The 67,639-nt window shown below is 47.2% G+C and overlaps 1 protein-coding gene across 1 annotated transcript; it reads right to left on the bottom strand.

Annotated features, from left to right (window-relative positions):
* Positions 1 to 10,067: 10,067 nt before the first annotated feature.
* Positions 10,068 to 40,141, bottom strand: LOC146177330 (uncharacterized). Its single transcript, XM_084581526.1, has 5 exons — positions 40,135 to 40,141; positions 18,982 to 19,111; positions 15,727 to 15,872; positions 14,060 to 14,192; positions 10,068 to 10,320 (listed from the first exon to the last, which is right to left on the bottom strand). Exons 1-5 carry the CDS (start codon positions 40,139 to 40,141, stop codon positions 10,068 to 10,070), a joined length of 669 nt encoding a protein of 222 aa, XP_084437652.1.
* Positions 40,142 to 67,639: the final 27,498 nt, after the last annotated feature.

Here is a 67,639-nt window from a genome sequence, read left to right as displayed (position 1 = left end):
AAGAAGCGGAGACGTTCGGCTTGAGGCCGCGGGACAGTCGATGCCAACGCAGCGATGCCAGGGCTAACGCCCCATGGCTGTTGAAAAGCAATAAAGTTTTAAATTGTTAGCGGCAGCATTATAGTCTCCACAATTTCCTGAGCCTCAATGGATCAAGTTGGTAGTGGATACGTTCATGAGGGTTATTAGCGAACGGCAAAACTAAATTAGGTTCTGGGAAGTACACAGAGGATGCAGCGAGCTTCAATCAGCGTTTTCCTTTTTATATACGAAAGTACTGCTGCTTCCAATTCTCACAAGTTAGGTATTGAAAGGCGCCGCAACTTTACGAAGGCATTAATGTAGAGTGCGCGGACATCAGCACATGACTGGAAATGTGGACCACATATAGAGTAGCAGTAGTACAGGGAAAAGTAGGAGGAATATGCGAGGGTACTTTACTTAACCCCATAGAGAAAAGAGCCCTGGACGGTAAAAGATGGGTAGAAATATAGACCCTGAATAATTTCTCTCAATAAACTAAAAAAAAAAAAAAACGTTTGGATAGTCCTGAAAGGCTATTTTGGTTTAATACAATCTTGTTTCTTCGACACAATTTGCATCCCTAGCGTATGCAATTGAAACCTTAAAGAAGTATCGAAAACGTTGCCTCCATATGGCCTCTACTTACAGAGAATGCAACTGGAGCTGGATAATCATATACGTCCTTTCTAACTGGCTGTAGGCTCTGATAAAAAAGGACTGTCGGTTATAGCTACTGTGAGTGTAAAACTAGCGTTCATGTAAAGTCATTAATGACTGAACCTGCCTTGTCCGATCATTAGCACGAAATGCAGCTTCGTTTACTTGTATTTTTCTATCAATCAGGAGAATGCACCGAGAGGCAATCAAAGGAACAGTGGCTAAATAATAAAACCCGTTTCAGCCACGGCGATTAAAGAAACTGAAATTGTCTTAACTTTTGGGAGGAAAGAACTGATCGTTTTTTTGTGAGGTGTATTGCGCGAATTCTAAAAAATAATTTGTTCCCGCGGACATTTGTGGTAGAAGATTGCTGCCGACGAAGAATGGTAGAAATGGTCGCTTCTAAAAAAGCTTGCACAACGCACGTTTTTCAAATTGGCCATCTTGTCATATTAAGCGATAAAAGCACCTTTCGATAACAAAATCTACCAGCCATTAGACGCCCAGTCATAAGGTTAGTGACGAACCGCTTATTCATGGCAGCCTAAAGGAAACGGAATATGGGTAGGCTGCCTGTTGCGTCGGGTCTCGATAGCTGGGCGAGGGCGTGATGCGATGCGATGGTGTACAGTTTTCGCCGTCAATCTGCGTGAGGGCGCCAGTACACCGGGACGAGGCGCCTTACGCAAGACGCCGCTGAAGAAGTCCACTAGTAGTTTTATGCGTGTCTTCATTGTGACTGCTTTATCTGACTCTGCACGTTTCGCGCACGTGTTTGGTCGGTGTAGGTGCCAGCAGAGCCATTAGCGTATCTGCCGCTATGCCGAGAAGCTGCTGTGTGCCAACTGTGGAGCGCCAATGCAAGTTAAGATCCGACGATGCGTTATCACAAGTTGCCGTATATAAATCACAAAGTCAGGTAGCGTGGTTGAGAAAGAATGGGAAGCCACTTTAGCTCCTCCTTCAAGGTTATGACGTGATAGGTGGATTGCCCCCATGTTTTCGCCTCCGACGCAGCAGATATTATTTCACATACACGCACTTTGGCGCTCGCATAATCACCGTAATTCGCATAATCTCACTCCATGGCCGTTTAATAGTTCACCAGGTGCGGCTCGTCGCGTCGCACAAAGCAGGCGGGATGCACCTAGTTCTCATCGACACCGGCGCGGCGCGACTGCTCTGGGGCGGTTACGAGCGGATAGCTTCGTTTCTACAGCAGAGTCGGTGTCGAAGCTTGCTAATTTTAGAATTCATAATTTGCGTTTCGCAAAATATGAATGTTGATGTCATGTGCAGATTGGTGATCGATGGCGCCAAGTCACCGTCGATACGCTTCTTTGACAAATGTATCCACCTCCGTTTACGAAAAAAAAAAACACAACAGTGCTGCACTGTGTGGAGTGGTTTGCCATTCCGTTAATAACGTTTTAAATGTACGAAAGCGTTGAAAAACTATGCTCATCTAGTACGTATATATTCTTGAACTGGGGGCATGATCTCGTGCCGATTGTGAAAGCGTATACCGTATTGGCAAACTTGAGTGTCTGGACAAATCAAAATTCAGCGAAGTTCAGCCTGTTAGTAAGTGACGAAAGGAAATATCACTATAGTAGACACCAAATAAAAGGACTGGTCTACTGAAAGTATCATTAAAAATAGCACAATACAGCCAATTCAGCGACAAGCCAAGCTCTGCCACGATTTAATTGCAATTTCAAAGTGATGGGGCCAACTTCCAAAAGTGGACAATCCTGAGACGAGATACATGTGAGGCACAGATGGGAGAAGGCTTTCCTATCGGCGATTATTGAATTTTTCCGCGGCGGCTTTGTGTCGGCAACTCCCTCTAGCTTATATTATTTGCGCACAGCTATATGCGGTTCTCCTTGAGTGCTAAGGTCACAAATGGAAACCACTGCCTGCTTCGAAATTACCATGGTACGATTCGTTTATCATAGTTCGATCGCCAACAACCGTTCGGATATCTCTAAAATTCCTTCCACTGTGAAATTAATTAAGGCAATTTCCTCAAAATTAGTTTCGTCGGCAATAATTTGCAGATGTATTTGACGTGGCTGTGGCGTTTTCCTTCACAGGTCAGCTGTGGTCATTGTACGAAATGGAGAAGAAGTGAAAAAATCATCATACTACATATTTTGCTGGCTTCTCCGACCTCTAAGCATTCCATGATTATACTAACAAACATGTGCATAAGTTTCCATAGGCCAGCCACTTACAAATTTGATTATCTCAAATATCCACAACAGATATTGCAGCTCTCGTTAGGGCTGTCGCATTGAACTGGAGTTCACCGAGACATGCAATAATCAGTGCATAAGTTTCTACTTTTAGTTTGCCCGCAGTCATGTCGCGTACAATGCGCGGATAGTTCTATTATATGCTTTCTGTAGTCCAGGTCTGTGAATTGCACTCAATATACCGATCATTTATCACTCGGAACCCTCTCGCGTTTTTTCCCCGACCGGGCCCTTTCGGATAGGATTCCAACGCGACAGCGACGTTCATCAGGTGATAGGGTGTCGGCGTTGTGGACGAACTATCACGGGAATGCTTCAGAGCACCAGGTGTTCATTGGTTGGTGACCCGGACAGGTACTAGTTTTTCGTCAGATTGTTTGAGATTGCGAGGACCAGAAAACTGGGGTTTCCCCTTTGAGATAGAAGGGGGAGATAACTGAACCCTCGATAACCTTGAACGGTCTTTGCAAAGCTATGTCACAATACACACTTAAAAAGTATAAGCGTCATCCCGATGCTATAACTGATGTACACGCACCTGATCGAAAGCTGAAAGTTCGCTGCAATGCCACTTCTAAAAATGGCTGTAAGGGGTAAATGCAAGGCACCGAACTGACTTGAACGATAATGGGACCACGCAAAGGCAAAACAACTTACCAACGTTGCCTTGTGGTGACGGCAAACTAACGCTGCTTCGCTAGATTGTGTGTAAGGATTTACCAGACAGCTAAAATATGCTCGTAACCAAAAAACTAGTGTGCTTTTCATGTGTGCTTTATGCATAAAGCACATTAAAACCAACCTAGAAAAAAAAAAAAAAACGTTTCATCCACGGCAACAACGGCCACCTACCGTCGTCCTATTGTGGAGGTATGAAGAGTCCCGCATGGGGGAAAGCATAGCCATTCATTTTTCTTGTTCGCTCTGAAATTGTAGAAGTTAGAGAGAAAAAAAACCTTAGCATTTTCCGCTGCCGATAAACTGCGACACCTCGTGACCGTGAGGATCTGCGGCAGCCGGTCTCGTCGCGTTCTCGGCGTCGACTCCTCTTGCTTCGGTGGCCGCGATTGCTTGGACGTTCGCCTTTTCCATCAATTTAAAAGCTTTTCTCTGCACATGGTGGTGATTGGGATTCAGCTGGAGCCAACAGAATGGTGCACTTTTCCTCGTCGTTCAGTGATTCCTCCGCAGCAGCATCAAGCAGAAGTATTTAGAGCTATCCGCGTCTTGGGGCGTCAACCGTATGCAGTTTGTTGAATCCGCGCACGTTTTTCGCGGCCCGTTAAGCGCCACTATTTTTTTGTATCAGGGTTATTAATTGTTATTGAGGTTAAGATTGTAGGCTACGCCAATGTGTAACAAATGTTAAGATGAGTGCATGATGATTAAATTGTTTCAGATATGAGAAATGAAGCAATATAGGGCAATTGGGATCACCAACTCACTGATCCTGCGCTTGTCTTGTCCCCTTCCATGTCCTTGTTTTTTTCCAGCTGCCTACTTTCAGGAGGACCCTAAATATTCTCCCCAACTGCCATCCTTCAACCAATATGTACTGTTCTGCAAGAAAAATATGCGCCAGTCTATAATATGCATTGATTTCTCTACTGGTCTGACATTTTCTCTTACAATCCACAGATATATCAATGAAAGAGATGCTACAGTCTATAAGAGAAGTATGTAACTAAAGATGTAAGGGGGTTCATTGGTCCGGTAATAATGCAGGTGGGATCCAGTGAAAACTAACATAACTAATACGCGTTTTTCTCACAAACCACTAGCTTTCTTTACAAGCTCTTTTGCTAGGGAAAGAACCTGCGTCAACGCTAGGCAACAGTCTGCCGACACCTAGGCTAAAGCACACTGGTGTTTGTAGCCGCTTCGTGTGACGGATAGACCCATTTCTTTCTCAGTGGCCTGGCCTTCGAATATTATGGTAAAAAGTATCAAAAATGCTTATGCTTTCTTTGTCATCAAAATCTCCTACCGCAGTGGCATTGACGGCGTTTATTGGGCTTTCATCATTACTACGTATGCGCGCAAAATAAACCGAATTTCGTTAATTGGAAAGATTCTGTTACAGGAAGTAAATATTCCAATACCTAACTTTGTCCAACCTACTACAGCCGGACGAACACGACAGACAAGGAAACACACGCTGCAACATGTCTTTGCCCGAACGACTCATTAGTGTACTGTTTTGCCCTCGGATCATCACCGATTAGACTTTGCTGCCAGAATGTCTCTTCCAAAATAGTAATTTTAGCAAGGCGCTGTCCGATCATTTGCTTGGTTAGGCTGTTCCACTTTTACTATTATTAACACTATTATAGTTTTGTTTCCTTTGTTCACGCCAAATGGTGCTGTCTGTTGTATTAATTGACCACTTTTTAAATTGTAAGCTGTCCAATTTCGTATTTTTATTATTATTACCATTTTCATCTCTTTGTGCCCGCCGAATTGTGCTGTGTTGTATTACTTTGTGTGTGTGTGATTGTTGCCTTTTATGCCCCTCCTGTTTTTGCCATAGGGCCTACAGTATCTTGAAATAAATAAATAAAATAAATACATCAACTTGCACAGGCACGTTGTTCAAGCAAAGAGTATGTTCTAGATGAGAAATTTTGGTTCTTCTTGGTTTCGTTGAAGGCAGTGCGCACCGCAATAACAGTACAAACGTTTTTCTGTGATGCACGGACTCAAAAAATGAGGCAGTCGGTAAACAATGCCGTTTTAAAGGGACAGCTACTAGTGCCTCAACTCCCGAGTTCATAGATTCGTCTTGTGCAGAAAGGAGGCTAGTTTGGTAAAAAGAAAAGACCTGTTTAAAGGAAAGCGATGAAGGGGAGAAGGGGATGCCTGTGTACGTTTCTGGCATTTTTTGCACAACTTCATTGCGCGATATGTTTTGTTTGACGCCAGGGATAAAGACTTTGCTGGCTAAGAAACGCTACCAAAGTCTCAAAGGCGTTATAATTCGCCATACATTATTAAGTCACAACATAGAGCGCAGTACGGACCAAATAAATACGAGACGGCACACGCTATGAGCCGATGGACAGGCGAACATTTATTTAGGATTGAGAGAAATATGGGAGTGTAGGTGGACGAGGAGAGGAAAAAGAGAGAAGATATGTAGGCGCAAAGACACGCAGGGCTGAATGGACAACCAATGCGACCTGCCGCAAATGCCTTCTGGCAATAGTATACGCTGAAGGCAGAAGTTACGTGCAGGAGAAGCTTCACAGGGACGCTTAATTAGAAACAGTGGCTTTAGGCATGTCAGGATACGCTGCTTGAACGTGGCATGACAGGCACGGCAGTGGATGTACTGATAAGGGGGGTAGGGAAAGTGTAAAAATAGTCTAATGCCTTCCCTTGCTTGCAGTGGATCGGGAAAGAGGACTTCCGAGTCCGCCGTGAGACTGTGAACCTTACTTTCGAAGATCGCCGCCGTACGAAACGGGTGAGAAAGCCGAGATAGTATAAAAAAGAAAACTAATGTAGTGCACGCACGCACGCACGCACGCACACACGCACACACACACACACACACACACACACACACACACACACACACACACACACACACACACACACACACACACACACACACACACACACACACACACACACACACACACACACACACACACACACACACGCGCGCGCGCGCGCGCACACGCACGCACGCACAAAGGGAAAACAGATATATAGGAAGACAGCGATGCCTAAAAACTATGGAGGGATCTAGTTTGTTATTAATCAAATATAGCCCCACTGCGGACATTTTAACAAGCACGCATCGTGGCATATCAATCCCGTATCTGGGCGAGGCGCCATCTCAGTTGTGAACCGAAGTGCTTCTTCACATGAATGCCCCACTGACGTATGATGTAAATGCAGACATTAGCTAGGAGGTGCAAGAAGCGACCGCAATGTACAACTTCTAGCAGTGCAGACTGGCATGACATCACATCGTAAGCATCTTATGCAATCTGAATGATTGCATTTGTGTCACAGCTGTACAAGAAATCACCAAAAAAAGAAGACGACTCGACACCAGCCATTACTAACATCGCATGGTTGTCTCACATCACGCAGACAAATTGCCAGAAACAATTATATAACACTACAAACTCATACGAGGGCCAGTATTTTATATACCTGGATGATGAAAAATTGAATAGAAATTTAACATATCCCAAGCACGAACGACAGATTTCAGCGCTGTCTCGTTTTACTTCTCAGTCGTCTCAGTTCTCTGTAAGCGTATGTCCATTTCTATGTGTGTTTGTCCACTGCGCCCCCTGCTACCGGTTAGTCTTCCCGGATGTAACTGTTGCGGTTGGCGTTCCATTTATCCAGGCCATATTTATGGCGGAAACCAAAAGTTGTAAAGACGATGCTATTTCGCATGCGACCGCATTTTAATTGCCACTGGTGGAGCATTTTATTTGCTTGGCGGACGGATGCCGCCGACACAGGAAGCTGGACGAGCGGAGGACGGGTACGACGAGGCGAAAGAGCTTGTTTCTAATGCGGAAGGCGGTCGTCGTGCGAGGTGTAAAATCTGTGGCGGCTGTACAGAAAATAGCTGACGCGCTTGAGGTGTGCGCGATTCAGCTCTTTCGGTAGAACGCTAGTATGTTGCAATACGCTTACCTTTTTTGGCACGGCAAGCTTTCTCCGACATGGAATCAGTAATTATACTTTGTTTTATAAATTATCATGTCCACACTCAGCCTTCCAAAGTCATCTTTATCATATTTCTCGCCTTATCTCGGCCCCGCCTCGGTGATGCGCCGGATCAAGCGAGCTTACCAGAACGGTGCAGGCAGCGAGCGTGGCGGACGAGCGCTATGGGCGAGCGCACTCCCTGGTCGTCGCTAGGCCTATATTTTGTTTAGGATCGGTGCCACAGCAAACGACGCTTGGAAATTGAGCAGCGCTGTATAGTAAACAGGCTACTCGGGGAACTGCCTGCTGTAAATCACTTTGTCTCACAACGAAATGAAAATATCATTTCTCACGGCGCCGCCTCAGAAGATAAGCTAATATATGCGTACAAGAAGATCGGATGAGCAGCAACGGCACCGGCGACTGCCGCTACACGGCTGTGAAGAGAAACTTGCTTGTGTCGCATTTATCCTACCAGCATCTCGGTGCGGGGCCTCATAAGAGTTAATTATTAACATTCCGTTATCCCTGCGCTTATTATTTAAGACAGCAATAAATTAGAGCACGCTTTCTTGACGCTAGCGCCAGGGATCCACGGACAGTTTGCGGAAGGCGCGGTCGGCACGGAATGTGGAGGCAGTGCTGCGTTTGGACGATGCTTGAGCGCGTTGTTGCCGCGCGAGCTGCACGGCAATCCAGACACTGTGTTATAAATGACTAATGCAAATACAGTTTCATTCTACCCGATCATATTAATTTGGTTTGCTGTACCTAATTGGTAATTGTTGACGTAGCCGAGAAGGGCGGCGAGCTGTGTAACAACAGTGAGCCGCGAATCGCGTTTTAACTTTTTAATTTGGTATTCTCGGTTAAGCCAGCCATGCAGAAGTGGTATTGACCTAACAAGGTGCGGGAACAATGACAGAACGGCCGCGGACTTCAGTTGTGCTGATCTAATTTAAAATCCCAAATGGCAGGAATCACTGCCAAGATTCGATTATAGTCATCTGCATGAAATCATCAGTACAAAACACAGCTGATTCCAAAGGCAAGATTATTTTTTCCTTTTCATGATAGAGGCCCACAGCGCCGGAAATTTCTTATCCTCTGGGAGACTATAAAGCACCCTGGACCACCAAAGTTCGCGCAAAGGAAAGCCGGGCTTATAGCCACCAGTTGCTTCACGCACTCACAGGAATGCTTGTTTTCTAATGACACAAAAAAACAATGTTCGAACATTGAGCGACGTTTATTTTACAACTGAGCAAAAGAGGCTCAATAGTCGGAGGGCGCTAAACAGCGCGGAGCGTCACTCCGCAACAGCTGCGTATCTGCTGGTGGACGTCATAGGATCTTTGAACACGCGGAGCCTTCAGCAGAGGATTATAGAACTGAAGAAAACAAATGGCATCAGCAGCAGACAGCGCTGATCCGTAAATCCCTAAATCGCGGGACGGAGCGGAGCAAGTGTGCAAAACGAGCCGCCGGCCTAGGCGGCCGGCCGGCATTCCCAAATTGACGTTATAGCCGCCTTTTTCCCAGTTTCGACGCCCCGCCTCCGCCGCTCCCAGCAGCGACGAGGGCGTGACCGTGGCGTGTTTTCAAACAAGCGATTTCTGTTTTTTTTTTTATCAACAAAACTGAAAAAGAATTTACACACTGATTAACAATACCCCTTGTTTCCAACCATCGAATTTCATGCAATTTGAAAACAGCTTCCCTTGAAGGACCCTTTACTACAGGTTTTTACAAAAGGGGGAGGAGAAGAGGAGACGAAAGATGAGGAGGAAAGGCAGGCAGGTTAACTGATAAAAGAAACCGATTTGCTACCCTATATTGGGGGAAAGGGGTGAGTGGATAGAAAAGTTGTTGGTAAGAGAGAGATGGGTGAAATCAGTACAGTCACATCACAGACATGTCATATCACATCACGTCACAGTCATATCACGTAACATAACAGTAAAATCTGTCTATGCCGAGCGCTGGAGCATCTAGATGGACGACACACATAAAACAATACCTGAGCAAAGCCAAACATGTTGAAGATGTTATCGGAAGATGGTGATGCTTGAGACACCTAAAAACCAAGAAATGATTATGTAGGAGGGCTGTTCTTTGTCATGTAGTAGGATTAAAGCTGGGTTCTGAGCATCTCATGAAATATCAGCTATTGACCTGGATGTGAGCGCAGCACTATTTTTATCAGAATAAAATTAGGCATTTGCGCATCTCCCGTATTCATGGATGAAAGCTTACGATCGAGAGAAGAGCTTCCCCAGTGTAGATTTTGATACTACACAGAGACTGCCATCTTGAATCTGATTCCACACACCGTATCATGGCGCAGAGAAAGTGCAGTAATGGCACAACTGCATCACAAAATCTCCTATCAAGTGTACTAGCCGGATCCCGACATTCTGAGAACAACGAGGACACCCCGCACTATGATTCGATAGTGGCAGCTGCTTTGATGAAGAGCTCGATGTAATTGTCCACCTTGCGGTCCTTAGGGCCCAGAGGAACTAGCTTGGGCAGCGCCCTGCAGGCCGATGATCCCTTGGGATAGTTGGTGCACACCAATTTTAGCGTCCTGCCAATAACCCTGTCCATCAAACCCAAGAGGTAGTCCTTTGCGTTCACACCTTCGCATGGTAGCAGAGCCTTGCCGATGCAGTCGACCATCTCTCCGTAAGCACTGTCGAGCAAAGATGAAGAAGAAGAGGGCGCTCCGTTAGCCGTCAGTTTAGATTATAGCTGGGAAGGTAGGGCTCACTAGGACGCGAATGCATCAACGACTTAAATTACAGTTTCGTACCTAAAACTGAAGCATTTGCCATTGATGTCCGCTCTCAGTGTCAGTTTTCAAGCAATTGACGTCATGCGCGGGTCCGATCTAAGTGCTTTTTATGAGTGAGGCTTTTGAGCGCTCATTCTAATTGTTCCACTTGTGTGATATGTTTGCAAGTCAACGTATCTTTTGCATCTTAGCTGAATTTGCTTGCGAAGCTTTATCAATCGCGACAGGTCAAAGTTTATTCAAAAGTGAACACAAATGTATGGTTATACAGAAAGTTTTAAAAAGAGGGCCCATAGTTTGGAAAATTTATAATCATACACGAATATTTATGTTTTTAGGTTTCAGATACCAGCCCAACAATTTAGGCAAGAGTTTTATTATCCTTTAGTTTAGTCTTGGTCTTATTATGCCATTATTTTCGTGAACGAATTGTAGCTGATGTTTCCAAAATTAGATTGCTATTCAGGTCATTTTCTTTTAACCAGGAATATGTAGGATGATCGGACGATTAAGATACAGCTGTGTAATTTATATCAATTCTTTTAAGCAAGAGCCGTTGCGTCAAGTCACGGGGTGCATTTACCTATCGAGCAAAGGACCGAGTTAGCTGCAGAAGAATCAGGCAAACGGTCACCGGCCCTATGGCTGCAATGCGTAACGACTCTATCGATGCTGCTTGCACAGTAGGAAAAAAGCGCTTAATGCTTTTCCAAATGTGTAAAGCTAGTCTTGAAATAAGGTGATTAACTTTTTGGGAACCAACTTCAGCTGTCGGATTTGACGTTTTGCTTATAGAAATGGCTCCTTGTTGGATCGCGGTTCTTGGCATTTTAATGAAAAAGCCACATAGACGTTCCTGTAGATCGTTTGCTTCTAGTGAGATTTATATCCTTTTGAGGTTATAAGCAAAAAATTTCCTTGTTTACTGGCACTTATGCACAATTAAATCAAGGTGCACATTTAAAAGGGCCGCAGCGCAGAGATACGCAGCGTGGTTGAGTACATGCATCGCGAGAGCCAAGTCCTGCATGCTGGTAATTATTTGCGAAATACTTTGTATCAAGTCCATCGCCCTTTTGGATCAATATTGCTTTAAAATATCTGCTATTTAAAGTTTTGTTTTGGGCAAGCTTTGCAAGGGGCCAAATAGTTTTGCAAGCATTCATCTGCTCTGTCGGTTACGTAACGTTAGTTTATTGCCAGGAATTTATTTATTTATTTTTATTATAACATACCCATTAAGGCCCTCCGTTCGAGGGTATTACATAGGGTGGGGGGGGGGGGATATAGGCATGTAATCAAATATAAACAAATAAACCACAATTACAAGAAACAACAAAACAAATAAAGCATATATATATTTGCAAAAATGCGAAACATAAAATAAACATTGAAGCTTAAAAGGAAAAAAAAAACACAAAAAAAAACTTGAACAGAGCGGCAGACAGTAACGTTGATATAAGTTATACAATGTCTCACAAATAACGGCACAAAAACAAAACGAGAATTCTCATTAACGGAAATAAAGACAGAAGCCTGATTCACTGGTAAGTGAACAGTGAACACAAAAAGATTAAGCAGAGGTAGTGGCAGCCAATAGATTATAAAATTTATCCGCATCAGTAACTTTAGCAACATGTGAAGGCAGACCGTTCCAGGCAGTTTTGTACGTGGTATGAGTGTGCATAGTTAGATGTACGGCATGACAAGCGCTTAACTTTAAATGGATGGTCGCGGCGGTCAAAAATTTAAGACGGTGAAGAAAAAGAGTTAATTTGAAGCGTTGGATGGTAATACATTTTATGAAAAAGTGATAAACTTGCACGTTAATGACGGATACATAGATCTTGAAGGTCGGCGCGTTTCTTGAAGGCTGTGATGCTGATATGATGTAAATAATTCGAGAAGATAAAGCGAACTGCGCGATTATGCAATGATTTGATGTTACTTATTAAGAATGCTTGGTGAGGGTCCCAAATAGCCGAAGCAAATTGAATTTTAGGTGAAATAAGAGTGGTGTAAGCACGTAATCGGAGGTGGGAGGGAGCATGCCTTGAGTTATGTTTTAAGTGACCTAAAGACCGATTAGCGGATGCAAGAATAAGGTTAATATGGTGGTTCCATGTTAGATCTGAAAGAAGATGAAGACCAAGACATTTATAAGTGGTTACCAACTCTACTGGAGTATTATTTAAAGAATACACTGTTTCGGTATGGACATTCGGTTAGTAAAACACACAAATTTTGTTTTAGAAAGGGTAAGTTGTATAAGCCAAGTAGAGCACCATGCTGTTACTGTGTCGAGGTCTGACTGAAGGACTAGGCGATCGTCATTACTATACATTTTGCGATAAATCACACAATCGTCAGCGAAAAGTCTTATTTGAGAAGAGACTGAGTTAGGTAAATCATTAATAAATATCAAGAAAATGCAGATACGTGAACTGACAATTTAAAGTTTTTCTGTCAATTGAGTGAAATCCAATTAAACACCAGTTGAAAAATACACGAAGGTTTAGTACATGAAGAAAGTGTAGCGGTGCTGCATGATACGCTTTATATGTAAGATGAGCACATTGATTTAATGAAAAAATAATGGAGATAATTTGGTCCATGTCATCAACTTTAGGTATTGGGCACTTTTGGACATGAAACTCTATAGAGGTATCTCAGTATTGTTCAGAAGACTACGCATTTAAAATAGCGCATAAGAATGATTGTGCTGCAAATGCAGTGAAACAAAAAAAATAGTTGTGCGTAATTATTGGCATTGAGATGCTTCCGCGCAAACAAGTATGCGAGTAGCAGGTTTAGGTCGCAGGCGGCGAAGAAACAAACGATTAACCCACTATTGCGCTTTAGCAGGAGAAATAAATTAGCTAGAGTGTATTCAATGTGGAACTCTCTCATTGCATTCCACCATCAAAGATCTTGAGTAACAGAGAAATCGTACTCACATTCAGGACAGAAAATAACACAACACTAGGTTTTGTCGTCTAATGCGTATTTGTGCTATTTCACCTGCAATCTCAAATTTAATATGTCTATAGCAACCAGCACATTTATACTCTTTAATGTCCACTGTTGCATAAGATCAATCTCATTTGGCGGAGGAGCTAATGATTCTCTCATTATTACCATACTTTAGGTTGACGTCAACCTACGATCTCTTCATAGCCATGGCTATCAGTGAGTGACTGTGACGAGTGTAGTTGACTACGTTTTTATTTCTACATTAGCCGAATATGTCTAGTTTTTTATTTTACATAGGATATGCAAGCAAGTTTTCAAGGCTTTGCTGGGTACCTTTCCATATCACACCTGGTGTAGCATGAATGAGATTTCTATATTGCCGAAATTCGACTTAGTTCTGGTTTCTATACTTCGGTCCATAGCCAACAAATTTTCATATATTAACGCTTCAAAAGAGCGATGCTAGGCATAGTAAGCGTAGAAAATCAGAACAGCGTTATTGCGGCTGGCAGCTGCGTTGTTGCACGGTGAGCTTAGTTCGGTGGTATCTGAACTATAGTTGACATATATATCAGACAACTTCCTTATCTTTCTGAAGGCGGGTACATCTTTCATCCACTCGACCGAATGCACGTGCGGGAAAGTGTAAACCACTTTTTCTCACCAGCAATTATAGGGTACGAGCTGCTTGGCGGGAGCTTTGATTACCGCCCTCTGCAGAGTGCCCTTGAGATCTTGGAGGCATGCGTGGATCTTAGTGCCAACGGTATTTATGCATTTGGCGGCCCTGTGGTACCCTGAGAAGAACGAGCAGCCATCATGGGCGGGCCCAATAAAAACAAGGTTAATAATACAATAGGCCTAGCAATTTATTTCTCTGAACGAAAAGAACATGAATGCACCATTTTGACATTGTCAAGCGGAAAAGAAACCAACACGACCTCATGAAGGCAGACTTCTGCTTTGTTTTTGAAAAGAAATAGCGGAAGGTGTCGTAAACCGCAGACGAACACTTAAAACTACTCGATGTTCGGCCCCCAGCCTTTACGCAACGAAAATCGAACACAATAAAACAAGTTCGAATGTTGCCGTAGGCACCATAAATAAAAAAGAATATCGGAGATTCATATACTTTGAACTGTAAGAACAAAAAAGAGCCTTCACAAATCCGCACCCATAAAAATATGTCCCGACTGTTTTATTTCGATTTGCTTTTCTCTTGGGTCATTTTTTGTTGAAGGAATGTTCAATGTAAAGAACGAAGGTGAGAGATTGTTTGGGCTTTTCACTAGCATAAGCAGTGCGCTGACGGCTGCACAGGTGTCACCTTTATTCGCCTCTGGTCAGCTCCGAGCGGTTGTATGTTTTCTTTGAAATGAACCACCACGACGCGGGAGCTTTACAGGTACTTAGTCCTCGCGAAATATTTAGGCCAGCAGGACCCCGTTGACTCTCACTTTAAGTAAAGAACATTCAATTAATAGTAAATACGCAGATGAACATGGTGATTTTACCTATTTATTTATTTATTAATACTGCAATCCCAGGAAGGGATTTTCGCAGGGTGAGCATACAGAAAATAGGTAAGTACAAATATTAAGAAAAAAAAAGTATAAAGGCCACAAATTAATAATAAGCAACAAAACACAACAGCAAAAAATGAAAGGCTCAATGACGTAACACAACAAAAAAGTACACTAAGGTTTGGGGCATATAAATACACTACTATCAAGTCATCAGTGAACATGGTCATAAACATTGCAAAAAGAACCCTGTTCTACATAATAGGCTGCGCCACTCTAAACACTTTCACTCGGCTAGGAGACTGCGTATGTCTTGCAAAGTTATTGCGCTTAGCTGGGTGGACTGTTATGTATGTGGTAAAGTGCGTAGACTTACACACAAAGCCGAAGCCAATGGTCCCTTCATAAGAGGCTGCAGAATGCATTACACCTGCTAAAAACGTCATTACGACCAATAAAAGTTTGTTTAAAGCCCCGTTCATATTTATTCATTTGAGCTAGCTTATTTCTCTGTATAATCTGAACCTCGTCGACACTAAATACCCTGCATGGGTAAACAAAACTCAATGTAAGAAGGTAATGACCACTGGCTCATTGCGACATCATTCTGAGCTCCTATATCTCAAAACGTACCCCTTTTAGATGGAGGCGAAAATAAAGACGCCTGTGTTCTGTGCGATGTCAGTGCACGTTAATGAGCTCCTGGGGGTCGGAACTTCCGGTGCCGTCCACAACGGCGTCTCTCATAACCCGAGCCACTTACGGAAGTTAAAACCCAAAAACCAAATCAAACCAAACCAAAACGTACCCTTGTAAGCATCTGAACCAGGAGTGCAGACGCTACCCAATGTTTGTTGCAGTGAATCGACGGCCACCAGCGCCACGAGATGTGGGGAACCCGCCAGACAGCCATTCACGAACTGATGAGTGCAGGCAACTTGCTTCTTCTCCTTCCTGGTGATGAATAAAAGAGGAAGAAAAGAAAGCTTTTGTGTCCGAATGTATGTAACCACCCTGTGCGTACAACTACTTCACACCTAGAAATCACTTACATGATGGTTTGTTTTAAGACAGAAGGAGAGAGATACACTTGAGTGGTTATTTTGTAGCTTGTCTTCAGCACTAGAATTGTGGATCACGAAGCGTGGTATATACGGTGGGAATAGAAGTACTGCACGGATTTTAGCGCGCATCGCCAGTATCTTCGACTACTGCCAAACGTCTACGGCAGGGCTGCTTAAAAAACTGAATCCCACGTAGGAGATTAGTATAGGTACCATTCGTCAAAATTTTTCATAGAATAACTTTCATCTAAGACTTATTGCTCGGATCTCGTAGGATAACTCGTAATATTTTTCGCAGGGAGGGAGGGGATATATTTATAGCATATCAATGTTGGGACCCAACAATGTTATGCTTGAATGGTATAACAAATCTTCCCTGAGAACGCTTCATTGCCGTTCGCTGGTATATACTTTTGTTGACAACGGTTTTATAAGCTAAAAGCTGACCACAGGGTGATATCTCCTTAGCGAGCATAAAATAAATGATACATATCTCTTTTAAAAATATTACAGTTTGATTTAATAGCAGCTATTGCCCTTGTAAGTACAAATTTTAGACTTTGATGTTGTGAAGAATTGCAGGGAACTACGGCATGCTTTCTGAATTGTTCTTATGATAAATACAAATTTGCAGCAATGATGAAGCAGTGACCTGAAATTAGAGCACCCCACCCGCCTGCAAGAGGAACACGGTTCGGACTCCAGTACGCCCGTCTGCACTAAGACACGAAGGAGGTTCGACAGAATTTTGGAATCAAGTCGGCGTGGATATAATCCCAGTTATGAGACTCTTCAAGCGTAGTAAGATCTGGACACCCTTGGGTAAGTACTTGACCCCTGCCTCTTATGTAAATGCACTCGTTATTCCTTTCTTGTGAGTCTACAGCGGCTGTAGAACTCAGCCATGCCACGCCCGCAGCTAAGAGGAAAGGTGCTAAGAGTATTTCGTCAAGAACAGGGTCCCACCGGAAACTACATGGCATATGCTTTCCGGCTAATCCTTGTGATATCGTTTATATCGACCAGCTTAAACTTGAGGTGAGGATATAGGTAGAAGAACAGAACATACTGCTGTTCTGTTTGTTCCTTTGCAACATCGTCTCAAAAACCAAACCAGCCCACAGAAGTAGAAAGTGAACCTTATGCTTATGCAGTAGAGTCTTATGCAGTGAATGCAGCCTAGAGGCACCTGTTATAAAACTAGCTGCAATTAAACTGGGCTACGCGTGTGGCTTGGCTAGGATAGGAGGAGAGATAAAAATGTGCTGTTTTATAAGCAGACATGTATTTTGCTATTGGTCTTAAGCACACCAGGAAGAGCTACGTATCGGGTTGCTTATCAATAAAGGCACAACCGGCAACATCCAGAATTTCTCAAGCATTTAGCAAAGAGTTGAAATATTTTTATATACTGTAACAAGTGACGGTTTGTGCCTCCAAATAAAACTCAATCAGCTCGAACAACCAGGAGAAGAAATAGCTAAGAATTTTATAGTATTGAGTCCGAAAAAAAAGTAAGGCAAAGCGAATCTCTTAGCCAAAGTGAACGACATAGCAAGAACCATCACGGCCGCTTCGTAAAAAATTCGGGTTCCACGTATCTTATTCCGTGAAATACTAAATTTGGACACCCTGCTTTATTTAAAGTCTCCCCAAAACAAAAAAAAACACTGAAAAAGAAAGGCAAGCAGATCGGGCGCACAAGGTTAAAAGGAAGCTCGTGTGGCACGTTTACGCAAATATTAAGTACTGAAGTACGAGTTTATATCTTGTCACGCAGAACACAAATTACTTTTGTTGGCACGCGCGCATGCTCTCCAGATGTGTTGCGGATTAACACGGCAAAGGGACCTCACAGAATTACACAAAAAGTGTTTTAAGGGCATCAGTGAAATGAATTTGTGTATCGCATGTGAGGGTACGCGCGTTTTCTGTACGTGCTGAAGCCACAAAGAACACAAAACTGCTTAGGCTTCTGCTTAAAGCTAATCTGCAATTTTTGAGCTGAATAGGCATTCTCTAATGAGCTACACAATTCACCTCTATGTATTGAATTAGAGTGTTGAAAGCTTGATCTAGTCGTCTTTCTGGCAAAGTCAAAAGATAAACTGTTTTACAGGTACATCAACTCAACTGGATGAAAATACAAAAACGCAACTTACAGCAGTAGTAACATGAGCAAATGGGCTCATTGCACAACCTTGTGGGTAAAACCGTTTTGCAGTGCACTCTGGGCCAAGAGCTCGTGACCCTTTCAAGTTCCACATTGGAAGGCTGTGTTTGTTTCTAAAAGCAGTTGTAACCGATACGTTATCATTTCTGATGGCAGGTTCTTAAACGTAATGACTGCTTTAAGAAATAACAGATAGTATTCTGAATATCAGAAAACAGACGAAATAGGTAGTTACGCATCGCTTCGTATTGACATATTCCTGAGCGCTGCTCTCCTTGTCGTCATCATCATCATCATCATCATCATCATCAGCCTGACTGTACCCACTGCAGGGCGAAGGCCTGCCCCATATTTCTCCACTTAACCCGGTTCTGTGCTAGCTGCATCCACTTGACCCCTGCGAACTTCTTAACCTCATCCGCCCACCTAACTTTCTGCTGCCCCTTGCTACGCTTTCCTTCCCTTGGAATCCAGTTTGTTACCCTAAGCGACCATCGGTTATCCTCTCTTTGCATTCTCCTTGTGCATTAAAGTATTTTTCCAGGCAAGGAAATTTTTTTGTCTATATCTGGATAGGCAGTCTCCAAATGTGTTCACTCAGTACCGCCCAAATGGTGGTACTCAGATATGTCAACCATCCTCTTTGAGCGCGCTTCCTACCTGAAATGTTTCACCGCCATCTCGACGTCAATGTTAAAAGAGAGGATAAAACTTCCGTCATTACATAGTAGCGTTATGTCTACAACGCGAGCCGACAGCCACAACAAACACTACAGCCAAAAAGTTCATGGGCGTGGCAGACACAAAGCGCGCCTATTAAACTCACGCGCATTTGTCCTCGAAAGCCTTGCCGGACGTAGCGATTTGAGAAGTGTTGCCGAAGGGGATGTAGTCGTCGCCACACTCACGCAGGGTCTGGAACTTGCATCCGGCCTTGAGCGCAGAGCGGCAGCCTCCTGCGCCAAAAAGAACTGATCAAATCGCACGTGTAGGCACGTTGGCGAAATGCTCCTAAGACAGGGGCACTTTTCTCAGTTTCGTGTCGTTTGCCAAGGTGGAATCTGCTCAACGCAAAGAAGCCGCAGGTGTGAGATACAGCAGAGCAGAAGGCAAATTATAATGGAAGGAGGAGCAGAAAACAATCTGGTGTTACGAAAGCGTCTTGCGTGGAAAAAAAAAATAACCATGAGAAAGATCATCATCGTTGTCTTCCATTCCTGTGTGTTATGAGACTGTCTTTTCCAGCCCTTGTAGCATAAGTACTCTTAGTAGGAAAGTTTTGAAACTGTATATTTGCTCACAGTGGTGCTCGGTCAAAATATACAGTTTAACGCCTTGCAAATCTGACGTTTATTGGCAGAACGTGGAGCTGTAGTACTAAATCTCTATATTAAAAATTTGGAAAAATTTACAATTCGAGGTAAATAACCACGAAGTTCGACGATCCAGCCCACAGAACGATCATTATGGCACTTATTGGATTTGGAACAAACAAACGTTGGAAATGGCAGATTTAGAAATGGCAAATATTGTTTTGCAATTTTGAGGAATATACATAATGTCTTCAGAAGAGCCATACAGTGTTCTTGAATAATATAAGAATGCTAGAAGTTTTTTGGCATATACTTTACGCCGCACGCACATGACAATACCCTGAACAGAAATGTTGCAGAAGACAGTGACGATCTGGAGACATGGACTTGTGATAGACTAAAACAGCATTTTGAAAACAGATTTTGAAACGTTAGGCACATATTGAGGCGCCACGAAAACGTGAACGAGACGAGGAATCTACGACAGCGCCAGACCATAAATTAGGGAAGGTTTCGGTGGTTATGATGTCTGCCTTACGCGCAGTTAAATAAAAAAATATCAGGTTCTGAACTTCGAGCTGCTGAATGACGAGGACTTCGGGCCAGCGATATGAGGCCCTTGCCTCTCTGCATCTGGCAATCAAAGCAATAAATATAAGCGTGAACTTCTGGTGGAATGTGGCACTTTTCCAGATGGCACGTGAGTCTGTGCTTCAGTTATTGAAACTAAAATGAATAAGCATTCCATTCGAGTTGCAGAGAACGCAGATTGCTCCTACTGCGTGTATATATTCGGTTTGTTGAGAAATGTTATCTTAGGCAGCTTCTATTTTTCGGAAGATAAATTTTCAGCTCCCAAGAGTACCTTGATCATGAAAGCGTGGCAACCAAATCTGTACGGTATTGCTTCCATTAAAATGAAACACATGAACGAATCCAGCGTTGTCAGTAAATGTTAGGCATACTATAAATACGGGCGTTTATCGTTTGGAAATATTTCGGATAGAAAAACAATTGTAGCGGTAACATAAGAGTACTTCCTGACTAGCGTTGGTCATACAATTTGGCGTGAATCGAAAACCTATCAGAAAAGAACTAATGTTTGGTTAGGAACTTTTGATTTATGACATTTAACGTCCAAAAACAAGGCGTTCTTTGACGTGCACTGACATCTCAAAGCATATGAATGCTTCGTGCTTCGTCTCATTGAAGCGCTGCCGTTGTAGCTGGCATAGAACAGACGTAGGCGGAATCTGAAGTCGAGAACCCTAACCACTTATCCAGAACGAAGAGGCGGTAAATGGCTAAGGGTTCACCTCATAAATGCCAACCTTTAATTAGAACGGTGTCTTTATTCGAGCAAGGTTTGTGCGTAAGCATGGTAAGTTTAAGCATGGTTTGGAAAGCTATAAGTTTAAATTTAATTCTTTTATCCCAGTTCATTTCAGAAAGCGCATTTGAAAAGTGCTACGTAATCCTTAGGCAAGTGATCAATTAGAAGAATTCGGAAATTTTAAAATTAGGAGTCACTTTACAAAAAAAGACTCCCATGCATCAGCATGGGACTGGTATGAAAGCCCGCAATTAAGCGCTAGCGTCACGTTAAAGCAGATTTCAGACCTGAACACCAAAAGCTGCATCAGTGCGTTTGTTTTCACACACCGCAGCAATACGAGGACTACAAGAACAGCAGGATGCCGAAACCAACTCACCGTAACCGGCTTAGCAGTAAATATCTGCCAAGTTAATTGTCAATATCATACCATATTCAATGCGAAGTAGTTAGTTTCAACAATGTGCAAGAACAGGCTAGATTCGCTGCACAGAAGGGAGCAAGTACACCTGATAGTAAAAGAAAGAAAATCAAGGATATCAAATATATAGTGTGCAGATAATTATCGGAATAATTTCCTTCAAGATAAACTAAGATATCTGATGCTTTGCTTTATACCGAAAATGTTGACAAATATTTTTCTTCTCGCCAGCACATTACAGAAAAACAATATTTGAATTACAGTAATAACCTTGAAAAAACAAGTTATAGGTTGAAATGTACAACTGAAAAAAATAAAAAGAAATAGATATATATCATTTTTCCTAAGGCTTTATAATTCCATTTTATGGTTTTGTTGTAACTGAAAGCCGCTATATTCTCAGTTGCTTCAGATGGTTATTCTTGTTTAAGTCTGTGAACAGAAAATTCATAGATCTGACAAGGAACAATCGAAAGAACCTGAATGGCGGACACATTGTGCGCTGAATCGAATGCATGCTAGATGGCATGAGCATAGTACCAATATCCCGGTCATATTGTTCTGTTTCAAACCAATTGATGTAATTTTTAAACTTGTTTATTCCGAAGAAAGTAGCATTCTAACCTTATCTCTCATGCTAGCTCAGGCAGCTCTTAGATTAGGACAGCAGTGTTGAGGAAGAGCGGTCCTGAATCCATGCTAATGACTATTTCAATTACGTGAATTAAAAAGCGTAACCACACTGAATGCATTGTTGCGAAATGATTTCTCAAATACACAAGCATTTTCTTCTTAATGTATCTGTCACGGCTTCAAAAGGCTGCGAAAGCTGGGGCTAGCGGGGGGTTTCTAATGAACAATATCTTTAGTCAAGCGTACCTAGGAGGCAACTTAAAACACTACCTTTGATCCACTCGGCATCAATCGTGAGGTGGTAATCAAGGCTGCGAGCATGGCTTACCTGTTAGGAATACTGCTAGGAGTACGAAACCGATGATTCGCCTGGGCAGCATCCTCGCAGCTCATTGCACAGGGCTGTCCATCTCCAAATGCGCAGTTGTCGCATACCTGGCTCCTTTTATACGCCAATGGCGCCGCCTTCTTGAATGAAGTCCAAAGAACAGTAAAAGGGCTCAAGGAGGGAAACAAGCGGAGGGGTGAAGTTCGCCTACAGCTGCCTTGAACGAGCACGTCTCGTAATTAGTATGCAGGGGTAGTGTCTCAATCGGCCATTTGGAGAGAGGAAGAGAGAGAGAAAACAGCTTTGGGGTGCATGGGGCGCCGCAACGAGAAGCCAAATATCTGTTTGTGCGTGTATACTAGCGCCAATTTTTCTTTTTATCTTTACTTTGTGTTTCCTTCGGTCAGTGACACTCTGCAATGTTTGAGCATGTGCTATAGCTGAATAATTCTTATGCTCCAAAACAATTAGAGCCTGGTGCTGCAGTGCATTTTTTAAGCATCCGCTTGTAACAATGATTTGCCTGATGCAAACTCTCGTCCTAACGAGGGTGCTGTATGCCATGGTGAGCAAAAGAACACGGGCACACTCAATCTATTTGGTTGCAGCTTTTCGCCCGAGGTGCTTTCGTTCCTTTAGAATTAAACTAAAGCTCTCTATTCATTCATAATTTATACTACTAGCACATCGCGTTACAAGTACATGAGCAGTCGGTTTTCGTATAGGTTGCCCAGTTAGTTTCGGAAATACGCGATTGAAAATTTAGGAGTCGTTTGATAAAGTGACTTATATTTCACTTTTCTATTAAACTGGTGTGGTTCCTGGGCGTTTTAAAGTCCGGAAACATTATTTAACTTTATTATACAGCACAATATATCCTATGAAAAATGTTTTTCAAACAAATGATTCATGTAACATTAGCGGTGCGCATCTTGAACATGTTTTACAAACTGTTTTTTTTTTCTGTACTCTTTGGCTTGGTTTATAATTTTTAATGTCCCAAAGCGACTAAGGCTATGAAAGATGCAGTAATGAAGAGGTCCGCCAATTGCTACCAATTGGGTTTCGTTAATGTACAGTGTCAGAGCATAACAAAGGGGTAAAACTTTTTGTTGGGCTAGTTGGTGCATGTCATAAAATAAAGAATCGCCAAAAACGAATGATCACTAGGAAGTGGCACGGACAAGCGCTTGTTTGTGTTACTACGTGGTGTTCGTTCGTTATTGGTGCTTGTTTAGTTTCCAAGACATGGGTGCCTAGCTTTTCGCCTCCATCGAAAAGCAGTCGCCGCGGTTGGGATTCGATGCCGCTTCCTTGGGTACAGCAATAAAGCTCCCTTAACCAGTGCACCAAGACGGCGGGATTTTAGTCTGTACTCTAGGCAACTTATATCGGCAGCACGATTACACCGCGCGTGCTTAGGCGCTATGTAAGCTTTTATCATGAGCATGATAAGTGAATGTTGTGGGCTTCGATAAGTGGAAGTTTTATGCTACTAGGAAAACATTCTAAAGTCAATTCATTCTGAAGTCTTCTTTGTTTCACCATCGTAACAATCTCCTGTAGTTACACGTACTAATCGATCAGCAGATGGGCCCGTTGCTTTTCGCCTCCATTGAAAAGCGCCCGCCGAGACCAGGATTCAATCCTCCATCCTTGGGCACAACAGCCGAGTGCCCTAACCACCGCGTCGCAGCACAAGAGCGGTGACAAGTTTCAGGTAAGCAATTTGTGTCTATAATCACAAATACTTTGGATGAACATTTTTCTGCGTAAAGTTGTTTATTCTCCCAGCTTCGCCGTTTCCGAGCACTGCAACTAGGCCACTGACTCACGGCACAGATGATTTTGTTCAAGTTACGGTTCAGGGCAGCATGGAGCACTAGTGCTTCGCGCGCTGAAATAAGAGGTGAAAAAAAGATTCTTGCGTGACTTTCCATATCGCAGATAATAAAAATGCGGTTTCTGAATGTACTCTCCTGGTCTCTACGAATATGTCTTGTGTTTTCCTCGCTTGCCTCAAAATGTTTCAGTTTGTAGCCTTTAGGTCAAGCTAGTATATTATGCGAAGCATATTAACGCATGTTTCGGGCCTTCGCGCGACGCCCGGCGGTGGCCACCATTGACCCTGAAGTGGGCTCACGTGACATGACGTCACGTGATGACGTCACACCGGCTGCAGACGGGGCCTCATATCGCGCCGTCGGTCGCCTCCCGGCGGTGGCCACCATTGACCTTGAAGAGAGATCACATGATGTGACGTCACGTGATGACGTCACACCGGCTGCAGATGGGGCCTCATATCGCGCCGTCGGACTTCGCCCGGCGGAGGTCTCCACGCTTCGGTTCGTGCCGTCGCGCGCGACGCGGCGGCGGCGCCACCATCGCTGCATCACGTGATATGGGACGTCCCGCCAGGGATGAAGCGGCGCGCGCCCGCCGTCGCGTCAGTCTCTGTGCCCGCAACCGCGCCAGCGTCTTTGCGCCGGGCGTGTATGCGGTCAAGATGCCTCAGGCAGCTGCGTAACATGCTTCGCATCCACTGAGCTTAACCTTGATAAGCCTCCAATTTTTATACCGTTTATACGTCAACAAAAAGACATATTGGTCATTTTTTTAACATAAACTTAAAATGACTTGGGAATAAAACACCAATTCGATACTGCGTAACCTTGAGCTATGGAACTCTTGAGCTTCCAGCTGTTGGGAGCATGGCTGTTTAGCATCAATTTATTTTCCAATGTCGTGCTTCTATCGGCCCTTCCTATTGTGTTTAGCCTGTTTCGGATTATTAACTTGCTATCATTTTCAAGCGACACGACCTGGGCACACATTTCCTTCCACATATATTTATAAGCTATAAAAGTAGTACTCCTAACGTCACTATGAATGTTAAAAGGCATTTATCTGAAGCCCACAACTCTTGCATCAGGGACCAGCAGCTTTGAATACATTTCAGGGTATTGTAGGCGACGTATCCTTAATTATCAAGAGATATATATGAAGAGTTTTTACTCTTGTATATTTACCTAAGAACGTCAAAAGCGGCTACATAATTGTGCGAGGTAGACAAAATTTGGGCTAGGGAAAAAATCACCTTTGCGCACTCTGCTATAGACATTTTCGAAGACGTCATCATGCTATCTCGTGCTGTTCATTCCGTCGTTGGAGTGTAAAACATCATGTGAGCTCAGCTCTAAGCGTTCGCGCCGGAAAAACATTGAATATCAAGAATGATAGGGGCAGATAAGCCCTTGGTGTACATACGTCACCAGTTAAGAAAATTTGTTTCCATGAACCGAAATTGTTTTCGTCTGTGAATGATAGGATTCGCTGTGTACACTGTCCTTAGCGCACTTACACTTTATGTGAACCTACAGGCTTAAAATTTTGAAAAAAAATAATTCTTTGTTCTCATCCTGCTCGTGAGAAGCTAACGATGCATTTTTTTGGCCGCATTCAACTATTCGCAATAAAAGTGACTTTAAAGAATACAATGAACTGGCGTTTGCACCAAAGTGTTGCACTAAAGAGCCGATATGCACATTTTGATAAAGGCTGCTGGACGATGCTAGTGGCTTTTCATAACAACTGAAGAAAAAAAATTGGTCTTCTTTGCTGAGTGCCGCGTATGTAATGCAAGCTTCAGGAACCCGGACAACTGCGTCCGTTTACTTGAGAGAAATTATTATTCGGCGGTGACCGTCAATTTTGCAATTATCTGTGCACCTTTAGGAGAACTTCTTGTTGGGCTAGTTGGTAGCATATCATGGTAAATTTTATTGCGCCCCAGACTACCCAAACACACACACGCACACACGCACACACGCACACACGCACACACGCACACACACACACACACACACACACACACACACACACACACACACACACACACACACACACACACACACACACACACACACACACACACACACACACATTCAGCATTTCATTCAGCGTTGCCTGTCAAGACTGCTAATCATTCATTCTTTGCAATTCATCGTGTGAGGTGCTTAGCAAAGCAATATCTTCATCGAATCGCAGTTCACTAAGGTATTTTCCATGAATAATATTTCTTACTGTTCCCAGTCTAGACCTCTGAATACTTCTTCGTTGATTAGTGCTTGAGATATCTCATTGACTTTCCAGAAGCCTTCCTTTATAGAAGATTTTGTTTTCTTAAGATGAGTATGGGTACATTGTAGCCTTCTAGATTCCTTCCAGTATTTTCATATTCAGATCTTCAATGCCTATGTGAGTGCTGAAGTTTCGACTAAGTCAATGCCTTTTCGCAATCTTTCAATGCTATCTATTATGGTTGGCCGTCTTCCGAGCATTTTTCCATATCTATGTGATAGTATTGTTGTGATCTTTACGAAGACCTGCCTCACCCTATGGCTGATTGAAGTCTAAGGTTGGACCGATTGTATTAGCTGGTGCTTTTGAAAATATCTATTACGTAAAGAACAGGAGGCGCCATGGTCTATAATATTTCAAGGTCTAGACGTTCTCTTTCAATAAAACCTCAGCGGGCACCAATACGTGCTAATTTGCTGCCAATTTGCATCCCTACCTCTAATGATGCGCTCTTTTTCCAAAAATACGCACTTGGAATAGGCACTATGAACTTGTGGGGGGATATAACGCTCTATTGAAGAGACAATGAATATTGAGGGAATTTGTTCTCCTTAGAAGCGACGATATAACACATCAAAAAATGTCTCAATTGTTACGTGAACAGTACGGTCAGAATCAGAGATAAAAAGTAAACTAAATTTCCCGAGAAATTTATACTCGACCAAGCATTACAGAAACTCCTGTTATGTCCCGGTGACAAAAAAGAGCGATTTATCAGCCGGGCTAAAGTTTCAGTTTTAGAAAGAAAGTTTCTGCATTCGATCAGCATAATGTATTCGTAAAAACCATGGAAGAATTCCTGTCTCCGCTGGACAGGCCGCCATTGGAAACTGATACTGGAAACGTCCAACGCTAGAATCCTAGTAAGTGGAGCCTGTTTAGTTGTGCTGTTAGAGGAACTAGATTGTATGAAAGGGGACGTCATAGGCATTAGTGAGATTAGTTCGCCGAATGAGGTGTATTCTGTACTGAAGGACGGGCATGTACTGTATAATCTAGGTTTACCGGAGAGGCGAGAACTAGGAGTAGGTTTCCTCGTCAATAAGTATATTGCTGGTAATATAGATGAATTGTATATTATTAATGCGAGTGTGGTTGGAATAGTAATTAGGCTTATTAAGCATTATAAACTGAAGGTTGTACAGGCCTACTCACCTACATGTAGTCATGATGACCTGGCAGTAGAAAGCTTCTACGATGGTGCACTGTAGGCATTGCAGAAAGGAAAGACGAAGTATACTGTACTAATTGGCGACTTCAATACAAAGGTAGGAAAAAAGCAGGCAGGAGACCAGGTAGTGGGTGTCTATGGCATTGGTTCTATGAATAGCAGGAGAGAGTAACTAGTTGAGTTTGCTGAGCGCAGTAACTTAATAATCATGAATACCTTGTTCAGCAAACAGAAGAACCGAAAGTGGGCATGGAAAAATCCTAACAGTCAGAATAAAAACGAAATTGACTTCATACTGTGTTCCAACCCCGGCATTATGCAAGATGTAGAGGTAATCGGGAAAGTGCGATGCAGTGACCACAGGATGGTAAGGTCGCGAATTAGTCTAAATCTGAATAAGGAACGAAACAGATTAGTAAGAAAGAAGTCCATCCGGTGAGAGGGAAGGCAGAAGAGTTCAGTATATCGCCACAGAATAGATATCCAGCTCTAACCGAGGTAGACATCAGCCTAAAAGCAATGAGCAATAATATTAGAGATTACTGAGTGCGCTGTAGAAGCAGGCGGTAGGGCAGTTATAAAATATATCGGTAAGCAGTCTGAGGAGATGAAAAATGTGAATGAGAAAAGCCTGATTGTGATTGCTTTCAATCCAACATACCAGACAGAATTGGTAGAGATACCTAAGCTAGTCCATGGAGAAAACTGAGCATTCTGTAAAGAAGGGGGGAAGCCTTAAAGCAGTGAATAAAAAAATGAGTATAGGCAAGAATCAAATGTATGCGCAAAGCGACAAGGCAGGCAACGTCATCACGAATATGGACAAGATTGTCGAAGCAGTCAAGGAGTTCTATGTTGATCTCTACAGTAGCCAAAGTAGTCAGAACAAGAATATGTTTGGCGGTAGTTTAAAGCACTCAGGCGTTCCACCAGTGCAGACGGCCCAGTTAGGAAAGCATTGGAGAGGATCAGATAACTACAGATTTGTTTAAGGGCGGAGTCGGTTCCGTGCTAGAAAAACTGGCCGCCCTGTATATGCAGTGCGCGGTGTCATCGACGGTACCGGAACCGTGAAAGAACGCAAGCATTATCATATTAAAAAGAGGACGCTAAGCATCTGAAAAAATACAGACCAATCAGCTTACTATCTGTTACGTATAACGTATTTACTATAGAATCAGGACAACCTTATACTCCCACAAGATAAATAACAAGCTGGTCTATTAAATTTAATATAACGAATCTGTGGACGAAATATGTCAAAGGCGGCTGTGATTCAGAATAGCAGTGCAAGATCCACGAAGTATATTCGCGCTCTTTGAAGCTCCTGTAGGTAAATATCTTAACTCGTATACTTAGGTTGCGTTTGCAGAATTTATCTTTTTTGTTCTTTTAATCATCACTGTGCTTAGTCACTTCAGGTATATGCCACCCAGTCAAGAAATCACACCGGAAAGACACTCTTACCTATAAGAGCACAAATCCAAATACCTGCTTGGGCAGCATGCTTGCAGTTATAACTTTTTGTACCATCAAACTAAATCTGCAGATGTTGAAAGAAGCGGCTGCGTTTTTGAATCACCCGTGTAATAGATTTCATAAGATTGGAGGGATAACGAGTTGTAATGTCCATCGCGCAATACTCTGACAACATGAAGACAACGTCCCGTAAAGTTTCGCATGTTTTTTCCTTGCCTACGCAGTTAATACATTATCAAAATGCATAGACAGCACATCGGCCATCTTCTTGCACAAGAAAAAAGTTGGATGGAGGAAACTTCAGCAGCTGTTTCTATCGGTGAAGACGGCATTATAGTGAATGGGGTTGGGCAACTCGCAAGTTCACTGCTATAGATAGTGCAAGTGTCTTTCCTTAGCGACCGACTCTGTCTGTTCATGAACACTTCAGTGCTAATCTTATCGTCTATACAGTAGTGCTGGCTGAAGTACGATGTAAAATTTCACTGTCATTTTTTGCGATTTCATTTTTTTCTTGCGTTTTTGTGCTGGATACATTTTGCGTGAGCTCAAGCTCAACGAATGAAGCACGCCGCTTCAGCAGTTGAGATTAGGGGCTTAGCAGCGAGTTCTATAGCGGGTATATATGACAAAAAAGCTCGCGGGATAACATGAAATAGTTAAAACACACTGAACAGATTCTGAAAAATGCTTTACTGGTATTATTTACGTTCACTGAGTACTATAAAACTGGACAGCGGTACCAATAAACATGCTCAGCGGTCACTGTTGAGCAGAAGTCGAGCCTCTGTCGACAGCGGTAAATTTCACGCCAGAGCGAGAGCTTCGAAATAATGAATCGGAAGCAAACTGCACCCATTGGAAAAAACGTGGGATTGGAAAGAACGTTGGATAACTAGCTCGCAGCTGATATCATTTGGGATACTTCTGGGCGCATTTCGCGTTGCACAGAATGTGACAAAGCGGCCTACCAGGGTATTTGAGCCAAAACAAACAGTACACAGCTTTGCGACATTACTTCCTCCTAGAAAAAGAAAGTATCCAATTCGTGATCTAATATAAAATGGAAAGATGGCCATAAAGAAACAGGAGCCGTCAAATAAACATTATGAACGAAGACACAAAGCGTCTTTTATCACGCCGAATACGCCTTTTGACGAACGACATGAACTGTTTTTTTTTCATTGGTGACACTGTTGGCAAGCAGTAATTCTCCTAGAAACGAGTTTGCCAAGTCGATTAAGCACCTTCTACTCTCTTGAATACCGGCATGAATGTTTACAGTACGGGGTGGTAATTACCTGACTGATTGAAAGGACTACAGTACCTTTAACCGCTTAGCATAAATAACGTTCCCGGCAAGGTTTTAAATAACGTACGGAAATATGTGTCAGTGTTAGCTATCGCAGCGACGAACATCCTTCACTTGCATCTCACACAGGAGGTAGGTGATGTACTTTGCAAGTTAACAAATACCAACCTTTCACATGTGCTTTATATAAAACAGAGCCAACTGGCAAACACTAGACGCTGTTTTTATTTCTTCCCGCGGGTTATAAATAAATCTGGATAATTTTAAAGCCGCAAGCAATAGACACAATGTTGGTACACCGGCTGAAAATGTACCACCTCGAACATTCGTCGACAAAATGTTTCGACAAATCCTGCTAATTTATGCAATCGAGGCAAGCCTAGGCTGCTGGGTCAACGGTGGTACAGGTGGTCTATGGTAGCTTAGGTATCTGTGAGCAGAGTCAGCAACTCTATATTGTGGGTATACGCATATTACCGTAGTGGAGGACTTCGGAATAACTGCGAGGGCCTGGACATCTTTACCGTGCACGGACACAGCACAGCACATGAACGCCTCTCCGTTCCGCCTCCATTCACACGCAGCCGTCGGTGGTGGGTTCCGAACCGGGTACGCCACTTCAATAGCTGGGCGCCTTAACCCTGCGAAACCGCGACGGTGCTATGCCATCGAGATAAGCATGCGTGAATGTCAATAACATAGTTTTCAATGTGCAATCGCTCGACTGTCGTCATCGCATCGGCATTGCGGCTTATTTTGTTTCAGTTCGTTTCAGTATGAGCACAGATACCGAATTCTACTGATTTTTTTCGCACTATATCTGCAAGGGGCATTCCCTGAATATGCGCACGCCACGACTGAATCTAATTTCTTGTAGCGCTTATTGCCACAAAACTGGGCTTAAAAGTGCTGCCACAAACGACAATAAAGCTGCAGCTGGAGTTGTAAACATTAAATTGTGTTACCTGCGGTAAGGGTGTAAGACTCAAAAGGCCGCCCTCTTCCTACCTATTTGAAAGGCGGACGCACAGGCTCGCCTCGGATCCTGCCAGGACATCGTGTGGTAAGTTCCAAAGATCTCTGCGTAACATATATGCGGTTGGTCAGTTTGTCACATGGTGGTGACAAGGCCGTAGGTACCAAAAGAGGACACTTGCCTAATAACGATGAAATCAAATCTTTATAGGACTCACTTCCACCTGCAAACGAACTAATTAGATCGGCCACGGCGATGGCATCAAGCGCGCTCTCTGGTCGTCTAACTGGGGGCGCCCGTTTCATTTGTCGGCGGTCCATTTGAAGGCTGCGAGGAAATGTCAAGATAAAATAGCAAACGGTTACTAGCATACTCTGGAACACAGAAACAAGCGCGTGGCTGGAATCTTTCGATACATATCTCGAAGCGTCTTCTGCGACGAAGAAAATGACAAATCCGCCTACCACAACAGCGAACCTCAAAAAGCAGAGTACATCATGGATCTATGTGCTGCAATAACAATTATAAGGCCGCATTGGCGGCGGTTGAAAACAAGAAAGAGAAATTTGAATGTTCGCGGCATATTCCTCTTTTAAAAAACATATTGATCGTCCAAGCAACAGAGAGAGCAAAACCTAAATATTAGAAAATTCAAACATTTCGTATTCTTTGACGCATGTAGTACTGCTTTTGATGTGGCACATGTGGATTTCTGGCCACGCCCTGCATCGGCGGCATTTGGTCGAGCCGTCCGGGATGGCTTCGTGGTCAGGCTGTCCGGTGCGGCGAATGAATCTATGGGCCGAAGTACCGCTGCAAGTTTTTTACTCGGTCCGCGGTGCGTATTGCCGTCTGGGCCCACAATTGGTCTGCCGGCCTGTGCTCTGTCACGTCGTCGCAATTTATCGTCAGCCGTTGGGGCGTTGCTGGTCTTTAGTGCGCGGCCGGGCGGGTTGTCGTGGTTCCACTGCATGCTGGGGGTTGGCGGTGAGGCACAGCTTCTCCTCGCCGATTGCGTGTGCCAGCATTGCGTCGAGCATCGTTGTGGCTTCCATGTCGCGTTCAGCGTCGACGTATATGGCAATCATGTCCACAAACATTTTGTTGCGACGCTCCTAATGTTCATTTACCTGAGAACGGTGCGAGGTTGTTCGTCGATGAATTTTATGATGGTTCTCCAGGATGTCTGGAGTCGGCTCTGCCGTGGATGGCCGTCCCCTGTCTATGATGGGCACTTCTGGGGCGCACTGTCGCAAGCGAGTTTGTAATAAGAGAGTAATTAATCATTGAACCCTGACCGTGGTTCAAATCCCGGTGCCGCGCAATTCTCCACCGGATTTAAAAAAAAAAAATCCGCGTGTCGATGGAAATGCATAAACAGGTTTGGGGTGCGACCTGATGCCGGTGAACACCTCAGACAACGCACTCCCTCACCAGAACAGGAGTTGGCCACCCTGGTGCAGTAATTGGCCGCAACCTCTCATGATTAAAATGCACTCTGCTAAAGATTTCTATTTCCGCGTTGAGCTCCAAGGGCTGCTAAGAGATAACCCTCGTAAATTTTGGCGCTCTGTTCTACCCTCAAACACTTCCTCCACCTCATTTGTTATTAATGAAGAAATTGTGACTGACCCTGTTCAAATATCTTATGCATTTAATGCCTACTTTTATTCCGTCTTTGCACGTGATAATAACATGATTCCACCTTTCAGTCTTCCTAATCATGATTATTCTATCTCAGATATCATGGTTAGCACTCCGGGGATTTTAAATCTTATCTTGTGCCTTGACACAAAAAAATGCGCTGGACCGGACTGTATCCCAAACACCTTTCTAGCACGTTATTCCCTCTGGTCATCTCGATATCTCTCAATTATATTTCAAAAATCTCTTTCCACTGGCATTGTCCCTTCCTCATGGAAACTCGCCAATGTACTCCCTCTCTATAAATCCGGCAACAAACAACTGCTTTCTAACTATAGGCCGATCTCTTTAACTGCACATTCATGTAAGATCCTAGAGCACGTTATTTATAAACACATTATGGAATTTCTTGAGGCAAATAATCTTCTGTCCAGAGCTCAACACGGGTTTCGTAAGGGGTTTAGTACAGTGACTCAGTTAACCGAATTCGCACATGAGATTCTTCTCAGCATACACGCCGGTAACCAAATCGATGCTATATTCATCGATTTCTCAAAAGCTTTCGACACGGTCCTTCACTCTAAATTGTTATGCAAACTAAAAGTAATTCTCAATAACTCTCAACTCGCTGATTGGATATCCGATTTCCTCTCACACCGCTCCCAGTCTGTTCGCTTCAATTCCGTCGATTCTTCTTTAGCCGATGTTACCTCAGGTGTTCCCCAAGGCTCTGTCCTTGGCCCTTTGCTATTTTTGCTCTATATTAATGATTTACCTGACAGTATAACCTCCAAGATCCGTCTATACGCCGATGATTGCGTACTGTACCACACTATCAACTCTGTTAATGATCACCTCCTTCTGAATGAGTCTTTTGGTATGTTCCGTGACTGGTGCAATACGTGGCAGATGAACATCAATTTCAGCAAAACAGTAGTCATGTCTTTCACCAACCGCCTATCATCTTCTATTTACGACTATGCATCACTGCAAAGGGTTCATGAATATAAATATCTTGGCGTCGTTTTTTCTCATAATATGCAATGGTCAAAACACACCGATTACATCACAGCTAAAGCTCTTAAAAAGGTAGGTTACTTACGACGCACAGTACGGGATGCTCCTAAAGAAGCAAAATTGCTCATGTACAAAACTCTAATTCGCCCTATTTTTGAATACGCTTCTAATGTCTGGAATCCATACAAGCAATGTGAAATCGATCAAATAGAATCTGTGCAACGTAAAGCTGTAAGATTTATTTTTCGCCGCTACGACTTTCATTTTTCACCCTCATCTGCGATGTCTTCCCTAAACATAAGCCCGCTTGCATCCCGCCGAAAAACTGAGTCCTTAAAACTTCTTCACTGCATAGTTCATTCTGCTAATTGCCTTTCAGAGGGTAAGCATATCTCGTTTTCAAAACCATCTGCAACCAGGAGCCATCACGATCTTAATATCCAACCTTTTTTTGCCCGCACTAACGTTTTCAAATACAGTTTTTTTCCGCGCACTGTGGAGTGTTGGAATTCTTTGGATGGCAACATTCGTGCACTATCAATCTCTGATTTTGCGTCGGCAATTGAGTCGTAGCATTGTATGTTGTTTTTCTAGCGTTTATATTTGTAATGCTTGTATGTACTTTTGTATGCGTGGAATTGTTCCACATTTTGTACCCACTCCTGCTATAGCCCCTTGAGGGGCTGCAGTATTTTTCAAATAAAAAATAAAAAATAAATAAGCTCCACAAAACCCCGGCCCTCAGTCACCAGCGGCTGCGGAACAACTGACCACGGCGGCGGTCAGACCTGTGACGCAGCAGGGGGTGCTAAGAAAGCCTGGCTCCGCTGGACAGGCCGCCATTGGAAACTGACCCTGGCAACGTTTAATGCTAGAACCCTAGCTAGTGAAGCTAGTTTAGCAGTGCTCTTACAGGAACTAGAAGGCATGAAATGGGATGTCATAGGACTTAGTGAGGTTAGGAGGCCGAATGAGGCATATACTGTACTGAAGGATGGGTATGTATTGTGTTATCGAGGCTTACCGGAGAGGCGAGAACTAGGAGTAGGTTTGCTTGTCAATAAGTATATAGCGGGTAATATAGATGAATTCTATAGTATTAATGAGAGGGTGGCTGGCATCGTAATTAGGCTTAATAAGCGGTATAAACTGAAGGTTGTACAGGCCTATGCACCTACATGTATCTATGATGACCAGGCAGTTGAAAGCTTCTACGAAGATGTAGAATCGGCAATGCGAAAAGTAAAGACGCAGTATACTGTACTAATGGGCGACTTCAATGCAAAGGTAGGGAAAAAGCAGGCAGGAGACAAGGCAGTCGGTGACTATGGCATTGGTTCTAGGAATAGCAGGGGGGAGTTACTAGTTGAGTTTGCAGAGCGCAATAACTTACGAATCATGAATACCTTCTTCAGCAAACGGAAGAACCGGAAATGGACATGGAAAAGTCCGAACGGGGAGACTAAAAATGAAATCGACTTCATAATGTGTTCAACCCCCGCCATTATGCAAGATGTAGAGGTAATCGGGAAAGTGAGATGCAGTGACCACAGGATGGTGAGGTCCCGAATTAGCCTAAATCTGAAGAAGGAACGCAACAGATTAGTAAGAAAGAAACCCATCAACGAATTAGCGGTGAGGGGGAGGGCAGAAGAGTTCAGGATCTCGCTACAGAATAGGTATTCAGCTCTTACTGAAAATGGCGACATTACCCTTGAGGCAAGGAACAATAATTTCAGAGATATCATTACTGAGTGCGCGGTAGAAGTAGGCGGTAGGACAGTTAGAAAGGATACCGGTAAGCTGTCTAAGGACACGAAAGACTTGATTAAGAAACGCCAGAGAATGAAAGCTTCCAATCCAACAGACCGGATCGAATTGGCCGAGATATCAAAGCTAATCAATAAGCGCAAGGTGGCCGATATAAGGAAGTATAACATGGAGAAAATTGAGCATGCTGTAAAGAACGGGGGAAGCCTTAAAGTGGTAAAGAAGAAATTGGGCATAGGCAAAAACCACGAATATGGATAAGATAGTCAAAGTTGCCGAGGAGTTCTATACAAATTTCTACAGTAGCCAAAGTAGTCAGGACCGTAACGAGATTGTCGGTAGGGAAAAACATTCAGACGTTCCACCAGTGACGAAAGACGAGGTCAAGAAAGCATTAGAAACTATGAAAAGGGGGAAATCAGCTGGAGAGGATCAGATAACTACGGATTTGGTGAAGGACGGGGGGGATATCGTGTTAGAAAAACTGGCCACCTTGTATACGCAGTGCCTGGTGTCATCGACGGTACCGGAACCATGGAAGAATGCAAACATTATCCTCATTCATAAGAAAGGGGACTCTAAGGACCTTAAAAATTACAGACCAATCAGCTTACTGTCTGTTACGTATAAGGTATTTACTAAAGTACTTCTTAATAGAATCAGGACACCCTTAGACTTCAATCAATCAAAGGATCAAGCAGGGTTTCGGAAACGGTACTCTACTATCGATCATATCCATACCATCAATCAGGTGATAGAACAATGCTCGGAATATAACCAGCCCTTATACATAGCATTCATTGATTACGAAAAAGCATTTGACTCAGTTGAAACCTCGGCGGTGATGCAGGCATTGCGAAATCAGGGGGTAGACGAGCCGTACGTGAAAGTGCGGGAAGATATATACAGTGGCTGCACAGCAACCATAGTTCTGCATAAGGAAAGTAACAAAATTCCCATAAAAAAAGGTGTTAGGCAAGGAGACACAATCTCCCCAATACTATTCACAGCTTGCTTAGAGGAAGTATTCAGAGACTTGGAATGGGAGCAGTTAGGGATAAGGATAGATGGAGAATATCTCAGTAATCTGCGATTTGCTGATGACATTGCCTTGCTAAGCAACTCGGGAGATGAACTACAAACAATGATTGATGACCTAGACAGGAAAAGTAGAAAGGTAGGCTTGAAAATCAATATGCAGAAGACTAAGGTAATGTTCAACAGCCTCGGAAAGGAACAGCAGTTTACATTAGGTAGCGAAGTACTGGAAGTAGTAGGCAAATATGTCTACTTAGGACAGGTAGTAACCGCAGATCCCGACCATGAAAAGGAAATAACAAGAAGAATAAGATTGGGATGGAGCGCATTTGGCAAGCACTCACAGATTATGTCTAGCAGCTTACCGGTATCGCTAAAGAGGAAAGTATATAAAAGTTGCATCTTACCTGTACTCACCTATGGGGCTGAAACGTGGAGGCTAACCAAGAGAGTTCTACTTAAGTTGAGGACAACCCAGAGGGCTATGGAACGAAAAATGGTAGGGGTAACATTAAGAGACAGGAAGCGGGCAGAGTGGGTCAGAGAAATAACTCAAGTTATCGACATTCTAGTGGAAATTAAAAAGAAGAAATGGACATGGGCAGGACATGTAGTGCGAAGAGAGGATAACCGATGGTCGCTTAGGGTAACAAACTGGATTCCAAGGGAAGGTAAGCGCCGCAGGGGGCGGCAGAAAGTTAGGTGGGCGGATGAGATTAAGAAGTCCGCAGGGGTCAAGTGGATGCAGCTAGCACAGGACCGGGTTAAGTGGAGAAATATGGGAGAGGCCTTCGCCCTGCAGTGGGTATAGTCAGGCTGATGATGATGATGATGATGTTTCATCGTCCGACGCCACAGTATCTTCGTGCTTAAAAGAATTTAATTGTTTGGAGTGGGTGGTGGTGGTAGAAACACTTTATTGCCATTTGGAATGAATACTCGGGGCAAAGCCCACTGCATGGCACTTGAGTGCTCCGTTGCTATATGGGAGACACCCTTATAAGGCAAAAGAAAGTACTTGAAGAGCAATTCTCCTCATAGCACTGGAAATGATCGTCCGTTGGTCTTGACTTGAGGTGCTCTTCATGAGAGACTCCCAGTAGGACTCTGCTAAGTTCGGTGATGGGGGATGAGGAAAGGTGGGGCATGTAAGAAGGATGTGTAGGAAGTGCCCTGGTTTGCCACAGAGTCTGCATGATGAGGAAAACTGGTCTGGGCATCGGGCATGTACTAGTGTAGGTTATGGAGCAGTCTGGGTCTGCAAGCTTCACCAGTGTACGGCCTGCGCCGTGAGAGAGGGAGTTGGGGTTATATATTCCCCTCGTTTGTCCCGGTAGTACGAGAGAATATCGTGGAAGGAGAACAGGCGCTCGGCCTGTAGAGGGGTCTCTATTCCTCTAGCCCGAAAAATAACCTACAGCACAACGAGGCAACTTGTTTCTTCTGGCATTTAAAATATACAGATGGTGACAAAGACAACGTAATCACTGCTACTGTGTATGGACATGGATACCATCATTCAGCTGCAGATGCTGCATTGTCGTCATATGGTTATTTCATTGTTTATGTTTGCATGGTTTTGCCTCATTGGCATTACCGTGCTATCATAATTCTAGCTAAATACAGGATCTGCAAACACTTTCCAACTTTCCTAGTAGGCAAGGATGGGCATGGTCACACTTCCATCATCAACAAAATGCACTTTCTGGGCCATGCGTAGCAGAAAAACTTCCTCCTTAAGTAGGACTACTTCCTCATTGAAATTTGTAATTATCATGGTTCTTAAACGGTGCATAAGTAAAAACCTGGCTTTCTGCACGTGTGCCTGCCATAATTCCAGTGCTTTCCTTCTCCCATTAGACATGTTTCAATGCACATTCCAATTCAACTGCGAGAGGTACGGGGATCGATACCCCGCACCTCCACCAAATGAAATGTGGATTTAATAGATGGGTTGAACATCTAGCGCTGCCAGTAATTCGGGCACAGCAGGGTCGAATTGCCAGCCACAGGGCACAGCTTCAGCTCGAGAGATGGGCGCCGGAGACAAGCGATGATGATGGCGATGCCGCAGCGTTTTCTGTTCTTTTTCTTCTTTACAAAAGATATATCTGCCCGACGGGGTGGTGCTGTTAATAGGGTACTCGACTGACAAGCCCAAGAAAACGAGATCTTATCTCAACCGCAGCGGCCGCTTTTCGAAGAAGTAATGCAGACGGTTCAACTAAGCTAATCACAAAATGTCGTGCAGCATTACGGCGTTTTGACAGGAACACGGTTGAAGTGTTTCTCATATATAAACGTTATTTTGAGGTGTTAATCAGGTGGCCACGCTTCCAGATCACACATTGCATTTCTGCTGTGGCACTAAATGTTCCGGAAGCACTAAAACATCTGCAGTGGAAAAATGCGAAAGCCTGAGGATTGCTGATGCAGATGGTACATCGCGTGCCCCTTGTCGGACAGAACTGGTGAGGAGTAGGGGTGGCCGCTGCTGGCCTTATTGGACTGGGACTGGTAGGTTCCCGCCGTTTGCGCCGGGGAGGGGGGGGGGAGGGGGCTAGTATGCTACCGGTGATTCTACCTGCAGTAGGCCGCAGATGACGGCTGCGGCGACGCGTGTCGTTTTCTCTCCCGCTTCTTTTACTGCGACAGTAATACTACGCCAGGTCTAACCGCTTGTCACTGTGTGTCATGTCCGTGGTCCCCTGTCAGTAGCTGCCAACTGCGGTGTCTCGTTTCACATGCATTTGACGGTTATGTCAGAATCAGCTTGCCAGGACCTTGGCATTTCCGTCACCCCTATAGGCCACTAAGGCACGTTCATACGGCTTGGTTAAAGCAGGGCTTTATATGTGGGCTGGAGAAAAAGACGAACGAGAAGAATAAGGAGAAGGGGAAGAAGAATGCTCGGCCAACCGATGCTATTGCTTTTGTTCTATATTCGGTTAAGCAGCATTGAACCCTTCTCATTTTTTCTTTCCTTCTCTATTTTCTCCTCTGTCCGCTCGAGGCAGCCCAGGTGGCTCAGCTACAGACCGAGTAGCAGGCTCTTCACCGGCGCCTTCACTGACAGTGGATGCGGTTGATAAAAAAGAATAGCATCACCATTTACAAAATTGGATTTATTGCCAGCTATAGAAGAAGCGAACGGTAAAACTCCACCTGGACATGACGATATTCCTTATGAAGTCTTCAAGAATTTAGAAGGAGCTGCAGTTGACAGCTTGTTGGATGTGGTAAATGAGCTATGGCAAGGAGGAGACATTCCACTCGGCTGGAAGCACTTGGTGGTGGTCCCAATACCAAAGGCTGGGAAACCATCAACAAACCTAGAATCGTTGCGGCCTATCTCGCTAACACCCACAGTTTGCAAGATCTATGAAAAGATGATAGCCACGCACCTGTCATGGTGGTTGGAAGGTAATATAAAATACTGTGTTCGACAAATTGAGTTCCGAACAAACCTTGGCACAGAAAAGGGACTGGTTATGATCGCTGAAGAGGTGATACACGCGTCGCCTTATAGCCACCTAGTGCGCACTGTAGTGGATACCGACGTGGCAAAGGCATACGACAACGTGTTACATGCCAAGATTCTTAGCAACGTGGCATGTATGGGCATTCCCTTGCAGGTTATAGAAGCAGTACATAATCTGCTTAGGACAGGACGTTTTCTATCCGGATAAACGGAAAACAAATTGGCAATTACACCTCGAACAGAGGTGTGCCACAAGGGTCAGTGTTAGCACCTTTGCTATTTAATATCGCACTGATCCCATTGGCGTGAAAATTAGCCGAAATACCAGAAGTGTGCTTCATGATATACGCAGATGATTTCACGCTTTGGTCTGTTCATAAACAACTTGAGAGACAGAATCGGCATTTGCAAGAGGCTTTAAATACCATAGCTGAGTACGTCCAATATGCAGGTCTGGAATTGTCACCTCAAAAGTCGACTTACATTAATATTGCAAACAAGAATGGAAGAAAACAATTGGCAACGCAAAGCGTCACCCTAAATATTAGAAATCAGGCATTGGAGGAGGTGGACGAGTTGAGAGTTCTTGGCCTAGAAATTCACAAATCCGGCAAAGGAACACAATGGCTTCATAAGGTGGAAAAGGTAGCTGCGACTTCCTTAAACTTGATAAAACGCATTTCGTCTAGGGGAGGAGGAGCTCAAGCGGACCTGATAAGACTTCTTGTACAATCGGTGCTACAGCCGAGGATACTATGCCAGGCCCAATTCCAAAGATTCACGTGGCGGCAGTGGGCGAAATTAGAATCAATAAATATAAACGCAATGCGCACTATCACGGCCTTACCAAAACGTACCCCTATCCCTATTCTCGAAGAGCTTATACGTTGACAGGAATTAATTGAACAACGAGAGGCAACAAAGGATATGAAGCGAAAGTACGTTATGCCCATAGCATCCTTGTACAACGAAATGGCAGTTCAAACACCACTAATGGCTGACCTACCTCCGTGAGAATTCACGACTATTACGACAAACAAGACCACTCGGCTTCGTCGCAAAGAAAAGCTGGCATCTCAACCTCTGGTTGATGCACTTCCAGGTACCTCAATTGCATATACGGACGCATTAATCATAGAAAATGGCGTAGAACAGCAGCTACTAATTCAACACACAGGGAATTGAAGGTACATAAAGAATATGTTTCAGAATACCCGGACCCGCTTGTGATGGAACTCTATGCAATCCGCGATGCTATAGAGGCCATAAATAAAATAGATTCCATAACAGACGCCCACATCTATACAGACTCCTTAGCCACCATAAAACAACTGAAGAAAGTAACAAAGACGCTATGTGTAACCCAGGAAATCTACGCACTCAATAAAAAAGCAAAGATACCTATCCAGATACATGGCAAACAAGACGATGCTGAGAACGCTGAGCAGAGAAAAGTTGACCACCTCACACACGAAGTTCCAAACACTAATGCGCCCTCCATCGACCAGAGCTGCATAAAATCGTCAATTGGAAGTTGAGAGGACCCTGCGGGCACCATCCTTTTGTCTGTAAGTGGCATGTTCCCATTTTAGAGTCAAGTGTGCCAGCCATGGTGCCGACACGTTAACTCGAACGCCAGCCGCTTGGCCTAACTAAGGCTTACCGAGGCCCCCGGTTCCACCAAGTCAGCCGTGCAGCAGCAAACGGGAGGTATGAATATGGCTGTGCAAAGGCGCAACGCCAAAAAGTGCGAGATCAGCGCAACGGATTCACTGTACTCAACAAAGAAATGGACACGGAAAGCCAAGCTCGCCTGAGAAGAGGTGAAAGTGATAAACGGCCCACCACCATCACCGAAGCGCGAAGTCAAAACCAAGTAGAGACGCCGATCGTGTCGATTCAAATGAAGCTTCCAGAGAATGGGTAGAGAATCATGTTCCGCCCAAAGGGAGGCATATGGTAGTCAAACAGTGCGATGGACCGACCATGACTGAAGCCATACATGCAACTGCGAAAATGAAATGGAACAAGGCCTGCCAGCGCATCAACAACGTGAAGCAAGGAATATTTGTCTTCTTCACCCCAGCATGGACGCAATAGACAAACTGATAAGCCACATACACCTGGACATTGAAGGGAAAGCATACAACTTGACCGTTAGCTGGCCGTACCAGACGACTTCTCGAGAGAAGTCTTCCACGGAATAGGATTCAGTACATCACTGCAAAAGAAAAAGCAGGGGATAGCAGAAGAGAAGGAGAACCCCAAGGTGCTGGAGATCAGACGACTAGGACAAAGCAAGACCATAATGCTTGCATTCACCACACAGGAGGTGCCGATAAAAATCAAAGGCCTAGGTGTCATCCTGAATGTTACCTGCCCAAGAAAACTTATTACGTACGCTATATCGCGGAGAACCGGGGCACCACTCCGAGGTATGCGAGAGCAAGAAGGAGAAGTGCAAAGCTGCGCCATCCCCAGCCCAACCTAGGGAGACGATTGCAACCCCACCTGCAAGCGGTGCCGTAAGGCGCACGCCACCCGTGACAAAACCTGCAAGGTCTTCAGAACAACATACATGGTTAAGAAATGAAAATTGTGGAAGCTCCAGCAACAGGAGGAGAAGACCAAACTACCAGAACAATGCTGCAGGCGGGATGAGAGCAAGACGGGGGCCACGAGCAAGGAATCACTCCGGTCCGCATCCTTCCTGTACCTACTGCAGCAGGCCACCACCACCACCTCCCCCAAGAAGCAAGGGGCACCACCCACTAAAAAGGTAGGCTGGGAAGCTGGGAATTCCCATGACTCACAACATAACAAAGGAGCTCAAAGAGCAAATTAAACAACAACACGAAATGAAACAGAAGCAGGCGCAATGGAAGCTTTACGAGGAGCAAACACAAGCTCAGATGCAGCAGCTCCGTAATCGCGTTATCTGCTACAAGGAGGACAACGAGCTAAACGTTCAACTCAACTCGAAGAGCATCAGGAGGCCATGGACAATAAGTCGTCAGAAACAGAGCCAGAGGTGCCAGCACCACCAAGGAAAAAGCGAGTTAAAAAGACTGAATCAGGCCTTGAGAAGGCCCAGGACAGTGTAGACAAACGCGAGGTAGACATACAGCAACTCAAAAAGGTACAACAGGCCGCCTTTTCTACTCAGCGTAACGCGGAGAGGATAGACCATCTTTTAACCCAACTCCGACAGCTAGTCATCCCAATGGGAACTAGAATGGACCAACTGGCAGAATAGCAAAACGAAAACCTTCTGCGGTTGCATCATGGCGAGACTCAACCCTAGGGCAAACACAAGATCGCATTGGAACTGTAGGGTCTTCAGAAAAAACACGTTCTTAAAGACTACCTTGCGAGCCGCGATGGTCCCGATGTCATCACGCTGTAAGAGTGGGAAAAATGCTAAGCTTAAAGGACGCAAAACGTGCCCAGGCCGATCGCCAAACACTCAGATGCTACCCTGGTGAAGAAAAATATCACCGTCATGCAGCATGAGCTAGGATGCACGCAGATTGACTACGTTGTAACGGATTACCACAAAGGCGGAAAGAATGTAGCCTGCTAGTCCTGAACGTCTACAGCTCTCCTAAACTAAGGAGAGGCTGTGGCTGCAGGGAGCTCTTTGCCAAAGTGCAAGCATTGGCACAAGGGCAGCAGCATCTTGCAATCGCAGGGGACTTTAATGCGCCACATCAAGCATGATGATACACTCACTGCCAAATAAAGGGGAAATATTTATAGGATACCATGATACAGTGCAATTTAAAACTTTTTAATGATCCCCTCGCACAAACCATGGAGGGGAAAAGCGGGTCACACGACACCTCACTCGACCTGATCATGATTGGAGCGGACATGGAGACTACATGGCAGAACATGAGAGAGAACCTAGGTAGTGATCACATACTCATAAATACCGTTGTCCGAAACGGGGTCAAAGTCAAATGTGAGAAGAAAACTGTCAAATCCACCAATTGGTAGTCCTTCCGCAACAACGCAGAGGTTTGCGGGGAGATCACCTACATAGCTGAATTTACCAATGGCATCAAGCAGGCGTGCAAGGAGGCTGAGGAGGAAATACAATTAGATGAGGAACAAAAATGGGTTGATGACCTCATGAGACAATTGTGGAAAAAGAAAAAAAAGAGGGGGAAACATAGCTCATGAAAAAGGGGGCCACCACAACCTGAGAAGGAGATTAGCAGCTGTCAACAACGACATTGAAAGCCATGTCCAAACACTAAATAGACAACACTTGTATGACATCTGCGACAGACTAGATGTGCAGACAAGCTCCGCCACCACCTGAAGACTACTGTGACCCCTCATGGACCCAGACAACACCAAAGCTGAGACCAGGAGAAAAACGCGAAACCTAGCACACAATTTTCGAGGGTCGGAGGAAGATATTGTTACTTATCTATATTCGCTGTTCGTGATGAAGAAGTGCGACAGACCTCGAGAAGACGACGACGCACAGGGTTGTGAAATCGGTGCTCTGATCAACGTTAGTTGTGCGGACAGCTTTCGGACTGTAGATCTTTGATGTAACATCTCTTGGTGGAGGTGAATCGATTCGATTCCCTGTCACAAGCTGGATCTCCGCAGCGGCCGCCACATTGGAACCACTACAATGACTACAGATGCCTCTACCTCTACAGCCGCCGCACCTGCTGTTGTAATGGCCCACCCTCGTGACCCCAGAACCTTCTGCGGGACCGACGACGTCGACGTAGTCTACTGGCTAGCCCTATACGAGCGCGTGAGTAAGCACAATCGGTGGGATCCCACACTAATGCTCGCGAATGTAATCTTCTACTTGTGTGGGACCGCACGGGTGTGGTTTGAAACCGACGAAGACGACATAACATCTTGGAATATCTGCAAACAGAAGCTACACGACCTGTTCGGAAAACCTATTGGCCGCCACATCGCCGCCAGAAAAGCGCTCGCCTCTCGCGCCCAAACGTCTACGGAGTCTTACCTCACATTCAAGACGTCCTGTCTCTATGCCGCAAAGTCGACCAAGGCATGCCTGAGAAGGATAAAGTCGGCCATATAGTAAAAGGCATTGCCGACGATGCCTTTAACCTCCTGTTATGCAGGGATTGCTGCACAGTCGACTCTGTGCTGCAGGGCGGCCGATGTTTCGAGCCGGCCAAACAGAGGCCCATATTTCACCGCTTCGACCTGCTGCCGAACACGGCTGCTAGCTCCTCCTGTATCATCTCTCGAATCCTCGACCGCCTGCTAACGACAGCACTTTGACACGCATTGTCCGCCAAGAGCTTGAGGCAATGACTCCCGCGGCCTCACTATCGCATACACATGACAACACCCTGGCTGCTATATCACTTATTAAGGCTGTTGTTCACCAAGAGTTTGCGAATATAGGCCTCCCTTCTACCAGCGCCACCTACACCATGGGTTCAAGACCTGCCCCTCCAATATTTGCTACTGCCTCAACCAACGTCGGTTTCACTCCCCGATATTGGCACCGCAACAGAAATGAATAGCATACCCATGACAATCACCCCTTCTGTTTTACTTGCTATCGCGTTGGCCACATTTCCCGTCATTGGCATAGCCGCTGGTACACGCCGTCTCATCCGTACACCTCGTCGACCACCGCGGAGACTATGCCCCTCGCTATTCCTCACCTCGCCCCAACCAGACCCGTGCTGACCCCGGTTCAACTGTCCGGGTTGCCAACCGTTCACCATCCCCGCAAACAAGATGTTCGCGTTCTCTTTTTGCTTGCCGCAGTTCGTCACCATCCTATTCTGGCCACTTACCGGAACACTAGCCAATGCAGCTCCCGGATGTGACACTGCATTTATGACGTGGACCGTAAAGCCTGTGCTGACCCCCTGCCCTACAAAATAACCGTATCGACGTCCTTGTGGAGGGAGTTCCTGTTTGTGCACTGACACAGGCGCCCAACTGTCCGTTCTCCGCTCCTCATTTCGCCGTCACCTCAAGAAGGTCCTTACGCCAGCTGTCTCGTCCAAAGTTCGCGTCGCCAATGGTAGTCCTGCTGCCGTGGTTAGCATGTGTACGGTGAGAGTTACAATTGCTGACCGTCATGTCCCAGTGTTGTTCACTGTCCTACATGAAGGCCTTCATGACGTTATCCTTGGCATTGACGTTTTAACAGCCCACTCTGCCCTTACTGACAGCTCTACCGGCCTACTTCGGTTGGACGTTCTGCTCTGCTCTGAAGACCCCTCCTGCTCGTCCCGCCTTCGATCAGCACAGTTTAGCCGCCTTCCTCCTGAAACTGCCATTTACATCCCTATGTCGCCATTTCCACCCATCCCAGATGGCAACTATCTCGCTTGTCCCATTACTGATGTCATGCTGCCGCGGCACGTCACCCTTCATCTAATTGTGCACATCTCCCAGAACCGCACCACTATCCCTGTCCTTAACATCAGCTTTTCAACTCAAGTTCTGCACGAGGGAATTTCATTAGCTACGCCATCCCTGCCAACACCCCTTAGATGTCCACGTCGCACCCTGGTCCACTTAACAGCATGATTGCAGTGATTCGCCGCTCAGTTACACAAGCTTTTTCTTACCTACAGTGCCCTTTTTGACTTCGGTACCCGCCCATTCGGTCCTACTACAGTTGTCAACCACCGCATTGACACCGGGGCCGCCAGTGCTATTCAGAAGCGGCCCTATCGTGTTTCGCTTGCCGAGCGACGCATCATTCAAACGAAGGTCAAAAAGATGTTAGCGAGGTAGATTTTCGAGCCTTCCAGTAGCTCCTGGGCATCCCCTGTCGTGTTGGCCAAGAAGGATAACTGTTGGAGATTCTGCGTTGTCTACCATCATTTGAATAAGTTAACCAAAAAAGACGTATATCCTCTTCCGCGCATCGACAACGCGCTTGATAGTTTGCATGCAGCCAACTGCTTTTCATCCATTGACCTTCGTTCCGTCTACTTACAGATTTCTGTCGGCGAGAGGGGCCGTGAAAAAGCAGCGTTCATTACCCCTGACGGCATCTATCAATATAAAGTTGTGCCTTTTGGCCTTTGCAATGCCCCAGCAACCTTCGAACGCATAATGGACTCGTTGCTCAGAGGCTTCAAGTGGACCACTTGTTTGTGTTATCTTGACGATGTAATTGTTTTCTCCTCTACATTTTACAGCCACCTCCTTCGCCTTTCTGCAATCCTATCGCCTTTTCGCCGCGCCGGACTTGAACTAAACTCCAAGAAGTGCAGCTTCGGTCACCGAGAAATCAAAGTTCTTAGTGAGCTGGTTTTTGCTTCCGGCGTTCAGCCTGACCCTGACAAGATTCATGCCGTCCAAGATTTTCCCACTCCGCGTTCATCCAGCGATGTTCGAAGTTTGATTGCCTATGTTCATATTTCCGACGATTTGTCCCGAACTTCGCCTCGCTTGCTCGTCCTCTCACCCACCTCCTCAAGAAAGACGTTTCATTCTCTTGGGGCCCTGAACAAGTTGCAGCTTTCTCGAAGTTTATTTCTGCCCTCTCTACTCCACCCGTCTTGGCCCATTTAAACCCATCCGCCAATACTGAACTCCGCACCGACGCAAGTGGCCGTGGCATAGGAGCTATACTCGCTCAGCGACAACACGGCCGTACAAGGATGATTGCGTATGCGAGCCGCCTCCTCTGAACACCCGAACAAAATTATTCTATCACAGAGCGAGGGTGCCTGGGCTCTTACGAAATTCGGCCCTTATTAGTTTGGCCACAATTTTACTGTGGTAACAGACCATAATGCCTTGTGCGGGCTTTCCTCTCTCGAAGATCCTACTGGCCGTTTGGGGCGCTGGGTGCTACGATTACAAGAATATGCCTTTTTCGTCGTTTCCGGCCGTTTCCACCAAGTTGCAGACTGTTTATCACGTCATCCCGTCGACGCCCCTAGTTCTACAGACTCTGACGATGACGCATGGGTCTTGTCTGTCTCGGCCTTTTCTAAGATTGCCGACGAATAGCACTTAGATCCTTCTCTGCATTCCATTATCCTCCATCTTACCTCCGACCGCCCTGATCCATCTCTCGCCTTATTTGTGCTCCACGAGAACACCCTATACCGACGTAATATGCGACCAGATGGCACAGACCTTTTGCTCGTCGTTCCCCAACACCTGCGTTTCACCATCCTTGAACAGTTCCATGATAAGGCCACGGCCGGCCACCTGGGTGTGTCTCGCACATACAACAACCTGCGCCGACGTTTCTACTGGCCGGGGCTCTACCACTCGGTCCAGCAGTACACTGCCGCATGTGAACTGTGTCAGCATCGGAAGAAGCCCACAATTTTGCCTTCAAGTCATATGCAGCCAATACCCATACCGACTGACCCGTTTTCCCATATAGGCGTTGCACTTCAAGCCCGTTTCCAGTTTCCACCTCGGGGAACAAATGGATCGCCGTCGCCACCGACTACGCTACCCGGTACGCTATTACCCGAGCGATCTCGACCAGCTTCGCCACAAACGTCGCTGACTTCCTTCTAGAAAACGTAATTCTTCATCATGGTGCTCCTCGTGAACTACTAACTGGCCGTGGCCGCTGTTTCCTGTCGCGAGCGGTTGACGAAATTCTCCGTTCGTGCTCCGTCCACCACAAATTCACCACCGCCTATCACCCCCAGACCAACAGCCTCACGGAACGTCTAAACCGCACCCTCACAGACATGCTGGCAATGTATGTGTCTGACGGCCATCAAGATTGGGACATTCATCTCCCCTTTGTCATATTCGCCTACAATTCATCTGTACATTCTACCGCTAGATACTCTGCATTTTATTTATTATTTGGCCGACACCCGTGACTGCCATTCGACACCTCCCTACCCGCGGTAGAAGCCACCAGTACCTACGCCAGTGATGCCGTCGCCCGCGCTCATGATGCCCGCCGAATAGCTCATGCCAGGCTCTCTTCATCCCAACACTCCCAAAAGTTCCGGTACGACAGTCGCTACCGTGATGTCCATTACACTGCTGGATCTCTCGTCTTGCTGTGGCTCCCGTGCCATCTAGCGGGCTTGTGTGAAAAACGTTTGCCTCGTCACACAGGCCCTTACCGTGTTTTGCGCCCCGTGACTGACGTCACCTACGAAGTTGAATCTGTGTTTCCGAAGTCCCCGTCTACAGCGCCAAGAGAGAGAGCGAAAACTTTATTTCAAAAAGAAAAAGAAAAGAAAAAAGAAAAAAAGGGGGGGGGGGCAGTGAGTGGAGTCTTCATTTCAAGACCCCAGTGGCCTGGGCTGCCGCTCTTGCCTGAGTTACCAGCCTACGCTGGGTCTCTAGATCAGAGCATTGCAGAGTGGCCTCCCACTGCGCCTCCGAATAGTGCATGTTTATGTGTGGAGGTTTGGGGCCTGTGCACCCCCATGTGACATGGTAGGCGGTGGGCTGGTCATTGCACCAAGGGCATATGTCTATGTAGTGTTCTGGGAACATTATGTTGTATTGATGTAGGTTGGGGTAAGTGTTGGTTTGAAGCTGTGTCTCGTCTGAAGCTCTATTATCAATGTTCTATTCCGCTCAGGTAGACCGCACCGCGACTGTGCTTTTCTCGCGGGGTGTAGTATTACTTATCTGTATTCGCTGTTCGTTGTGAAGGTGAAGAATTGCGACAGACTCCGAGAAGACGACGATGCCGAGGGTTGTGAAATCGGTACTCTGATTAACATTAGTTGTGCGGACAGCTTTCGGACTGTAGATCTTTGACGTAACAATATGATCAATCAGGTAATAAAGTTATATAATGGAAACAAACATCGATATCGTTAACTTCCTGCCTTGGCAAGCTCATGGAGCATGACATAGATAATAGGCTCGGTGGATACTTGGAAAGTAAGGAACTCTACCGAGACAGCATGCTTGGATGCAGACAAATATGTACAAATGAATTCATGGTACAACTGAAAAATTAAGTACTGGAAATGAAGACTAGCGACTCAATAGTAATAGCGGGACTGGATGTCAGCAAATTGTTTGACAGCGTAAAACATCAAGCGATACTACTAAACCTCAATCATTTAAATGTGGACTATACGACTCCATCAAACGTTTAATCACGGAACGAATCACGAATATAAAAATAGGGGGAACAACAAGAGATAACATTAAGCTGGGCAACAAAGGGATACCGCGGGGATCGATGCTGTCCCCTACCCTTTTTAACATTCCAATGATCCGGCTACCAGGGCGGCTCGGAAAGATAGAGGACCTCTGCCACACTCTCTACGCTGACGACCTCACCCTTTAAGTCGACAGAGGGGTGAGTGATGGCCAAATACAAGACACTCTACAAAGGGCAATCTGGGAACCATAAGGCTATTCGAGACCCATAGGGCTAAAATGCTCGCCGGAAAAATCGGAGATGCTGATCATAAGCAAGCAGCAGGCCAATATCCCGCTCCTGGTCAACATCTCGGTCCCAAGGGTGGACAAGATGAAGATACTAGGTATGTGGATAAGCAAAAGGGAAGAATCACAGAAACAAAAATAGACTAAAAGCAACGACCAACCAAACTTGCAGGCTTCGCAAAAGGATAGCAAACAAAAACGCGGGTATGAAGGAGGCGACGCTACTTAGGCTTGTCCACTATTAGACGAATCACCTAAGCTATCCCGTACTTAACGGCAAACAAAGCAGAGAGAGACACGGTACACATCCTCATCAACAAAGGTATCAAAACATCCCTAGGGTTACCAGCATGCACATCAACTGAGAAGTTCCTCAACCTAGGAGTGTGAAATACCCTAAAAAAAATGTGCGAGGCGAAACTCCCAGCCCAATATGTCTAACTGGCAGTAAAACAGGCAAATCTATCCTTAAGAAGCTGGGCTACCAAAATCCAGAATTGCAAGAGGGTATAGCCGCCATCCCCAAAGAAATTGTCATCAAGTTAAAAATACCCACCATCCCAAGAAACATGCACCCCATGCACAATGAGGAACGCAGGAGAAGCCGAGTCCAAAGATTCCAAATCTCCTTTTTCCAAACACAAGGGGTAATGTACATAGATGCGGCAGGGTACACAGAGGGGCACTACGCTGCAGTAGTAGTCAGCAACAAAATCGAGCTAATCTCGAGCTGTAGCGTAAGACTCTTCACCAGAGGAGGCAGAGATGGCGGCGATTGCTGTGTAAATCAAAAATCCATCAAGCAGAACAATCATAACCTATTCTCAAACTGCAATCAAAGCCTATGAGAACGGTAAGGTGTCCAAAGAGGCCGGAAAAATTCTGCAAGCAGGCAAAGAGAACTTACTCAACAACATAATTAAAATAATATGGGAACCCGCTCATAGTGGATTCACAGGGAACGAGATCGCCAACTCACACACCTGGCCACAGCGCGCCCAGGCTACTTCCTGTCCGAATATCGAGACAACCACATACAGAGAAATTCTAGAATACTACAAAATGGGCAGGAGAACCCTCCCTCCCCCATAGATATCTCACAAAGAAGGTTGGTTGGTTTTGTGGTTTAAAGTCCCAAAGGGACTCAGGCATGAGAGATGCCATAGTGGAGGACTCCGGAAATTTCGACCACCTGGGGTCCATAACGTGCACTGACATCGCACAGCACACGGGCGCTTTGCTTTTTGTCTCCACTGAGAAGCGGCCGCCAAGGCCGGAATTCGATCCCGCGTCCTTGGGAACAGTAGTCAAGCGTCGTAACCACTGCGCCACCCCGGCGGTGGTGGTGGTAGAAACATTTTATTGCCATTTGGAACAAATGTTGGGAAAGAACAAATATTGCAGTTTGGTGCTGCCTTACTACACGAGAGACACCCTCATAAGGCAAAAGAAAGTCCTTGAAGAGGAATCCTCCTCATAGCACTGGAAATGATCTTCCGTTGGTCTTGACTTGAGGTGCTCTTCATGAGAAACTCCCAGTAGGACTTTGCCAAGTTCGGTGATGGGGGATGAGGAAAGGTGGGGCATGTAAGAAGGATGTGTAGGAAGTGTCCTGGTTTGCCACAGAGTCTGCATGATGAGGTGTGGGTATCGGGCATGTAGAAGTGTAGGGTATGAAGCCATCCGAGTCTGCAAGCTTCGCCAGTGTACGGCCTGCGCTATGGTGAGAGAGGAGACTGGGGGTGTATATTCCCTTCGTTCGTCCCGGTAGTATGAGAGAATATTGCGGAAGGAGAGCAGGCGCTCCTCGGCCTGTAGAGGGGGCTCCATTCTTCTAGCCCGGAAAGTAAGACCTCGGGCTAGGAAATTAACCTCCTCGTTACCAGAGAGGCCACCATGTGCTGGCGTCCAGATGAGGGTTATGGGGTGCCGGGGCTGCCAGAAGTGTAATATGCGAGCAGCGGTGCGGGATATTACTACTACTACTAGTTCTTTGGGATATTCTTGGGGGGGGGGGGTGATACCGGACACGGGTTATGCCGGCCTTATGTCGCGGCGGCACTCTTGGTGTCCGGGGGAAAGGGAGATGGGATGTTGGGAGGGGGAGGAGGGGGTCATCGTCTAGCAGTCACTCTCGACGTCATCAGCTTCGTCGCCAGCGCCGTGGCCAACAGGTCAGTAGGCCTGGTGGACAGCTACAGATGTGCAGCCGCGCAGGACTCCTCCAGGAAGGCCAGCAGGAGCCGGTGGGCTGCCAGGGGACTCCTGGCCGGGAAGAGCACCTGGTCCTCAGTGGCAGCAGGGAGTCCGAGGGCCTGGTAGCCCGCCTTCATCTTGCGACGGTGGTGGGCGTGTGCTGGGCAAACACAAAGGAGATGCCCCAACGTTTCTGCGTCACCACAGGAGGGGCATGCAGGGGAGGTCGCCCGGCCACGGACGTACAGTTCCGTGGGCGTCCAGGAGCCACCGGTGCGGAGGCGTAGGAGAAGGGCTCGCTCCCTGCGGGCGAGCTTGTCAGACAGGCGGTGGAACGTCCTCCCCTCGGCGATGCGCCGATCAGGGTGCAGGGCCCTGACTGCCTTCTTGAGGGGGAGCCTGGAAAAGTCAGACAGATACATGGTTAGTCATACCTGATCGGAGTGGACTGCTTTGGCAAGTGCGTCGGTCTCATCGTTGCCCTGGATGTCCGCATGGCCCGGGATCCAGTGCAGTGAGTGAATGAAGCCGGCATCCTCCAGGGCCTAGAGCCGCGCTCGTAGATGGCAAGCCGATAGCTGGGAGCAGGACGGCTTGAGTAGTAGCTGCAGTGCCGGCCTCGAGTCACACAGGATGGCGTAGCGGCCTGGGGGCTGACCAGTCTCCAGGTACTCCGATGCCAGGTGGAGTCCCACGAGCTCGGCTGCAGTAGAGCTACCTGGACAGGAAAACCTGCAAGAGCTGGACACCCCCACCAGTGGGGTCATTCATAGCTGCTGCAGCCTGGCCCATGGAAGGCATGACCGAGCCGTCAGTGAAGAGGAAGGTGATCCCTTTGCACTCTTAAATCAGGGCTGCGGCGGCCTGGCCCAGGGCAGCAACAAGAGAGCTGCGCTTCTTGACCACTTCCAGGTCGAGGGTGACCTGCAAAGGAGGGCGTGTTGGCGGAGGAGGGAGGATGGAATACCCTGGGGTTGTCCCGATGAGGTCCTTGTGCACAGCCGTCAGTTGTTCCATCCGTGAATGGGGGAGCTTCGCAGCCGTGCCAGGAGGGAAGCTCCGTCAGGGGCGTGGTGAAGGCGGTCCACGTGAGTGAGGCCTCTGGAGGAGCTGCAGGGTCAGGGGTACACACCGGGGCCGCCAGAAGCGTAATATGCTAGCAGCGGCGCGGGATATACAGCCGTTAGCATAATTTAGAATCGCAGATTTGGAGCCAGAGATCATATTTGTGGCAGAAGTAGATGAGAGCAAGCCGAATGGCTGCCTCCTCTGCCTCTGTGGTGGAATTGGTGATTATCGAGCCTGTGGTAAGCAGCTTTGCTTGATTGTCGGCTACTGCCAGAACCGTACAAGATACTGCCGTATATTCCGCGGCGTCCACGTAGACCGCCTCTTGGTCGTCGCTATATTGTCTGTGAAGGGCGTGAGCGCTGGCTATTCTGAAGCCCTGGTCTCAATTAGGGTGCATGGTTTTAGGGATTGGAGGTATGATGAGGTTAGAGCGTAGGTTAGAAGAAAGGGGTGTGTAATGGGGTGTGTAACTGGGCTAAGGTTTAAGTGGGTTAATAAAGTGCGGCCAGCCGCCGAGTTGGATAGGCGGGATATTTGTGCCGTTAATGTAGACTATTGTGTACACCGAGTTTAAGGAGTCAGGCATTAGATGTGCTGCGGGGAAGTCGTAGAGCCGTTTTCGTGGAACTTCGTAGGAGCGCATTTACTCAGTCTCTCTCCTTTTGCTTGAGGGAGAGGTATAGGAGGGCATATGTGACGCGGCTTATAACGTAAGGCTCGGTGAGGCGAATTGCGTTTCGTTCGCGTAAGCCTGCCCGGCGGCGGGCTATGCGGCGAATCAGTCGGGTGGTCTGTTGACATTGTGTATGGAGAGTCTTTATGACTTCTCCGTGTGCACCAATGCAGTGAAGAACTAGACCCAGTACACAGATTTTGGATACTAGTGGGATCAACTGGGTGTCTAGCTTGAGGAAAATAGGCGAACTGCCTGAATCGTATCGCTTGGGGAGGTAGAAAAAGAGCTCTGATTTTGAAGGGGAACAAATTAGGCCACGTTTCCTTACGTAGGTGTCGATGGTGTTTCTCTATTTCGGCAGCACTGCTGCGGTTAGCCCAGACAGTGATGTCGTCGGCGTAGATGCTGAAATGAATGTCGGCGATTTGTGGTAATTTTTTGGGTAGGTGAAGAAGTGCTATGTTTAATAGTATAGGGGACAGGACGGCGCCCTGGGGCGTACCTCGTGCACCTAGCATGATCTCCGGAAGGCAGTGGTCGCCAATGTAAGTGTGGCTGTGCGCTGGCTTAGGAAGTCTAGGACGTAATTATACAACCGGGCGCCGACTCCCAGGATTGTAAGATTCCGAAGGATTGTTGAATGTGTAACATTATGAAATGCTTTGGTCAGATCCACGCCTAGGATAGCTTTGGTATCATAGGTTTGACTGCCGAGAATGTGATGTTACAGCCGTAAAAAGACAACCTGTGTAGAAAGGCCAGGACGAAATCCAAACATGCAGGTGAGCATGAGATTTTTGCCTCCTAGTTATTGAGAAATTCTGGTCTGGAGTACATGCTCCAATAATTTCCCGACAAAAGAGGTGAGACACATGGGCCTAAGGTTTGTAATGAGTAGAGGTTTCCCAGGTTTCGGCATAAACACAACTTTGGCTTCTTTCCATTGCGACGGGAGGGTTCCCCGGTGCCAGCACGCGTTAAAGTATTCGGCAAGGGCGGCAATAGACTGGGAATCAAGATTCCGGAGTGCCTTATGTACTCCATCTCGACCGGGGGCTGAATATGTGTTTAGCTTCTGAAGATCAGCCTGCACCTCTGATGCCGTAATCGGTTGGTCGAGGTAGTCGTTGGGGGCCCTGAATAGTCGGGGTGTGTTATAGAAGGGGGCTTGGGGAAGTAGTGATCTCGTAGTTCTTGAAGAAGTTCCGGTGGAGGGGTATCGCAAGTATGTATTAGTCTAGTGAGGTTGTCTTATTTGGTAGTCCTAGTCTTACAAGAGTCTAATAAGTGCTTAAAATGTTCCAAGTCTCAGATACACTCATATTTCCATCTAACTTGTTGCATAGCGATTCCCAATTCTGTCGTGAAAGAGTCGCTGCTTGCATCTCTATCTCTTTATTAAGACGGGGTAGGCGGCGTCTAAGTGTCCGTTTCCAACGCTGCCATTTTCAGCGTCGCTCTAGGCTATCTTCAGCCTCCCATAAATGTAGGAGGCGGGAGTCAACCAGGTCGCCTGGACAGTCATCTGGTAAATGACAAGATACTGATTGGACATCAATTTGTAGTTGTTTGGTCCATTCGGTGATGTCGTTAATGGGGGCGTAGGCGCGGGCTGCTCTACACGTTCGGAAAGACTTCCACTTCGTGAACGTTGGACCTCTGGGAGGCCTAGAGTGCAGTTGAATGTTTAGAATTTCTATGATGAAGTGGCCACTTCCTAGATTCTCTTAATACACCAAGACGCGTGAGGAAGACGATGTGCAAAAGTAAGGTCTGGTGTAGTGCCTCTACAGACACTGGTTCCCGTGGGGGTAGGAAAGGTAGGGTCAGTGAGAAGGGAGAGATCGGTTAGTTGCTCGGCTAACCACACGCGACGTCCTTTTGGTGTGTCATGCGAGTAACCCCAGGCTGTATGGGGAGTGTTAAAATCTCCAGCAATAAGTAACGCGCACCTGTTAGCTTGATGGTTCGCAAGCGTAAATAGCCGTTCATAATTGTTTTTATGGCACTTAGGATGGGACTGTATACATTTAAGATAAAAACACTTTTCGCTCCAGTGTGTTGTGGCAAAAGTTCAATTAAAAGGTAATCGATGTATGGAATCGCCTACGGATGTGTGATGGTGGTTACAGAGTGACTAACTAAAAAGGCTACTCGAGAGGGAGCACGAGATGTAGGCAAAACAGGTGCACAGCCTGGGAGGGTGAGTGGGTTGGAGGGGTCCTGTAGAGCAAGGATGTCGGGTCCCGTAGCGCAGGATAACAGTTGGCGGACTACATAACACTTCTGGCCAAAGCCCCGGCAGATCCACTGCCAAACAGCAAGATTACTATTTCGATGTGCCATCATGAGAACATATCGGAGGGTTAGTCGAAACGGAGGGGTGGGATTCATGAACTATAGCAGGCAGAGGATTTTCCGGTCCTCCTGCTGCTTTGGGTTTCTTGCGCTTTGGAACACGTGTTGCGCTAGTATTGAGGCGAGTCTCAATATCTATATAGCAACTAGAGAATTCTTGCAGTAGGGCATCTAATCTGTTATTAAGAATAGCGTTGTCTGGCATTATGTGGATTACCGCATCTTTGAGTGTAGCACGTTCCTGATTGATGTGTGTTACAGCTTCCTGCAAGCTTGCCTCAAATCTAGCAGCAAATGACTCAAGTATGGTTGGCAAGCTGTCTAGTGAGTTGGGGGTGGGGAGGGATCATTGTACAAGGGATAGTGTTTGTAGGGGGTTCCGTATCAGCTTCCATTGTTAGTGAATTGGGAGGTGAACTAGCATATGAGGTGTCGGACGAGGTATCGGCGGTAGATACGTTATTTGCGGAAGACTGAGATGCGGTAGTTGGGGGGGGGAGAAAGTTTAGATGCAGTGGCAATGGCACTTATCTGGGCTTGCAATCTGGCGATGTGTTGACGAAGGGCGGCGGCTTCTGCTCGCGCTGCTGTAGCTTCCGCTTTTGCTGCCGCTGCCTCCTCCTGAGATTTTTCAAGGGCGTGTTGCATACTGGTAGTCGCTGTCGTGGATGTTTGCTTCGGTGAAGAGGCAGAAGCGTTCCAGGCATGTTTTAGCGACACTGTCCAGGCCTGCTTATGCTAGTTAGGCTAGCTGTGTTCGGACAACTGGAGAAAATCGTACTTTAGTGCATCCGATTCTTGTAGCAGCAATTTGTTGCTGGCTTGATTGCTCGCGTGGCTGGTGAAGGCTGCGTCCTTTACACGATCCTGTGCCGGCAAGGTGAGGACCCTCGCAGAGAATGCACTTGGGCGTAGAAGGCTGGTCTTGTGGATGCTGCTTTCCACAGCGGGGACAGAGATTGTCCTTGGGGCTTGGGCATACATCATGACGGTGACCCGGCTGTCTGCAGTTAGTGAAGGCATCCGGGCTGCCGCAGTATGGGGTGCAGCGGTGTATGGCTCCCATGTATTTGATGGAACGCGGCACTGTGGTAGCGTCAAATATGATTAAGATAGAATGTGTCTTGCCCATCCGCCGGGCGGCTTGTATGGGGTGCTCTGGATTTCTCCGGACCCAACCTTGATATAGTTGCTTTGGGCTCTCGTCGTCGTGAGCGTTTTTGATAACACCTCTGGTAGCCCCTGGTGGGGGTGCACGTAGGACACGCATGGATGGGTTCGCTCTCCAATATTGAGCGAGGTAAACGTCTTGAGCGTCTCGACTGTTGGGATGTGTGTCATTGCCACGGTGAACATATTGTTGGTCGGGTGAATGCGCAGGCAGAAGTCTTCTGGTAGTGTGATTTTGAGCTCGGTCTGCACTGCTTTCCAGAGTCGTGTTGGGATATCTCGAAGTTGCAGTTCACCACGCGGTCGAACGACTGCTCCAACAGCACTGGGCGGGACTGGTGGCAGCTGTTTGCTGCACTGCACTGTGATACGGGTTTCCTTGGTCGCAAGTGGAAGGTGGGCCCGCGTCTTGCTGCGTCCGGTTATGGTTTCGCCTCCATAGAACACTTGCCGAGCGTCCAGGTTATGTGCCTCGCTGGTAGCGTGGCCGGAGTGTTGAGGAAGGCTCATTAACGTGGCTGGTATTGAGGCGTAGGCTTCATATGTAACTGGTGTCCAGTCCCCACACTCGAGCTCTTCTGCCGTTACGGTGCGACCTTCAACCGTTACTCCCATGGTAACGGCCGGTGTCGCCGTCACTGTCCGCGAGAAATTCGGAGATGGGTTAGGCTTGGCTCGGTGGCTGAGCGTCTCAGTCCAATAATTGCTTAGAGGGCCAACTGTCGCCCAGAATGGGTGGCTTCCTTGTCTTCCTTAGGCGCTTATATATGTTGCCGAGCAGATAAGTGGTCGTCGTGCTGAAGGGTGATTGTTCATGGCCCTACAGGGCTGGGATGGTTTATGCGGCGGGATTTCTTAAAGAAGGAAGTAATCTGGCGAAAACTGCAGACGGGCACCTTCCCAAACCCTTATATCTTACAGAAATGGCATTCTGAGGAGCGCTCTTGAAATGCAAGAACTGTGAAGGCATAGCAATTGTAAATCACATGTTCTGGCATTGTCCAGCGCCAAATGGGATACATGAAAATAATCATGGGAAACTTCCCTTCACAGCCAGAAAGAACAAGCCCAAAAACAAGTCATCCGTCAAGCCCGGGCCACCACCGGAGGCCAACTGACTCCGGCTGACATCTAGGGTGAAGATAGACGATGAAAGGGGGAGCTGCCTCTCACCAGGACATCTATATTCTCTGATGGGTGCAAATAAAGTGTTTACTCTCTCTCTCACCGGAGTTTACACCAAAGGAAAGGCGCAGTATCTGTCGTACTTGATTCTGTCAACACCCAATTCCCTCGGAAAGGTCCAAGCTTAAATCTGCTTGAGACATCAGGTTTTTGCGAGAAAGTGGAGAGTAGTGATGCTGAACTACAAAGAAAGGCGCCCGCGTGCGGTGCGATGTCACTGCACGCGAAAGAAACCCAGATGATCGAAATTTCCGGAGCCCTCCCCTACGAAGTCTGTTATTACCTGTGTCACTTTGGGACGATTAACCACATAACTCAAGAAAAGATATCTCTCTGGTGACTTTGTCGCAGTCCTTCTTTTCGGTCTGTACTGACCCCTTTTTTCCACTGAGCGTTTCGTTACCCGTTCGTGTGCCCCGGCGCCACGGCTGCTGTCGTGGTGTACAGGGTAATAGCAATATGGATCAGCCACCGCCGTTCACTCGGCCTTCGAAGGCCCAGTGCTTCCAATTCACCGTGCCGGAGCCTGCTCCGGCGGACGACCTCATCGTCGCCATCGAGAGAGTCGTCGGTGTCGGGGGGCTGCAATATTTGCAGCACCTCGCCGGAATCAAGTTCCTTGCAGCAATCAGTTATATGGCGGGCTGCAATATTTGCAGCATCTCGGCGGGACTAAGTTTCTTGGAGCAATCCATTCTATGGCTCAAGCCACGAAGATGGTTGCGGCGGCCAGTCTGCTCATCGCGGGAAAAGAAGTACCGTTGGTGTAAATGGCTGCACCAATGGTTTTTGTGACCGTTTTCTGGTTGCCCTGTGCGTAGGTGATGACGTTCTCGCCGCTGCGCTCAGTCTTTACGGAAAAGTTCGAGCTATCACAGAGCCGGTGTTTAAGGGCAAGAGCCACGTCCGAAGCGGATGCCGGCTGGTGAAGTTGGATATGCTGCGTGCGCCTCCCAACTTCCTCTCCGTCGCGGGCCACCGCGTAATGGTCGAGTACAGGGGCATGAAGCGGGTCTGCTCCAGGTGCGGAGAGGGGGCCACGTCGTTGCTGAGTGTAGGGCGGTCAAGTGCGGAAGCTGCTCCGCCTTCGGCCACGACACCGAAGCTTGCAGAGCGGCGTGCAAACTCTGTGGAGCCCAGCATGCGACGTCTGACTACGTGTTGCCGAGGTCATATGTTGACGTGACAGCCGCGTCCGGGAAACCTACAGGCTTCACATTTCGGGAGTCTCGGGGCAAACCAGATCCTCCAGCCCAGGTTTACGGGGCCTTCCCCATCGAGGCAAAGGACGCCCCCCGTGTGTTCCCTGAGCCCCAAGACAGCGGAAACGAGGACACGGCGTCTACTGCAACCACGGCGGCTAGCGTGAAAGATGCCTCGAGCCTGTCTTCCGAAGACGAGGTGTGCAGCGGGGTGCCGCCTTCTGATGACGACAGCGAGTCACATACTACTTCCCCGCCCACTCTATGGAATCGGAAGAGGAAGCCGCCGTGTACCAGTCGCAGCACATGCAAAGGGAGGCTGGGGCAGCCACAGCTTCACATGTGAGGCAACACTTTTCTGTGGAGGCGGCGTCCCTTACGAAGAGCGCGGTTGCAGATCTGACAAAGACCGGGCGCCCAGGAGCCGCGCGTACCACCCGTGCAGGTTGCGGGCGATTGCTCTGCCCGAGGGATGCACACAACAAATACACAGCGAGCCGCGTAACAAGCATCTTTAATCTCACAGGCGGTCGTCCAAGACGGTGCGGGGTCGTCGTCCGGGGGGCTGCAGCCTGCGGGTCGTCTTCCGTGGAGAAGCACCAGGAGCGAAGCAGGAACGAAGAGAGGAGCGAAGAGAGGGCGAGACGGCGGCGCGTGCCTTCCTTTATAGCCCCCTCGTGCGGGACCGGTTATCCCCGAACAAGCGGGGAGAGGGAAACAGGCAGCGCGCAGGGAGAATTGGGAAGTGGCGCGGCCTTCGAATGCGCGGCGCGCCACGGGCCTTACAGATATGTGGCGCAGGACTCACATCTTCCCCCCCTCAGTGTCCGACCCGGGCTCCGCCAACAGCCTGTCCATGTCCATGTTCGAGGCTGGGTCGGTGTAAAATATGAAGGCTTGTCGCCTGGCTCTGGCTGGATGCCATCTCAGCTGGTCCGCGGGACGGGAGAAGCAGCAGGCATGGCGGGACAGTTCCGGCTGGTCCCTCTCCGGAAGCGGCAATATTGTCGGGGTCACAGCGCAGCTGGGCTCGGCCAGGGATACGCCTGGCAGCGGCCCTGAGCTGCTACTCTTCATCGCTGACCCCTTTCCACGTGGCGCCGTGCTGGATGCACTGGGACCCCTTTGCAGCAGGCGTTTCCGCCCCGGGCACACCTGGCTTCTTGAGGCCCGTACTCCAGGCCTGGGCAGCGGGCTCCAATCCAGACTTGTTGAAGACGGCCAGCATGGCCGCGCTGGTCACAATGATGGGCCACAAACAACGACAAACTAGGGGGTACCCCCTGTTTAAGTGGCCCCTTCTTGAACCATGCGCTGGGTGCGGTTTCCCGCCCCAGCGACGGTGGGTCATCTGGCTGCTGCAAAATCGTATCAGAATGCATTCTGAAAGAAGCAAGGATGTTAGACAAAGTAGTGCACTACCTTCACCTTAGGTTATAGCGTCGGTTGCGAACCGGGTTGCTACCTGTACGCCTTACTTTGGGGGAGATCGCTGCATCGCTTTGAGCTTCCCCCGCTTCGCAGTTATCGTCCTTGCGAAGGTGGTAAGCTTTCAAGTCTGCGACGTGCACCGGACCAGCGGTTTGACAGCTCGCCAACAAGCGCAGCCGGTAGGTGAGTGGCGTAGTCCGTGCCGTAACTTCGAACGGTCCAACCCACTTGTGCGCTAGCGACGCGGCGAAACCACGAGCTGCGTTTCTAAGCGGGTGCGTTCTTTTCAGTACCAAGTGGCCGGTGTTGAAAACAACGTGACGACGACCTTTGTTGTACTGATCTGCTTGCTCCATGCGCGCGACATCGAGGTTTTCACGAGCCGCGCGCTGCGCTGCCTCAAGGCACTCGCGGAGCTTTGCCGCGTACTGCGTAAGCGGAGGGGGCACGGGCCCCGCCGCGTCAAGTAGGGCTTTCTCTAGCGGAAAAGCGATCTCTATGCCAAAATTCAAGTAAACAGGTGTCATACCCACCGACCTGTTCACGGTTGTTCTAGTGGCGAACGCCAGTTCGGACAGCCGTGTGTCCCAATCTCTGTGCTGCTCGGTCGTCGCGACCAGCATACTCTTAACATTCCGATTCACTCTCGGTTATGTTGCTCTCAGCGCGGTAGGGACTCGTTTTCCTGTGGCGGATTTGAATCGCCCGACAGGAATCAACAAAGACTTTGCCGAAACGAGTGAATGTCTCCAACAGTTTCTCTCAAATCCGTTCTGACACGACCTTCCTAAGGGGGAAAACCTCAACCCACCTGTAATAGTGGTCCGTTATTACCAGGATATATTGGTGTCCGCGCGCGGAGCGAGCGAGGGGTCCCATGATATTGCACGCGACCACTTGCCACGGATAGTTGCTAACTACCGGCTTCATCATGCCAGCGGGTTTCCCCGCCCGATGCTTGGCTACCTGGCAAACAGACATGTACGGGCGTAACCCTGCACATCCTTTCTCATACCTGGCCAGGTCGCGACACGGCATAACTTGTCATAAGTTTTACTGCCGCTGCCATGGCCTGCCAGCGCTGACTCATGGAAGTACTGGAGGAATCGTTTCCGTAACTTCCTCGTGACCGCGACTCGGAAGGGGGATGCAATCGCCTCTTCCTCATCAAGTTGGGGGATGTAGCGGAGCAGTAAGCCATCATCGCCCAGCAGATACGCGTCGTACTTGCCCTCAGCGTTCCCAGTGCAAGCTGCGCTACTCGCAAGCTCTGTCAGCACCCGCTGGCATAAACCGCCTGCTTTCTGGGCCTCAATTAGCTCTTCCCCACTGAACGTTACTCCCCAAGACAGATTTCTCTCTGCCTCGGTTCTTGCCAAGCGAGTAGCCGTTGCCACCAGTTGTTGCGCCTTCTCTCTCTCGCAGCACAGCAATCTCCTTTCTCCATGGCACAGCGCGGCAACTCTGCCCGCCTCCTTTCTCTCTTTAACTACGTAGGGCGCGACACTCGCGTCCGCCCTCTCCTTCTCTCCACTAGCGGCGATGCCGCTTTCAGCAATGCGGGTCTGCGCCTCTTCTGTGCTTCTGCCAGCCTTCAACGGTGTGCGCGATAAAGCATCGGCCACCTTATTCATGCTGCGCCGGCGGTACTCAATGGCGTACGTGCAACGTTGCAACGTCAGCGCCCATCTAGCGCATCTGCCTGCGGGGTTTTTGAGCCTCTAACCGCGAAAGTGCCTGGTGATCTGTCTGCACGGTTGAAAACGCTCCCTCTAGGTACATGTCGAACTTTGACAATGCGAACATTATCGCCCGGCATTCCTTTTCGGTCACGGAGTAATTCCGCTCCGCTGATGTGAGCGTGCGGCTAGCGAACGCGACAGGGTGCAGCTCGCCCTCGTGTTCCTGCAACAAAACGGCTCCTACACCGGCATCACTAGCATCTGTCTGCAAGACAAACGGCTTGTTCAGGTCGGGGAGGCGCAAACTATCGGTGTTCACTATCGCGCGAGGCAAGGCAACAAAAGCGTCGTTCTGTTCCTTGCCCCAGACCCACTTCGAGCCTTTCCGCAACAGCTGGTTCAACGGCCTAGCGAGCTCTGAATAACTAGGGATGAATTGTCTGTAGAAGGCAACCATTCCTAAAAACCCCTGCAAGCTTTTCACGTCCGTCAGGCAGGGGTAGTTCAGAATTTCCTGCAGTTTGTCATCGTTCGGTCGCAAAGAGCCGTCATCAACCACAAATCCCAAGAGGTTCACTCTCTTTGATGCCAACTGCACTTCCTTTGGGTTGATCGTTATACCCGCGCGTCTCATTTTTTCAAGAACGGAATTCAGGTGATTGAGATGTACTTCCAACGACTGTGATAATATCACAAGGTCGTCGAGGTACGCCATCGCGCAGTTGAACCTTGCATCGCCCACGTCGATGACCATCAATCGCATGAAAGTGCTCGGTGCATTAGACAAACCAAACGGGAGTCGAGTAAAGTCGAAGAGCACGCGGTGACAGGTGAATGCGGTTTTTTGAATGTCACCTTCCGCTACCTCAATCTGCAGGTACCCTCTGCTTGCATCCAGGACTGTGAAGAACCTTGCGTTCCCTAACGCGTACATTACAGCTTCGATCGACTGGAAAGGGTATGCAACCGTAGGCGTCAGTGAGTTGAGCTTGCGATAATCAACACACAGCCTGACCGAACCATCTTTATTTGGCGCTAGAACCACTGGGGACGCCCAGGGACTTTGTGAGGGTCTCACCGCGCCGGTATCATCTTGTCAAGGCGCTGTCGAGAAGCTGTCTCTTATGCGCGCTTAACAGCCGCGGGTTACATCTGCAAGGGCGCGCATCACCCGTTTCGATCTCGTGCTGAAGCATGTCGGTTCTGCCTGGTTTCTCTGTGAAGCAATCTGAAAACAGTAAAGTTTCCAGGAGCCTTCGGCGCTGACTACAGGTTCCTGAGAAGGACGCGATAATTGCTTCTAATGGGCTACCATTCTGTGTCGCGGGGGAGCCGTCTGCCACACAAGCGTGGACGCTCGCCCGCCGGGCGACGATTGCCTGTTTGGGTGCGCTAAAAACGAAATGAGGGGGGTGAAGGGGCTGTAGCGATAGCCGTTCTTCCCCATGTCAAGCACAATGCCTTCGCTCGAAAGAAAGTCTCTTCCCAGTATAACGTATGGCTCAGCCGGGCAGATAGACGAAGTGATGCCTCCGCTACCTGCCGTCAAAACGCAGGACCAGACGTACCGCTCCCTCCACTTTTGTCGTCCCTGCTGCTAAGCTCAAAGGGGTTTCGGCTGACTTGACACGGATGTTACATCTACAGCAGGCCGCGAACACATCATCACCGACCAGTGACAGAGTTGAGCCCGTGTCAAAGAGTGCCGAGTAGCTTTGACCAGCTAACCGCACTAGCATAAAAGGGCTCGAGCGCGACAACATTTCTTGCGCTCTACAGGCGAGGGGGACAAAAGCCTCTGCGCCCCCGGGGCGCTCGCCCGGTGTCGCGGCGTGGGAGTACATTTCCCATTTTCCGCCGTGGCTACCACGAAATTCTCCCGCCGATGGCGACAGGCTGGTGTTACCAATTATGGCCGCCGGTGGTCCGTGTTTCCCTGCATACGCCTTGATTGACACTCTCGTGCCACGTGGCCCGGCTGGTTGCAATTCCAGCAAAGCCGATAGTTCACCTGCCGCGCGGTCGGGGGAAGCCGCGTTCCACGAAGATGTTGGGGACCTCTTTTCCCTCTCTCCGCACCTGTGCGGACGTTGCTGGCGAGCCCAGCTAGACGCCGCTGCTTGAACGCGTACGGGTCAAGAGCCCGAGGAGTCGCGGAGCCTTCCGCTGGCCTTTCATGCCCTACCGTCATTACGTCTGCACCTCTGGGGCGCGGCACGGAGTCTTGGCCTCCGGCCCAGGCGCATCGCGGCTCTAGCGATTCGGCTGGCCCGGTGGGTGGCTGGTGGCGCAATTGAGCAAGTAAATCCGTCTGCACTACCTTCGCTTCCTGTGCTAGGGCCTCGAGGTTTGCAAAACCATGTCCCAGCAAATACGGCTTGAAGCGCGGATGCATTGCCTGATCACGCGCGCGACCTGTTCAATATCGGTTGCCGTGCGATCTGCCCTCTTGTAGAGCTCCTGCATTACGCATACATACTCGATGAGGCTCTCCTCTGGGTGCTGTGTGCACAATTCTAGCTCCTCAAGCATCCGGCGCTCGTAATCGGGCGGCAAGAACTCGGCGCGGAAGCGATCTGTGAAGTTTGCCATTGACTGGAAGGCCGGCTGGCAGCATCTCCATCGCGCTGCGCTATCAACAAGTGCTACGGGAATTACCTGCGCTAGCATCACGTCGTCTGGGAAACCCTGTACCGTCTGATAATCCTGGACTTCTTGCAAGAACTCGTGGACTGACTTCACGTCCGTGTAGCCGGAAAAGGAGGGAACCTTTACATTTTTCCGCGGACGCAAGACTGTCGCCGCAGCTGCGGCTTGGTTGGCGCTAGCCACCGAACCGAGCTGACTGGTGAACACACAATATTTCGTTCATCTGCCTCATCAGGGCGGCCGCATCGGTAACCTGCCCAGACTCTACCGCGTCCCTTACCTCACTTCCGGACGCACTGGCATCCGAAGAGGCGGCCCTATCTGGCATGTCTTTTCTCGGAAGCATTGCACTCAACAACTAAGGCCGGCCGGGAGCCGCAGAACAACTGCACGCGCACGATTACCACCTAGCCCGCATCAAGAGGCTAGTGACAAAGAATCGCGGCGACAACCCTCACGTCTATGTCTCTGTACAGAAATGGCAATGACGGCACATTAATGGGTGTCTCAGATAATGACACGTAGCCACCATGGCTCTAACGTCAAGCGTCGCCGGCCCCTGTGGTCGCTCTTTTGCTCTTTGCCCACGTTTAATGCCAGCGTGACCGCTCCCTGGGCAGCTCCCGCCGGTCGTCGCTGGCCTCTGCGGGGATTTCAGCGTTTTAGCCTCGTCAACGTGTGCACTGAATGACAGACTGCGCGGGCCGTGCTGTGTGTGTTTCTGTGCGGGTCTGCGTTTCTGCAGTCGCCTGATGTACGCAGCGCTGCAGAGACTGCGTCTTCTATTTTGGAAATATCTCTGATCAACTGGATAGATATGAAGAGGCGCGGTTTCTGCAGCGCTGGCACACTCTTTTCTTCGTCGTTCGGGACGGCAGGTTTGTTACGAAATAAAACAGGGAAAGGAACGGGACGAAACACGTTCGTGTTTCGTCCCGCTCCTTGCGCTGTTTTATTTCATTATGCAGTACCGGCTAGCCCGGCATCTTGCACTTCTGAGGTTTGTTATGCCAGCTTTGCCATACAGACCCCCCCCCCCCCTTTTGTTGTTTTCTCCTCTGTGGGGAATCATGTTTTTATTATGTATATGTGCAGTAGAGTGTTTTGTATACTATGTGCGTTTTTATACGTATGTACTACGTACCCAATGAATTCTCTTCACTGCCTCCTCCAACAGTCCAGCCGGTGGATAATTTTGCCGTGTACATTGCATTTTTCACTTGCCTCTTTTTGGTAGCCAGGCAACTGGTCTAAAGCTATGAGACGAACAGCCGGTGGATTGTAGTGGTGGAGACTTGATTAAAGGTGGGGTTCCCTTCGTTTTCCACGTTAGGGGTGTCCCGTGGTTTTGTCACCATGCAACCTTCAACGCCGTGGAACGCTTTTAAGACTCGGGTCTTCGACATAGTCTTCCCTGCGGGGACC

The sequence above is a fragment of the Amblyomma maculatum genome, chromosome 10 (genome assembly GCF_055883805.1).
Source record: "Amblyomma maculatum isolate TAMU_Amacu chromosome 10, ASM5588380v1, whole genome shotgun sequence".
In the NCBI taxonomy this organism is placed as follows: domain Eukaryota; kingdom Metazoa; phylum Arthropoda; class Arachnida; order Ixodida; family Ixodidae; genus Amblyomma; species Amblyomma maculatum.
The sequence above is the reverse complement of the archived record's forward strand: the minus strand, read 5'-3'. Positions and strand labels throughout refer to the sequence as shown.

What these genes read in the sequence shown, in the direction of transcription:
- LOC146177330 (XM_084581526.1), bottom strand. An exon ending in GCTTTCGAGGACAAATGCGC is followed by an intron (nt 15,873 to 18,981) that starts GTGAGTTTAATA and finishes ATTCATCACCAG; the next exon opens with GAAGGAGAAGAAGCAAGTTG. An exon ending in TGGTTCAGATGCTTACAAGG is followed by an intron (nt 14,193 to 15,726) that starts GTACGTTTTGGT and finishes CGTTCTTCTCAG; the next exon opens with GGTACCACAGGGCCGCCAAA.